General features: G+C 35.7%; 1 pseudogene; it reads right to left on the bottom strand.

Moving 5' to 3' along the window:
* Window positions 1–20931: 20931 nt before the first annotated feature.
* LOC149141500 (uncharacterized) lies at window positions 20932–68767 on the bottom strand (annotated as a pseudogene).
* Window positions 68768–72089: the final 3322 nt, after the last annotated feature.

Here is a 72089-nt window from a genome sequence, read left to right as displayed (position 1 = left end):
GCTGTTGCCATTCTTTCCCTATATATATATATATATATATATATATATATATATATATATATATATATATATATATATATATATATATATATATATATATATATATATATATATATATATATAGATAGATAGATATATATATATATATATGAATTTTGAAATGAGTACAATAACAATTATGAAGACCAAAACTAGTTACATTTCCAACACTCCATCTTAACTAGGGAGGTATTCATAATTGTACAACCAATACAACATCATTCTCAATTTGAAGAGTTCTCATAAGAAGAGTTGGAATGATAAGACATTTTTAATCATCAACCTTATGACCAACATTGTCAACATAGTAAGGCCTTAACTTGACAAGCTCTTTCTTATACAAATGTATCATGTTGGGAGGCTTTACGTGAGATACCACACTAACTCTACAAGGCACATACCCCATCCATATGTTCACTAGGTATGTCCTTTTAGTAATATTCTTATATTGGATTCCCAATGCTCAAAGAATATCGATCCTCTTCGACCACTTTTGTCTTGGATACCTGTGCAATCCTCAAAGAGTTTTATTCCATTTTCCTATCTTGCATTTTTCTATCCTTAAGGAAATCACTAATGGTTATCCAATCCTCCATGCTCCATTCTCCCTACATGTCCTTCACTTATATTGATGGTTGTTAGTCCTCGTCAAATGCATGATACATGAAGGAGAGAATACAAATGTGATGTTCAACATCACTCCCACTCATTCAGAGAGTACATCCACATCCCTTTTTTTAGGAAATATATCCTTGATCCTATTTAATTGGATTCCTTAACTCCCTCTCAAATATAGATGATATTCCAGAATGCCTTCCAATCTGGGAAGTCATCACCACAAACTTTATAGCTTGTCTTCATACATGCATAAACTATTAGCTCTTTATGGAAATATTTACATAGCTCCCTCTTTCCTTTGCATTTCATTATATCGATCTTCCTTCTTCTGGGATGTTGTGGAGCCTTCTTATTTATTTAATTTTTTGACATGATTAAAGCCATCAATATTGCAGATCACTTTCCTATAGTCATTATCACTAAAGGAATTACATTGAGCCTCATCAAACTTCAAGGTTGTCATAGCTCCCTCATGAAAGTGATCTCTATTGATGAACATCAGGTTATCTTCTCTCACCGCTACCTTTCAATCCCAAGGTGATGATGTGAACACTTTGAATTCTTAATTTCCAAAACCATATACTCAATTCATATGATTGTTGAATTGAGTAAAACACCCATAATTTAACTTGCCTTAACTGTCATCATACATTCCTATAATATCCTACTAGGTAGCAAAACAATATGTTAACCATAAAACCAATATCAAAATGTTAAATATCAAACTTACCTTGTCATGATGGTCCTTCTCATCAAAGTATCAACTCACTTGAGTCCTTCAAGATCAAAATCCTTTTGCATGATTCATCTCCATATAAATATTTATTGGTACAATCATCAGAGTGACCATGGATCAAAGCTTGATTACCAAGCTACAATATCTTCCTTGGAGTTTTCATTGTTAACTCCTTATATTTCTTCCAGAGACTTGTACTTGATCTTCATCAACATTGTCATATGTAATTTTGTGAAAGAGTATTTATCTTCATTCATTCCAAAGTATGTCAATTTTCTTCTTTCGAGCAGCATGCAGCCATATGGAAGACTTACCAAGCACATTCATAACTAATTCTTCCTCCATGATTCTTGTAGATGTGAATCATACTCTAGGGAAGAATAAATCTAAATATGCATATGTCTGCTTTCATATAGTCATCTAGCCATCCTTTGAACAAGCTTGCATATTATACCTGTCAAATATAGGTTTCCTTTTCTAAGAAGATAAATACTTTCATTATGTATTTCATACTATAACCTTGACCATGCACATTCCGTCATCCTTCAAGAGTATTGATTCCATACTAGATGGAATATATACTAGTCATAATGCTCTATCCAAAAACTTTAAAAAATGATGGTTCTTATAGGAATTTGATGATCCATCTATGAAAAATGAATACCTCTAACATGATGTTAGAAAATGCTTGGATGATTAATAATATGCAATATGGTTCTAATTTTATCATTCTCTTTGGAATATATGAACTTTAAAAGCAAATTAAACAAGTAGATTCTAAATTGTCTAGTATCATGTACTTTTATCTACAATTCCATGTCTTATTAAAAGAAATACTCTTCTAGAGTATACAATGATGCATGCTACTCTAATTTCTACTCAATCAAAGAAAGACAAAAATTCATAAAGAACATGACATAGATGAGACTTCCTTCAATAATAGAGATCCTTGTGATCTTCTGCTTTCAACTTCTTCTTAGGTTCTCCCCTTTTCTTAAGCTATGTGAGCCTCACTTCTTTCGTTCCTTCTGTTGTCCACTTTGATGTTTGGACATTCCCTTTTATAATGTCCATACTCATTGCATTCAAAGCATTGAATCTTTGACATGTTTGTCTTCTTCTTTGATTTTCCAAACTTCCCTTTCCTCAACTTCTTGGTTCTTGCAATTAAGGATTGAGATATTTTATTTGGTTTAGTATCAATCTTTGACTTGATCCTAGATTCCTCCCAGATAAATTGATCCCAAAATTCATCAAAGGCTTTAGTATCTTTCTTTGAGTAGATGTTGGTTTCAAAACTACTCCAATAAGGTAGGAAAGCATTCAATACACAAAGAGTCATTTCATAATCGGAAACAGTCTCCCCAAGCCCTTTCAATTAAGCCCTTATTTGATATATCTTCATCAGATAGGTGGTCATGTCTTCATCCTTGGATTTCCTTATTCTATACAGTTGATTTCTTAAGGAAGCCTTCTGACCTAATGTGCTTATAGAGTACAACTTTACTAGCTTATCATGCATAGCCTTAGGTATCTTCAAATCAACAATAAAAGGAACAAGATTATATTTTAATGACTCCACAATGATTCTTTTTGCTATTATTTCTCCATTCTTATACTTTTCCAACTCTTGAGTCTTCTCTTTGCTTGATTCAGGAACTTCGCCAAGAACATACTCCATAACTTTTTTTTCTATGACTTCCAATTGAATTCTTTTCTTCCATGCAAGGAAATTTGTTGATCCAACAAGATTGTTGCTTTAATTTCAAAAAGAATCCATGCTATCTGTAGATTGAGACATATAAAATAATATATTATTTACTTTTAAACCAAGAGTCCTTCGTCTAGATGATGTATCCAACTATCTTGAAGTTTTTCAAGACATCCAAGGAGACTTCAAAGATGTCCTATAAAGATGTCTTCTAGGATGCCTTCAATGATGGTGTCTTTGAACGACCTCAAAGAGTGAATGATGATATCAAGATTCCTTAATGTTTCCTTTTCTTCAAGATTATGCACTAGATAATATTGAACAAAAACTTGTCCTTAATTCCTTCAATGAGAACTTGATGATGAGGTCTTCTTGATGTAACCTCCCTCCTAGTTCAATAGGTGTTATTATTCTTTCCTTTTCTCCTTCTGAAAATGATTCCTTTTGACAAGCAAACCCTTCTTGGTGTCCTTCCATCTGCATTCTCTTGTTCATCTTAGCTTTGATACCATGTTGGAGAATGCAGTAGGGAAACGATTAAATCAATATATCCTTATTCCTTAATATTTGCTTGTGAAATTTATTTATCTTATTTGTGTTTATTTATTATATATTTTCATCAAACAAATAACAATAGAAAAATAGTAAAGACAATGGACACAAAAATTAGGCTCCAAGCTAGGGAAAAACCTAGGAAATATCTTCTCTTCATATAGAATTTGCTTCAAATGAGAAAACCAAGACCTAAACGCTAGACCAAGTCCTCCTCCAACTACCAAGTCATCCATCTAAAAATCCTTTCCAAGTGAATAATATCAACAAGGCTTAATCCGGCTTCAACCAACTTCCAGCTTCAACTTCAACCCTCAACTTCGACCCTGCAACTTTGATCTTGGAGTTGCTGTAGAAACCCTAATTTTGGGACAAGATGGTTCTTTAAGAGATCCTCCTTTGAGCAAGATAATGTTTCCGAAGGTCAAAAAAGTTAAATCATAATACTTTCTCTTCTAGTATCTTGATCTTGTAACTTGATATCCTACAATTTATATTTGCAATTTCAACCTTCTTTGAAGTTGCAGAAACCCTAGTTTTCGCACGTGTGAGAGAGATAGATACCAAAACAAATTTCCTTCTTCTTCTTGGATTCTCCTTACCTTCTAAACCTTCATTATTTCTTTATTCTACCTCCTAGCTTCATATCAAACTTATTATGAGAGAGATTGAATGAGTGACTCATGAGGTCAAAACTGCTTGTATTTATAACCTTTCCAAGGGGTCAAAGCACCTCCTCTAGGTTGATTTGTAGCTGCCAAGTCTGACTTGTACTTTGGAGGTTTCAAGGACTTTATAGACTAAAAATAAATTAATTTACAAGGTACATATTACCTAGAAGGGTCTTATAGTCATGACATTGACTCTCTTGACTATTGACAATAAATCCAATGACCTAACAAGCCGTAGAAGCATGAAGAACATGCTTTTACCTAGAAGACAATAAAAAAAGCAAGAAAATCATGCTTTAAAACAATAAAACTTTGTTCTTCTTTGGTTTGTTACATATGATATACATATTGAAATGAGTATAATAAAAATTATGAATAGCAAAACTAGTTACATTTCCAACACGTATGTGGTTGACATTATTGTGTAGAAAGTGTAGATGTAAAGAGATGGTCCTTTGATTATGACATCATGGTTGATTTCAAGCAATCCATTCAATCAAGCTCAAAAGGTAAGAATATTATTGAAGGGGATCTATTATATGTTTGGAAAATCCAACAAATTATTGAGTTGGAATACCACTTTTTAAATGTTGTATTTTTAAGTGTAGATGGTATGAAGCATTTGAGAGGACACAAAGACATGATATCCATAGTGGATTATCTTCTATAGATTCATAAAGGTTCCTACCAGAGGATAAGGAGTCTTATGTTCTACCAATTCATTGTGAGTAGGTATTTCTTTAACTCAAACAAGAAGCGGTAGTGATCATTAATTTTTTAATTCATAGTTACGAATATATATATATATATGTGTGTGTGTGTGTGTGTGCACGCATTTATTAAACAATAATTTTTTTATAACATATGTTTGCCGTTCATGTGCAAGTATTTTTCTATGAAGGTATTTTGGACCCAAAATGGATATTTGTTATACATTATGATCCAATACTAAGACTTGTATTCAACGATGAATTAGTGAATACTGAGTAGAACAATGATGGCTAACACAATGAGATAGAGAGGAATTAGAGAACGTCGAATAAATTGACATCCATGATGATGTCGAAGATAGTTATTTTCAGGCACAAGAAGACAATAATCCAAAATTAGATGATGTTATAGAAGACAACAATATGGATGGTATAGAAAATGATGATCCAAATAGATCTAGTAACAATATAGATGGTATGCAGTCAAATTTCAATGATGATGAAGATGATGTAGGTCAAGGTGAGGTGATCGTAATATTAAATACTTGAAACAACATATGAACATTGGCAATGATATAATGGATGGCATTGTTGCAAACAATAATGTTAATGAGAAGGACTTCTAAATTTTCAGAATTATTTGTAATCCATGTTTAAAAAATGATGATTTTTGTGGCCCAAACTTTGAAATGCTTCAATGTTATTTGTGTTGATACAAATTACCTATTGCAATATCCTTAATGTGTCTAATCTTTGGTAAGAATTGTTGGCAAAAAAAAAGGATACTTTGATAAGAGTTAACATGGTTAGTGGCCATTTATTGGTTGATAATAGTTTAGAGGTGTTGTCAGCTTATTGGTTACTAGGATGAAGAGCCTATTTAATAACAATACATTAAATATGCAATTGTTAAAAAATTTAATTACATATATTGTATATGTAAAACAATGTAAATCCAAACCATTAGGCTACATGTAGGCAAAGTTTATTCATTAGTTTATATTATAAAACAAATTGAAATATTTCACTAAGCCTAAGAAAAATTATTTTCTACAGGAAATATTAGAAAATTTTAATTGTATTAATGTTCTTTATGAGGAAATAAATACTCTTCAAGTCGAATCATTCAATTTGGCATTGTAATGAATGTCAGGCATGCATTTATTTCAAGCAGACCAAAATTGCCTTGCTTCACTAAAATGCATGCCTGGGCTTCATTTCTTGGCCAAAATGGTTGATTCAAATTGTATATTGTTTATTTATTAACTAAGTAAAGATATTATGTATTTTGCTTGATACTTTGTAATGCTGGAGTTGGAGTTGATACTTTCTTGAGACTTCAAGCCTTATTTTTGTACAAATTTTCAGTCTCAGAAGGATATTTTGTCTAGTGAACTAAAGATATGTGGATTATATTCCTAGTTATGTTGATATATACAATCTTATTATGAAAATATTTTGTTTTGATGATGCTAACATGTAAGCTTTATGCAATTTTCTTATTAATAGAAAAAACATGTTGGAGAAGAATGGAGATACCTTTACAGGCAGTCCACATCTCTACTTGATTAATTGAGGCAGTGCCATCCCCCAAGCATAAACAATTTTTTTTACCATTTTGGTAAAAAATTACACCTCCAGCTCCAACAACCCCAGATTTCCTTCTTAGCCACCCTATGATAATTTTTTTCCATAGGATGCACTAAGAATATTGTAAATTTGTTTTACTATGGAAAGAAGACATATTTTATATTTGAAATAGAAATTTAGGACATTCCATAACATGAATTTCTCAGTTGTATAGGTTAACAACTTATAAAATCCCATTACATTGTCCAAAAATAAAAGAGTAACTAGATCTCAACGAGACCACAACTAGATAAAAACTCCATGAAGGAGACATAAAAATAAGTCCTCAAAAAAGAATAGCAATTTATTCAAAAATGCAAATTAATGGAAAATATAATTATATATAATGCACATAAATAGAAAATAATGATATATATTTTACATGTTTAAATGTGTCTACATAGATACAACAACTAAAAATTGCTATTCTGAAACTCAAGGGTGCTTGGGAGTATTTTGCAATCCCTCCTCTCGAGAAGAAGAGTGTGTCTTTCCTTTCATGGAGACAAGTGATTATTCACGTGTTGCAATAGACACATCCATTGATCCTTGCTGAAGTTGTCAAATTTTCCTTTCATAATTTTCTCTCATATCAACTTTTTCTTGTCTTAGCTTGCTCAATAAATCCACATTATTATTATATTTATGTTTGTGCTCAATTTCCTTCCTTTCAAGATCTTCCTTTGTAGATTTTGGTTGATATAAGAATTTGGCCACTTCACTAATGAGGTGTTCAATACAAAGAAAATACCTTCTAGTAGAGGTTATAACAGAAGTTTTTAGTGTTATAAAATTGTCAAAAATTATCAAAAGAACCTTTGCTACAACATTCGTTTGTGGTAGCAGATGTTCTAACAGAGTTAATAACAAATATTCATCACAACTAAAACAATCTGGGTGGCTGAAGGTTTTAGCGAATGTTTTCTTAGCAGTGCGCTTGCTAGGAAAATCATACTGGTACGCTACTAATATAAAAGCATCAGTGTTGTATATTTAAACAAAAGCACCGAGACTAGAAACAAACATTTGGAGCACCAATGTGTTAAATTTATAAATGCACCAATGAATTAATTATAAAAATGCACCGGCTCTTACAATCTAGGATACCATGTACTAGGGCGTTGAATGCAAACAACACTGGTGCTTGAAAATTATATTGTGTCAGTGCTTATGTCTTCCAAAAATGCCTCAAGTTGTACTTTTCAAGGACACCAGGGAAAGGAAAAAAAAACTTGCAACCCTAGTGTTTTTATCTTCTCCAACGCACTGGGTAGTTATGCATAACAATGCACCAATGCTTCAAAACTATAACACCCCAATGCTTATGGCCTTGAAAAACCCCAATGTTGTACTTTTCATAAAAGGCACCGAGGCAGGAAAAAAATCTTGCTATACGAATGCTTTTACATAATTTAACGCACTGATGCGTTAACTAGTGCATGAAATATATATCTTCCTGCTACGTATTTATTTTACAAACACACCAAGATACCATTTTTTATTATTGTAAATATTGTTTTTGAAAAACTCGTATTTAGAGATACACACATTAATATACAATGTCTCAGTATCCATTTTCTCTTTTTTAGAAACATTGACCTGTAACTGCGCAATTACTGTGATTTTTTAAAATCCATTAATTATCGAAAAATCAACATATATCTTATAAAAATATTCATATAAATTAAATTTTGATTAGTGCATTTGTATATGATGTTTGGATTAATTTGTTATATCACCAGATTTCATATCTCTTCACTATAATATTTAATCATCCATATATTTAATCAGTGGTGTAACATTTCACGGTGACATTGGAAAATTCAATAGAACAAATTAAAATGTATTTTATTATATATGAATAAGAGGCTCCTTGTCATACAAAATGGGATAGTTATTGGTAACCCCTTGTCTTTCAATTGGGGCATTATGTCTATTACAATAAAAAATGTTTGATTTTCACAAACAATTATTTCAAAAAATACAATAACTTGCATTGATATCCAAATAGATCATCATTCTTCACTGGAACTCCTGTCAATGCTCAAGCTACTTCCATGATTTGGGTTATTTGGACGAATTTTTTGTTGATTGCATCGATTGTTTTCGTCTTCTTCAAGTTCCATATACAAACATAAAAATAAATTGTAATGTGTGTATCTACATTGATGAGAATAATGAAAATTGAAATAAATAATATACATCAATGTAAATCGAAAAGAAATGTACCATAGCAAGAAGTGAGTCCTGAATTATACACATTCTTTCAAAACCAAATCTCATGCCTTGTTTCAACAACTCTTCTATTGGCGTAGTTCCATACTTTGTTTCCTACAAGTTCTATACCCCATAATAAATCATTGATTTAATATAAATGAATTTTTTTCTATTAATTATAAACCTAGAGAAGTAAAATAACATAGATACTTACGAATTCCAAAATTATTTTTTGATATGCCAATATATACTCACAACCCATATTTAACCCAATGTCAATCAATTCTTCCGATGACTCTTCTTTGTATGTTAGCACCTATTTGAAGACATTCAAGGATGGTTGTTGTAAAACAACTTAAAATATACAAAAATGAAATCTTAAGTTGTTATAAGGAAATATTAAAAATTACTCACAAACTTTGATATCAACCATTTTCTTCCTTGTCATCCTGTTTTGTGTTGAATGAGTTCCATTTTGTTTTCTTTTCTGCAAGAAAATACTTGAAAATTAATATTTAATGCTAAATTATTTGTTTATATGTACCTAATAGAAAAAATCAATGATTACATACATTTGAAGCACATTGTTGTTTAGATGGCTCCTCCTGTGATGCAATTATGTCCATTTCTTTGACCATCTCCTTATACATTTTTTTGGACATTCCTATTGACATGTTTCAGATATCAGCTCATTGATCCTTTGAGATTTTCATAATCTTCTTGAAAAAGTAATAAACTATTTTTATATTGATATATGAAAACTAAATATAACAAAATTGATATTAATAAATGAATGCTTTATAGTAATATATATACATAAAATTCTAGAAAAAACATTTTAATTAGAAATATTACTTTTTGAATGATTTTTTTTGTTGTTGTATGTTTTTGCTATTGCAAGTCTGACAGGTCTCGTTGACCATTTCTCTGAAAACATTTCTTGTAGTTTAAATATAACCTGGTTCTTGGAATCATTGGATTGATTTCTGTATTGTAAGTGGAAAGTACGTCTATACCTTCGTTCCACTATATCCCCCATAGTTTTGTAAAAAAAATTCCCCTTTTCGTTAGCCTCCAACACCACTCTAGATGAGTTAAGGACCAATTCATCGTTATTTATATGTTCTATAATTTTTATTTTCTTAGAACGACATTCTTTTCCTTTGTTGTTGGTCCTTATAGAACATTAAACATATGTGAATTAATAGATTGTTTGAAACATGTTATCTAATATTCTTAAATATATTATTAATGGAAATTAAAAAAAAACTCATATTGAATAGTATTTTTTCGTTCACTTGATTCATCTTTTTGAAATTTTTCTATAAGGTTTTTACATTCTTCTGCACTTAGATATGAAAGAATCTTATAGAACTTCCTCATTTTGTAGCTTCGCATGACACACACTAACCAATACATATTATTTAAACTTATATATAGTTTAAACATATTAATTTTGTAAAGAATTTATAAAGAACTTATCTTTTCTACTTTTTTGGATGTGCTATCATTATTCAGATCAATATTTTTGTTACTTGGCAACTTCTGAGACATTTTTTTATTATTGATATACAACTTGTGCCATTTGATACAAAAGTCATTAAATATATTTTATAAATAAATCACATAATTTTCAACCAAAAATAGGTTTGGTACAGTGTGGTTATGTGCATAAACATACCGGTGCATTTAATTTAATAAACGTATCGGGACATTTAATTATTTAACACCAAAAATGAAAATTATTATTTTTAAATAATTTTAAATTATGACAGTTTGATATGTAAGGATAAAAGCACCTCCATCATAGTTAAAAACAAAAACATAAAAAATTAAACACAAGTTTTTTGGACTTAACAATGCTATTTGGTAGAGGCGCACTAGTGCATTATATTATGCAGGGTGCATTAATAAATAAAATCCGTTAAAAAAAAACAGACGGAGTCGACAAAGTTTGGTTCTGATTCAAGAAGTGGTCCCCCTGCTTTACATGTCAAACACCTTATATATAGAACACAAACCCTTTTTTTCTAAAATGCCTAAAATGAGAAGCCTTAGTTATGAAGTGGTAGAGGGAGTTAAACCCTAAGGTTAAATTTTTGAGGCAAATCGTAAAGTTAAATTTTTGAGGCACATAAGCAAGAAAAAGCAAGGGTTTAAGGTAAGTATTGGTTTTTTTTTAATCTAAATAGGAACTTAGATTTAAAGGGCTTTATGAAATTAGATTTCAATAAATAAATTACCGCTCATTTTTCAATTTGAAAAAATAAAATCACGTCTTTTTTTCTAGTTTTTCGGAACATCGATGTGTTTCATAGTAAAAAGCATTGATGTGTTTAATACTAACATGCACCGATTAATATAAATTGTTGTCGCACTAAATGTTTTTAACGTACCAATATGATAGAATTCCTTTTTAATTTTCGAAATCCCAGAAATCGGTGCGATTATTATTTTAACGCATCAGTGCGGTTATTATTTAAATGCATCGATGTGGTTATTTTTACAAGAGCACTGATATGCTTTAAAAGTTATCTAAATTTTTATTTCCACATAAAATGACATATTTATCTCAAATTATCCTTAAGGACGCATCCACATGAGTTACAATAGTTCATAGTATACATTTTCTGCTTAAAGTGGCCTTATTCTTGGAAAAAATGGTTTGAAAACTATATTGAAATTAAGATTGCAGTTATATAGTTCTCAGAATTAATATTAGGTATGTGTAGAAAAATTTATTGCTAATTTTGCTCAAATGCAGGGAGAAATCTCTTAATATGAAATGACCAATTCTTCAAATTTTAACTCGTTCCATATAGCTCAAAGTCCTTCGCGAAGATCCCCTTTCGATCTCTAGTAAGTTTAAATTTTATTTATAGTTTGATTATCTAATTGATTATTTTTTATCCATGTCAATTTGAATAAAAATGTATCCAAATTTGTAAGCTCCTGATTCAAAATCGAGTTCAAATGCAGAAAGAGGTTTTTATCAACTCACTCAACATGCCCTATTAAAAAAAACACTAGAGGAAAGTCTTTTGTTCAAAGCATTACAAGGCTAGGTTGCCAAAAATGTCACTGAATCCATGATAGCTAATTTAGTGTGCAATGCAAAGTGAAATTATGGGAAATCACAAACTAATATCATCTTGGACAGAGAAATTAATCCAACAAAAGCACACCTTTCGATGGTTCCTTTTGTAAACAAAAAGACATGTTGGTTAGATCCATATGGCGGTTCCAGCTAGATGGAATAGCCACTCTTGACAGTTTGTTCTTCAGTTTTCTTGAGATGGGTAAGGAATGGTTTTCGTAACCCTGAAGCAAGATTCTTGATCTTGCCTCTAGCTGAAATAACAAGCTCACAACTAACAAAAATGAAAAAACACTTTGAGAGAAAATATAAAAGGGCTTCCATAGAAAAATGGTCACACATTTTATAATATAATTTTTATACTTCGATAATAAAAACATTGCAGCTTAGACATACGATGTGAAGAATGAAAAGAAAGCTTTTTTAAGAGTAAAACTCTTTGCCTGTGATCTTAAATCACAAATTATCAATTACTATTCAAAAACAATTCTTGTGCTTGTATATTATCCAATCAGACAACAAAGAAAATCAAAAACACATTTGACAATAATCAATAGTGCAAGAGCCAACATCTTCCACATATGGAATTACACGTTTCACTGGTTCCTTGATTAGTAATAAACACAACCATATTTTTTTATGCTTTCTTTTACATAGATTTTGTAATATAAAATTATATTCATAACTAGAGCTACAAATCCTTATTCTTTTATTTCGAATTTTGGATAGGACATAGACAATACCAATTTTGGATTCAGTCTAAATTGAAGCCAATGTTGATGTAGTCATTTGTTTCTACATAGTTGTTTCCAAATTTCCTTATACTTAATCCGAGTTCTTTTTCATCTATACCTATTCTCAAAGAATAACATGTTAAATCTTTACATCAATTTCGTGTTTCACATGAGTCTTCAAACAGATTTTTTCCAAACTAGGAGGTCAAGCAACAAATTTATTATGTTAATTGATATATGTTTATTAAATATTGGAATTTTTTTACAAATAATTTAGTCAATACTCATTACACCAAAAAAAATTAAAATTTTTAGTTTGTTAGCACGATAAGCCATCATGCTCACTAATGGTCTTTGTATTGTGAATTTCATATGAATTTCAATCCCTGTAAGCCATTTAGACCAAATTCATCAATAACAATGAAAAATCCTTATTTTTTCTTTACTTTTTTTTATCATACCTTTGGATCATATTAATCTATCAGAGCTTATTGCAAAAGATATTTTAGTAGTGTTGCTATTCCACATAGGACCTCCAATACCAAATTTCCTCATTATATAACATTCTTGATAGGTATAAAAAAGACAAGAAATCACATTGATAAGGACCCTTCAAACTGAACATTGTTTTTCTTTCTCTAGGAGTACAATCAATAGATCTCTTGATTCAATAACATTTCCTATTATCATTAAAAAGTGTTTAAAACATGATGAACTGCATCTAGGAACACTTCAAAGTTTCAAACTGATGGAAACAACTACTCATCAATCCTTGTAAGAAGTAATTCGCTGAATGGGGAATTTTAAAGGTAGTTTATCTTTTATCCATGCTTTTTGGTTTCAAATTTCCTTAACTCGGTGATAATTTATGTGATATAAAACAACTGTTAAAAACATGACTATGTACATTCCAAGCAAACCTTCAAGTTGATAAATAGGGCATTACCAAAATAGAATTCACAATCTCCCTCAATAGAATTTACCATAACGCTAAGATCTACAAGTTGGGATGATGAGAAGTGACTTATAGAAACTATAGAAAGTATGGTGAGTGATTTGCCATTTTCCCATATTAAAAGTGACTTTAATTAGCCACTTAATTAAATAAAAGAAAGGGAAAATGATTAATTGAAGGGAAAAGGACAAAAGTGGCTTAAGTAAAATAATATTAAATTAAAATCACTTAGATAAAATCAAGGGGGAACTTCTAGAATAATACTAAATAATCAAAATAAAATACTTCTAGAAGGTTGGATATATGTCTATCGAGATTTTAAAAGGAAGAGGATGAAATCATTTGGGACAACTTAGATTTATGATTGTTTCTTGTTGTTGAGGGTTGGTTAAGCCAGTTCCCATCTTCAATGAAGTCCTAGGAATAAAACCCTTGGGATTGTATTGCTTTTGAGTTGGAAAAAAACCCAACTCACCTTCGAGGAGATTTCACCCAGGAATCTAACATTGCTTTAGTGAAATATTGGAGAGAAGATCAACAACCGATTTTCACATTGGAGTGAACATCATCCAGATCCTCAATTGGGGTTACATCTCTGTTGCAGTTTGTTCTATCTCAACTACTCTCAATTGTATTAGCATATTTTCAGTTATTATAATAAAAGTTGAGTTTATTCCATTCATTATTTCATTCAACTTCTAAATTTTCTTTTTCTTACAATTTACTTTCTATAAATGAAATTTTTATGATGCTTTTCGAGGAATAATTTATTGAACTAAATAACGAAATATTAGCCAAATATTTCATTTGAGATATTACAAAGGATAGCCTTGCTAACCAAGTTGTTTATAGAGGTGATTGGACTTGAAAACTTGAAATAATTACAGTAAGAGGATGTTGATTTCGCTACAACATTGAAGGCTTGCAAACAATCATGGAATGGAGATCAGGAAACTTACTTGGATTATTTCATCCAAGTGGGTTTCACTGTTTAAGTGATCAATGAGAGAGATGGCTTGGAAGGTCACTTTAGTGTGGATAAAATGAGTATAAATTTGATAGATGACATTGACCAAATTTTTTTGACAATGTGAATAAATAGGTGGAAAGTTGTTGTGATTGCCTGTTGTTAATGCATAGAGTGAATCTTTGTAGTCTAGAATATAAACAAATTATCTTCAAATCCTTACACAACCCACTATTGATAAAATGAGTCTAAATTTGATAGAATACATTGACCAATAAATTCTAACAATGTGAAAAACTAAGTGGAAAGTTGTTGAGTTTGTTTGTTGTTAATGCATAGAGTGGATCTTTGTAGCCTAGAATCTAAATAAATTATCTTCAAATCCTTACACAACCCGGTACCAAGCTTTTCTCTTACACCCTGCATCAAAATATGCAATATCAATGGAGGGAATTAACCTTTATATACTTAAAAACTACATATTATTATCTCTTTTCAATTCTTGGAAAACCTAGGTAACACTCCACGTAACGAAGAAAATTAGCAAAACTCAGGGAGAAATGCTTGTTGCATTGAACAAACTTGAACAAAATAGCGAAGTAAACAAAAATTCAACCAATGAACTCTTTATTGGTGAAAAATGGAACATGGAATAATCCTTTGAATTATGGTGACCAAATGACAAACATGGATAGCAAGAGTCGAATATCAAAACTCCATTTAATATATTTATCATTTAGCTAATTAAAGACAATGCAAAAGTGAGGGAAAAAAGGAGTGTAGTTATAAAAATTTACTTACTGAATATTTGGAGTTTATATGCATTAGTGCATACACATAATTTTACTGCTAAAATTTTCATTGTTTTGTTTAATCTAACATGATTACATAAATTAAATGGCTAGACGTTAATTCATATATGGAAATATTTTTAGCTAAAGTAAAAAAAGGATTAAATATTTGTAGTGCATAAGGGTAATTTTGTCTTTAAATTTTTAATTATTTAAATTTAATTAGAATAACTATATAAATTAAATGGCTAGACATCAATTCATATATGAAAATATTTTTATCTAAAGTAAAGAAAGAAGTGTATCTATAAAATGTAGCTAACTGAATATGCCTAGTTCATATACACTAGTGCATAGGTGTACTAAAAGTGAACGCGGCCTTTTTTCAATTAAATTTAAAATGGCATACTTATTGTTGAGATAAATCTCACATTTTTATCTTGAGTATTATTGAAAGTATAAATCCCTACCATCTACCAATAATTTATTAAAAATATAAATCCCTACCATCCACCAATAATTTATTGATAATTAAATTAAAATTTTGTAAGCCTTTACAACACTTGTGCCTGCGTTGTGGCCTTAAAAATACATGGCAGATAACTGTTATTCTTGGATATACTGTTTCGGTCATCTATTTATACATCATCCTTGAGCATAATGAAAGCAAAGTTTAATTGACATTGTATGAGTGAATATGCTTTGTGAAAATGTTTTTACTTTCCTTTTAACTATGTACCCTAATTATGCTTGGTGCACCACACTAGAATTTGTAGCAAAGTTACTTCAATTGTTTTCCTGATTAAATCAAATTGCATGAGAGTAGGATTTAATCTTGTGTGTGGAGCTAAGACTAATGAAAAATATGATTGGGTAGATCTACATGAATTATGCAAAGTCTATAAGAAAGGATTATAGAGAGGAGTCCTTTTTCTTTCTGTATTGCATAAAGAAGAGGTCCAATATGGATGGGGTGGATGTGGACCACATGGAGAAGGTGGTTAAAACATTTTATAGGAGTTGATGGAAATGCAAGTCCATCTTGATGCCTTGGAAGTAGACATAATGTAAATTGGTGTTGATGATGATGAGCATGCAGGAGAAATGGGAAATGAAACATAATATATACAAAGAAATAGGAAGAAGAATTCAACCTAGAGGGGAAAAATTAAGCCACTGCAAAATGGGAGGTAATCTTAAAATTAGAACCCCTATATTTTTTGGTAGTTTAAATCTAGATTAATGAATCAGTTGGATCACTAAGATTGGAGAAATTGACTATGAACCTGTGGAAGACCTTGAAAGGTTGATTTTTTCCTATAAAAAATTGAAGGTATAGGCTAAATTGTATTAGAATGAAGTCTACATTGATGAGAATCGAAGAGGAAAGTAGAAAATTAAATTTTGAGATAGGATCGTAACCAAGCTAAAATGGATTCCCCTCTGCCCCCTCAATGATTAATTGTTGAGATTGATCACGGGGCTACAAAACCTAAGGAAGAAAGAGATGAATGTGAAATACTACATGGAATAATTTTACAAACTGATCATTAGATTTAGCCACATGGCGAAGAATAATAAGAATACCCCTTCATATGTTAAAGGCATAAGGTTGGCCATTCAAGATGAAATTAGTTTGATGATATTTCACTTCTTTAAGGAGGCCTATTAATTATCCCTAAAATCATATCAAGTGCTAACAAGAAAATAACAACAATCAAACAAAGGTAGAGGTCAAGGTGGGGAAGAGGTTGACGAGGCTATGGAATGTGCCACACATTTGGAAAGAAAGCAATAGAGGTTGACACCTGTCATAAAGGAACCAAAGAATGAAATTAGCCCCCGATAGCTAGAAGATATACTAGAAGAGTATGTCATAGAGACTTCACAAGTACATAAGTTTTAAATGCAAACAATATGGGAATAACACATATGAATGTTGATGAAGATATAGTTGCAATAGAACCTGAATATATATTAAAAGGATAATATATAGTCAAAGCAGATCCTAAACATGAATAAATATCAATGATCAATAGAGTGTTGACGAAAATTAAGAAGAAAAGGGAAGGACCTTCACTAAGAGAAAATAATTCAAAAGAAATGTAAGTCTATAGGAAAGTGTTGAATAATAATCATAGATGGAGGAAGCATAAATAATTTGGTGTCCACAACAATGGCACAAAATCTTAATTTGAAATGCATGTTACAACTTAACTCATAAAAAGTGTCATGGTTACAAAAGGTCATCAAATCAATGTGATAGAATAATGCAAGTTAATTTATCATGTGAGAGAGTACCTTGATGAAATTTTGTGTACAATGATACCAATGGATACTTTCCAAACAATGTGCGAAAGATCATGGAAAAAATAGCAAAAAATAATAAACAATGGTAGGAAGAACACTTGCCAAATTGTGAAAGATCATAATAAGTTCAAGTTGTTGCCAATTAAAGAAAAGAAGGGGAAAATAGAAGCAACATAGTTATGTTGGTCTTAGTGAATGATTTCAGGAAGGAAGTGGAGAAGTAAAAAATATGTTATTAAATTCTTCCAAAGGAAAAAGAATATTAATTGAAGCATTATATACCATTTATATGAAATGAAGAGGTTGCTACATGAATACAAGGAAATCATTTTAATTGATTCCCTGATTGGTTTTCCACTAATGAAGATGTTATATCATTAACCATATTTGATTTATGATCCAAGTTCATTGATTAGGAACCCTATGATTGACAATTATAGTAAGTGAAGAGATAAATAAACAAGTCCAAGATTTGTTGGAAAGGGTTTCGGATTTACATTACTAAGAATGGATGACTTAAGGGAGTGTTTGAGTGGAGCCAAGAATTTCTTCAAGACTGACTTAAAATCGTTGTATGAATTGTTGGTTAATACCATTTGGATTGAAAATTTGACCCAACACATTCATGAGGTTGATCAATTAGGTACTTACACCATTCTAAGGTTGATATGTGACATTGCCTTTGGACAATATAATAGTTTTCAACAAGACCAAAGAAGAGAATTTGGTGCATGTGAGACAAGTGTTGGAGTATTGACAAAAAGAGAAGTTGCTAATAATTATCAAGAAATGTTTGTCCATGCACAAGAAGATATTCTACTTGGGTTTTGTGATATATCAAGAAGGGTTGAAGAAAAATCTTGAAAAGGTCAAAGCAATTGTTAAATGGTGAACAAAACAAATACATTTGAGGTAAGAAGTTTCCATGGTTTAGAAAGTATTTTTAAGAAATTTCATTACACAATTAGTGGGATTTGTGGACCATTTGCCAAATATATGAGGAAGAGAAGCTCACAATGGATAACAACAAATCAAATATTTGAGCTCATAAAAGAGAAAGTCACTTAAAATTTATATTAACTTTATCAAACTTTGATGAAGTGTTCCAAGTGGATTGTGATGCAAGTATAAGAATGATAGGAGCAATGTTGACTCAAAAAGGAAATCAAATGGTAAATTTTAATGAAAATTTGAATGAGGCCAAGCTGAAGTATTTCACATAATATCAAGAGTTTTATGTGATCATTGAAGCTTTGAATTGGAAACATTATCTCTTGTCCAATGAGTTTGTTATGTTCATCATCAAAGATTGATCAAAAGAACATGAAGTGGGTGAAGTTGTTACAAAGGTATTTATTTGTATTGAAGCATCAAAGTAGAAAGTCCAATATAATTGTTTATGCATTGAGTAGGAGGATAGCCTTACTGGCCAAGTTGTCTATAAAGGTGGTTGGGCTTGAAAACTTGAAATAATTTTAAGAAGATGATATTTATTTTGTTGGGTCACTTCAATATAGATAAAACAAGTATAACTTCCGATATAAGAATTAAGTTTAAAAACTCTAATAATGCAAAGAAATGGGTGGAAAGTTGTGGAGTCTATCTATAGTTAATCCATAGAGTTGATCTTTACATCTAGAATCTAAACAAATTATATTCAAGTCCCTACACAACTTGGTATCAAGATTTTCTCTCGTCGATCAAAAGAACACCTTACATCAAATATCAAATGTCAATGGAGAGAATGTAACCTTTATATATTTAAAAGCTAGATACTATTGTACATCTTTTCCATTTTTGGAAAACCTAGGGCACACTCCATGTAACAAAGAAAACTAACAAAACCTTAGGGAGAAATAATTGCTACATTGAAGAACCTCGAACAAAATAGTAGAGAAAAAAAAATCAACCAGTGAACTCTTCATTGGTGAAAAATGAAACATGAAATAATTATCAGATGATGAACAAGGGGAAAGCCAAGTAGGAAAAATCCATTTAAGAATAGGTTGATTGAGTTATCCACAAGCCATGGAACACATTTTGATGTCACGAGGAGCTTTTTTCCAAACTCTTTTTTATGAGGGAGATGGAGAGTTGTGGGAACATTTCCAACAAGAAATGGGGTGGTAGTTAATACATTCACGTAATCTATGGATTAGAAGTTGGATTCTCTGGAGGCCGCTCTCCCACCCCAGATGCCCTCTTCGTCTTCTTCACCCCACTTGATTAGGGTGAGTGACTTCTTTTCTTCCCCATTCATTGGTGAAAACCAAAACATGGAATAATGGTGTCTAGATGATAAACAAGGGAAGAGACGAGTAGGAAAACTCCACTTAAGACATTTGTTGGTGAATAAAAGATAAACGCAAAAGTTACGAAAATATTTTTAGCTAAAGTATAGTGTAATTATAAGAATTTCTTAATTGAATATTTGCATATTAGGTTTAATTTTGCCTCTAAAATTTTTATTGTTTAGTTTTAATAAGTATAATTATATTTTGTTTACTTTTAATTAGTATAGTTGTATAAATTAAATGGCTAAACATCAATTCATAATAGATGCCAAAATATGCATCTCGTTAAGATTAAAAAAATCATACAAAATAGATAAAATATAATTTTATTTTAAATCAATATTATTATTACTGGTTTTAAAAAGAATTGGTATGTGAATTAAATATATACACATTTTAAAAAGATTTGAGAAGAAAAATACATTACTTAAATCGAAAATTAACTATATTTTAAATTATTATTATTGTTAATTATAAAAATAATCTAATATATGAATTAAACATATACATATTTAAAAAGATTTAATTTTATGTACATGCTAAAATGAAGTGAAGTTTAGGTTAAGATTTTAGTGAAGTTTAGGTTCAGTTTTGTAGGGTTTTTTTTAGCAAGTTAAAATTCCTTCAATTATGAAGTTGACAATCTCATGTAATGTTGTGCTCATAACAAAACTACCACTCAGTGACTTTATTGATGCCAACAAGCCATGATATCCATCTTGCTTATATAGACCTAATCATCCCTCTAGCCCACAGAATGGCTCTTCCATATTACGATATGAATACAACATCATATGAAGAATATGAATAACATCAACAATTCCCCAAGATGGTAGATTTCATCAACATATTTCGTGTCAAGAAATTTTCCTCTGAATCAAGATGGGAAAGAGTTACCCTCTATTCCAACCTACATCATTTTGTCTTGAAGGTATTAGTTTCTTCCCTATTATTAGAACCGTTACTTACCTTGTCTTCCCACTAAGACACCACTATGTTACTATTTAGAGGTGCACTTCCAGGCATTGTATGTTGCAGATAATGGAGAAATCTAATTTAAGAGAGAGTTGGTTCACTGGAGCCTTAGATTAGGAATTAGTTCCTACTTCTTAGGTATCTGTGGTAACTTTCCTATTTGCATGTTTATTATATATCACTGATTTGTAATGTAATTGATGTAAAATGTTTTGATTAATAAAGTTGGTTTCTTAGTTCTTAAAATAGTATCAGAACAGAACTCCAACGCTCGTGAGTTAAAAACAATATGATTTGATAGCTAAGTGAGTGTCTAGCTGGTAGAAGAGAGGCCCCTAGAGGCCCCTAGCTGCTGGTCTGAAAAAACCCTCGTGTGGTGAGGAGGCGGAGCACGGCATTTATTTTTTCTCGTGAGAATATTCATATCAGCGCTTCTCTTGGAGGAAGAAGGGCGCTGATAAGTGCGCGATTAGGAAAGGAAAATGCTCTTGGAGGAAGAAGGGCGTTGATCAGTGCGCGATTAGGAAAGGAAAATGCACTGTTGATCAGCGCGGGTTTGCATCGGACAAGCGCTGCTTCGTTTGACCACATTTATGGAGTTTGACCAACCGCATGGTTGTCGGATTTGCAGGATGGGGCTGCGTTAACCGTGGATCTAGAACGGCTAAGTTGAAGGTCGCGTGGTGGCAGCTTGAATCAGAGGCGGTGTGGTGAATCCGTCTGCTTCATCGGTCTGCGTGTTGTGGAGGCTGAGAGGTGGAGCAGTGGAGGTGGAGACCGTGAGGCTGCAGCGAATCAATCACGTGCTCGTGGCGGATTGGGGTCGATCTACGTGGAGGTGGAGACCATGAGGCTGTATCGAATCAATCGCGTGCTCGTGGTGGATCGCGGTCTATCTGGGTGGAGGTGCAGCAACTAAATGAGCTGTTGGGGGATCTGTGGAGGCAGTTTGTTGGCATATAGTGCTGATGATCTAGTTTTTTTTTTTTTTTTTTAAATCGAAAAGCAGCGTGTGTGGTGTGGTTGTTTCAGTGGGGGAACAACCCGCATATCAGTTCCCGTGCCGGTGGTGGCATTTGGCGTGGAATTGATCGAGGAGGAAAAGAGTTTACCTCTGCTCAGAGATCGCAGTGACGTTGCTCGGGGGCGTTGATGTTTGCTCGGCGGACGTTGCTGAAGTAGAAACTTCGTGGAACGCAGTGCGGCTAGAATGCAGTGGGTCTGTGGTGTGCGGAGACTGCCGGTCGAGCGTTGGCGCAACGGAAGTGTGTGGTTTATAATCTAAGGGTGTTCTGAGCGGATTTTAAATATGAGGCTGTGCGTGGAGATCTGCGTGCCGCTCCATCTCATCGGCTGTTCGATCCTGCATGGAGGCCAAGGGCGCAATATTCATTTCCTTAGTGGAATACTGCAAACAATCTGAATGGGCAGGTATTGTGAAGGGAACGTGAGGGCCACATAATGTTTGAATTCTTGTTTTATTTAAAAGCTGAAACGGACCAAAGTTTTTTATTGAGTACACTGATCTGCTGTGGTGGAAGTTAAAGGCATGGATTCCCCAATTTTTTTTGGTGGCACGTGAGTTTGCTCTTGCTAAAATCATAGGATCTTAGCATACCCGACTTGAAAGTGGTTGGATGTACTCGAGTGTTATAGAGACAACTACGAAGATTGATTTTGGGTCTCCCATAGATTAGGATTGGCAATGACCGATTCACCATGTGGTTTAAAAAAAAAAAATGGGCAGGACTCCATTAGATTAGCACCATTGGCCTTCGATTGTAGGTACCCATAATTGATTTATTGGGTAATAATAAAGTTGCACCAAAATGAGTTTGGTGGCCTTTCAATTTCGGAATAGCCAAAGTCTTTTAAGAATACAAATCTATGTAGGCCTACAAAACATCCATTTTTTTAAGCATCCATTTCAAGGAGTTGTCTTTAAACAAATGACTATTTTTTTTTCTTGTGACCGCCCTTTTGGATTCCATGGTAGATCCATGTGTTTTTTAATTGTTGGAAAAAGAAATTGTTTGAGAGGGATTGTTTCTTTCAGAGGGCAAACATACATTTTTTTTATATTACTGCTTGGATCTGGAGATAGATCCATCTTTTAGTTGCGCGAGGGTCAATTTTTTTTTCCTTGAAGGAGAATTGTCAAGATGAACAACTAAATGGCAAAGACTTATCTGAACAAGAGCAATAGACGGTTCCAACTACTTAGAAATTTAATTTGGAGACACTGTTGGAGGGGAAAAACTCATGGGTGATTGCAACCAGTGATGAGTTGAAGCCGACCCTAGTTACAGGCGGAACAACAACAACAATCCATGACTGGGAAAAGAGGGAGAATAAAGCAAAGGTGTTGCTCAAATTGTCTGTGAAATATTGCATTATTCCTCATATTCGAGAATGTAAATTTGCAACAGACTTCTGGACAACTCTCAAGGTCCTGTACGAGATCAAGAACACAAACCCTCTGTTGTTTCTAAAGAGCAAGATTCTCTCCATAAAGATGGAGGAGAATGAATCAGTAGCAGCATTCATCTCTCGTATCAAGGAGCTTAAGAATAAGCTCGGCGACATTGACGAAATAGTGTTAGACACTTATTCGGTCATGATTACCATGAATGCTATGACTAACTAATATAAGATGTTTATCGCTTCCTTGGATGCGAGAGAGAAACCCCCCAAGTTTGAAGAATTGACAGAGATCCTAATGCAAGAGGAGGAAAGGCGGATGACCCTGAAACAACAGAGTTCAGACCTTACTCTAATGGCGAAGAAAACGCCCTTCAAAAGAAAGGAAAATGCAGCACACAAAAGCAGAGGAGCCCCACAAAGAAAGCCACCTCCATCTCAAGGTATGTCTTCCAATAGAAATGATTCAACAACCAAATGTTTTTATTGTGGTAGAGTTGGTCATATAGCCAAATATTGCCGGAAGAAGAAGTTTGATGAAGGTCAATAGAGACACAAGAATCATGCAGGTCATTTTGCTGATGAAGAACATAATCATAATCTCAGACTATTCGTATTTGATTCTATGTTTTCTGCTGAGGACGATGAAGCAGAAACTTGGTTTGTGGACTCAGGAGCTTCCACCCACATGACAGGAAACATGCATTGGTTTGAAAATTTCAAAGAGACCAACAATGGAGCAAACATCTATCTTGGTGATGATAGAGGGTACCAAATTAAAGGATATGGTAATGTTCCTGTCATTTTTCCTTATGGAAATATTATACATATTCAAAATGTAATGTATGTACCTAGAATAAAAAAGAATATGATCTTTGTTTCTATGATAACGGATCAGAATCTTAAGGTAGAGTTTTTTAAATCTTATTGTGTTATTAAAGATCTGCTGGATCATATGAAGCCAATTGCATCAGGTGTTCATGTGGGAGGTCTGTACAAGATGAATGTGAGAAGTGCGCCACACCAAGCCTTGACCTCATCAGTTATGATTGCAGAAGATTTATGGCATCAAATATTCGGCCATATTAATTTCAATGACCTACAACTACTTCAAAAACGAGGTATGGTCAATGGTCTCCCTGTTTTAAAGAATTTTCATGTTGATTGCGAAGCATGTGCTCTTGGGAAGATGCACAGAGATGAGTTTCTTGTAAATGTAGATAGAAAGAAGAGAGATATACTAGAGCTAGTGCACACTGATTTATGTGGGCCAATGCAGACAAGGTCATTGGGAGGTGCCTATTATTTATTACTTTTTTTTATCACTGTACAAGATACACTTGGGTATATTTTCTTAGAAAAAGGGTTGAACTTTTGAATAATTTAAAGAATTTAGAAGCATGATTGAGAAGCAGACAGGAAAATTCATCAAGATTCTCTGCTCGGACCAAGGGGGAGAATAAAAGAAGGTTGGTTTCATCAAATACTGTAAAGAACATGGGATACTATAGCAGTTCACAGTACCCCACACTCCTCAACAGAATGAGGTTGTAGAGAGGAAAAATAGAACCCTTGTGGAGTGCGCTCGCAACATGCTAAAATGTAAGAATCTATCTAATGGATTTTGAGCTAAAGCGATAAATATTGTAGTGTATTTGAAGAATAGGAGTCCAACAAAAATTCTTGATTTTAAAACTCATTTCGAAGCTTTACTAGGTTTTAAGCCTGTAGTTAATCATTTAATAGTTTTTGGCTCCAAAGATTTTGCTCATGTTCCAAAGGAGGATAGGAAGAAACTGTATTCAAAGGTCATTAAATTCATTTTTGTTGAGTATTGTACATAGTTTAAGGCTTATAAATTGTTTAATCCCTCTACTCATAAAGTCTTTCCAAGTAGAGATGTAGTATTTCATGAGCACATTAATGATGGAAACCATGAGAGTGTCAATGAAGAGTGGCACATGTATTTGATGATAGAAGAAGGGAGTGATGAAACAAGAGACATCCATGAGCAACAACAATAGAAAAAGGAAGTGGATGGTACAAATTCAGTTGCCAAGCCAAGCCCACCAAGGGATGATCAGAATAGGCTTGAAGCCACTCCAACACTAAGGAGATCAGGTAGGAAAACTCAGTTACTAGCAAGATATAGGGAGAATTCTTTTATAACTAGTATGTTAAATGTTGTTGAACCCTATAGTTATAAATAAGCTAGTCAATATAGTATCCATGGAAGAGGAATATGAATCAATACTTAAAAACAAAACTTGGGATCTAGTTGAATTACCTAAAGGAAAACAACCCATATGTTGCAAATGGATATACAAGCTTAAATTTAAAGTAGATGGGATTATAGACAAATATAAAGTTAGGCTAGTTGCAAAGGGGTACTCGTAGAAAGAAGGTATAGGCTATGAGGAAACCTTCGCCCCTATAGCTAAATTAAACACAATAAGAATGTTAATTTCTTTAGCTACCAAACATCATTGGATGATACACCAACTAGATGTGAAATCTGCATTTTTAAATGTGGAATTAAAAGAAGAAGTGTATTTAGTGCAACTTGAGGGGTTTGTTAAACAGGGGGAAGAACATTTAGTCTGTAGATTGAAGAAAGCATTGTATGGACTAAAATAGGCACCCAGGTCATGGTATGATAAAATTGATTCATTTTTCCTACAACATAGTTATAAAAGAAGAAATAATGACCCTAATCTATATACCGTGTTTGACAAAGAGGGGTGGATTGTTTTGATTTATTTATATGTAGATGATCTTATCACAACAGTAAATGAAGATGAACTCATTAAAGAAATCAAAGAGAAGATGTCACAGGTTTTTGAGATGAAATACCTTGGAGAGCTACACTATTGTTTGGGTCTGGAAGTCTGGAGGGATTTTGGCTAGACTTTTCTGTCACAAGGTAAGTATGTCAGGAGTTTACTGAAAAAGTTTAGAATGGATCAGTGCAAAGCTGCAGCAGTGCCTTTACAACAGAATACCAAACTTCATAATGATGATGGTTCTAAGGAGGCAGATGCAACATTGTATAGACAATTGGTTGGGAGTCTAATCTACTTGACTACAACTAGGCCGAATTTGGCTTATGCAGTTAGTGTATTGAGCCAATTCATGTCAAAGCCTCTTGAGAGTCATTGGGTTGCAGCGAAATGCGTGTTAAGGTATAATCAAGGAACCTTAGACCATGGCATTAAATATACTGATTCATGTGATGTTAAATTGACAGGTTTCTCAAACTTCGATTGGGCTGGAAATGTAGATGATAGACGATTCATAATAGGCTATGCATTCAGCATTGGGTCCGGGGTCATTGCATGGAGTAACAAAAAGTAGAACACAATATCGTTGTCTTCGATAGAAGCTAAGTATCAAGCGATGTGTGCAACAAATTGTGAAGTAGTTTTCTTGAGGAGACTTCTCCATGATGTTGGAGAAGAACAAAAGGTTGTAACAATTATCAAATGTGACAACCAGAGCTCTATCAAACTTGAAAATAATCTAGTATTTCATAAAAACAGAAAGCACATTGATACACAGTTTCATTTTGTCAGGGAGAAAGTTGAGTCAAAGGAAATCCATATTGAATATTGTAATACATGTGAAAATGTTGTTGATATTTTCACTAAGCCTCTTGGTAGAATCAAGTTTGAATTGTTTAGGGAAATGTTAGTAATACTTTTGAACCCCTTTCTCCATTAAGGGGGAGTGTTGCAGATAATGGAGAAATGTAATTTAGGAGAGATTCGGTTCACTGGAGCCTTAGATTAGGAATTAGTTCCTACTTCTTAGGTATCTGTTCTAACTTCCCTATTTGCGTGTTTATTATATATTAATGATTTCTCTCCAGGTGAAGCCCTCACCCAAGAGCTACTCAATTTGATTAATAAAGTTGGTTCTTCAATTCTTAACACTATAATCTTGCTCTTATTTTCATTCTCTATTTCAAGCATAGTATTCTATTTTTTCCATGACTTAGATGGATTTTGTATAAGTTTTGTTCTTATTTTCATTCTTTGTTTCAAGCATAATACTCACCTTTTTCCATGAATTAGATGGATTTTGTTAAAAAATTTCCTTTGAGTTGGAAGTTCCTTTCTGCAATGGGGTTTTTCCCTCCATTTTTCCTTTTGAATGTTGCTCTTTCACTTTTTTTTTGTAGTGGTGGCACTAGAATCCTTTTGCACATCACCATTACAGGGAAACTTTCTTTTAGACACTGGTTCAAACTCTTCAGCATTAGTGACATACACCTTAAATCTTTTGGGATCAACAAGCTCAAAGACCAATGCATCCCCATCATCCACCTTGTAGCAAAGTGAAAAACCTCTCTATCCTCCACTAACGCCTGTCATGACAAAAATATATACTGTGTCACATTCCTCACCTTTTTCATCATCCAACACCATTTTTGTATCTTCTGAGGTTAAGTATTTTTTGCAAAAGTCTTTTAAGATGCCCAACAAAAAGCAACTGCAAACATGGGAATGAAATAAGGAATTTATAGAAGAGGGATGCTTAGATCCCAACTCTTCCACAATCTTTCCAACATTCAGCATTGCCTGCATCCTAGCTTCATATGATGGCAACTTCACCATATGCAAAATTTTATTTTTAGTATTTTTTTGGGCATAACTTTTTCGAGGATACACCTCTCCATCCTCCACTAAGACCTATCTTGATAGCAATATATAGAGTTTCACATTCCTCGCCATTTTCATCTCCCAACACCATTTTATTTATAAATAATCGTCAAACAGAGAGCATGTTACTAGTTTCCATTTTAATAATTACTACCAAGAGTCAAGGGTGCTCACTGCCAAGGCATCGCTGCATTAATCATTAATAACTTCTTCAATTCGTATTATTTCTGTTTCTATTGTTCAACCGAGAGGCTCATTCTATAGCCCAATATGATATGTAGCATTGTCTGTCTGAAATTTTGCTCACGTGGACCAAACTAATTTTTTTTTAAATATAAAAATAATAAAAAAAATATAATTATACAAAACATTTAAACAATGTTTGCTCATAAAAAAATTTACACATGAAGAAATTAGATTTCTCTCAGCTCATGTTAGATCCGTATTTAAAATATATCTATACTGATATTATCCTTGTTTAAAATGGATATGTACTGATATTAACCCTCTCCATGACAATGGATATGTATTGATATTAACCCTCTCCATGACCTCTGGAGTACTGGTAAACCAGATGAACCTGTAAAAGAAAGAAATAGTCTATTTACTAAAACATTCTATCCAAGTGATAATAATATGACATCTGTGTACCTATCTACCAATGACATGAAAAATTAAATGGGTTATCAATGATAGGACAAAGGTGGGATTATAGAACAATATTTAACATATAATGAAGCATTAGTTTATCAATAAGAGGTTTTCATTGATTCACTCAACATGTGCCGTAGAAAAAAACATCAGAGGAAAGTATTTCGTTCGAAGCATTACAAGGCTAGGTTACCAAAACGTCATTGACTCCATGATAGCTAAGTTAGTGTGAAATACAAAGTGAAATTATGTGAAAGGTGTGCTTCTGTTGGACAAAGAAATTAATCCAACAAAAGCACACCTTTCAATGATGCTTTTTGTAAACCAAGAGACATCTTGGTTAGATCCAGATGGTGGTTCCAGCCAGATAGAATAGCCAAACTTAGCAATTTGTTCTGTGACTGTCTTGAGATGGGTAAGGAATGGTTTTAGTAACCCTGAAGCCAACTTCTCGGTCTAGCCTCCAGCTGAAATAACAAGTTCATACCTAACAAAAACGACAAACACGTTGAGAGAAAGTATAAAAAGGCTTCCAAAGAAAAATGGTCACACATTTTCTAATATAATTTTTATATTCTGATCAATAAAACATTGCAGCTTAGACATATGATGTGAAGAATGAAAAGACAGATCTTTTTAAGAGCAAAACTATGAGCCTGTGATCTTAAAGCACAAATTATCAGTTTTTATTCAAAAATAATTTCTTATGCTTGTTTATTATCCAATCAGAGAGCAAAAGAAGATCAAAAATACATTTGACAATAAGGAATAGTGTAAGAGACATCTTCCACATATGGAGTTATGGGTTTTATTGGTTCCTTAATTGATCAATAATATACACACCCATATTTTGTATACTTACTTTTACATAGATTTTGAAACACATAATCATGTTCAGAACTAGAGCTACACAACCTTATTCTTTTATTTCAAATTTTGGACAGGACCTAAACAATACCCAATTTGGACTCAGTTTAAATTGAAGCCAATGTTGATGTAATCATTTGTTTCTACATCTCTGTTTCCCAATTTTGTTATACTTGATAGGAGTGATTTTTCATTTATACCTATTCTCAAAGAAGAACATGTTAAATGTAATATCCCCAATTTATTAAGCTACATATGAGAAATTTCAATTTTGACAAATTTTGGCTTTGACAAAAAAATTTGGCATTTGACTTAGGAACAAGGGAAAAAGTGAACTTTTGGTGGTTTGTGGGGGGCACTCACCAAATAATATGCACCCCTTGAGACAACGCACACATGTGGAGAAAATCGAACTAGTGGAAAAAGGGGTCCACAAGGAGAGAAACGGAGACATCAAGCATAAATAGGAGGTGAGGGCCAACATTTGGGGCCTTTTGATAATTTTACAACTGAATGCTTTGTTTGCTTGAGCTACTTATCCAAGTTAACATCGTGCTACTTAGCACAAGGATATTTCTTGGCGAATATCTCAACTCCTTCGACAAACCTCAAGTGTCACCCTAGAGAAGTTTTTGCACACATTTGGAACAATTATGAAGCTTTTGTAGGAGTCTTACACCAAGATCTATGTGTGGCTAGGACACTCGAAGAAATTTACACTATTGTTGGGAGGCAACAATTGTGCAAGATAAATTCCAAGAAATTCAGGGTTGGTTTGGCGTGTCCATTGCTGAAGATTTGGGTGTTTTGCAGGGTTGAGCTTTGTTGACACCTAATCATCAGGATTGGGTGAATAACTGAAATTGATGTAAATAAATAATAGAGAATATGAATAGTCACCGGGATATGAAATGAACAGTCTCTCCCTCATGTATATAATAAACACCAACCTAAATGAAATCAACAAATTGTTTTGAGGAGTTACTGCCTGGTCTGACATGGTATCAGAGCCAGCTCCCGAAATTAGTTTTTGTGTAACTCCTAGTGTCAGTTTCCTGCCTATATTCTACCTGGTTGCCTGAAGCCTACTCCAGGCAGTGTCATATACATTTTTTTTGATATTGTATGCGTTTTTAAAAGTCTGCACCCTTTGTCAAGTCTGCGCCACGCTGAACGTTGGTGTGTGAACGCTGTCATATGCATTTTTTCAAATGAACGTTGGTGCTCTTCATTTTCATTTTCGATGTAGAAGCTCTTGTTGCTCCTGTGCATACATCCCAAGTTAGCAGCAACGACCAGACTAGGATCCGAAGTTTGGTTTCCCCCTCTACCTTACGTAGGAAGAGTGCAGACATTCGTCTTGTTGGGCGCCACTCAGAAGTTTATGAGCCCTGTGATGATTCATTTGCACTTGTAGATGCCCCGCTCGAACCCGATCTTGAGGAAGTTCAACCAAGCTTGTGTTTAGAACTCGGATGTGGGATTGGATCCAATACTTTGCCACTGACATTAGCTCTGCAGCTATTGAAGTTACAAAGAAGACTTTAGAAGCTCATGGTGTGCATGCAGAAGTAATTTTGACTGATCTTGCATCTGGTCTGGACAAATGTCTAGCTGGAACAGTGATGTCCTTGTAGTCAATGGGCCAGTGTATGGCAGGAGCTACTGCGTAGACACACAAGGTCTCTGAAGACTCCTCGTCAACAACACAGGAATGGAAGGTGGAGGTGCTCACGGTCTTGCGCAGCGGAAGCATGGTGGAAGCCATCTTGTTTTGGTGTGGTTCCTCCATTTTTGACATGTTGGTACCACAGTATTTTTGGTATATATAACAGTAATATATATTTAAAGCCATTGTTTTGATATATATAACACTGCTATATATTTAAAGGTTTTCTCCAAAAGGCAGTGTTTAATATACATAAATGCGCACGAGGTATTTGAATAAGTGTATGCAATCATGGTTTGTGGCTTTTGGATGGTTTTAATACACTTTTTTTAATACATCATTTTAATACATGCGCATTGCCTCTCCACTGGTAGCCATACTATTTTCCCACACTGCCTCACTGGTTGTGTGTGTTTTTTGGAGAATGTCGAATGCTGCTGCAATAACCATATGGGTTGAGCTCTTGTAAAAATCGATTAATGTGTTGGTTGGGATATAAAAGATTATTTATATTTTGATGATCATGTGCACAAGAACCTGACCTATGATTTTTTTACATCAAAAGCACATTTTTCCAGCAGAAGTATTTTTTTAAAACAGTACACAGATTTTTTTGCCAGCAGAAGTTTTTTTTTACAGTATGCATTCAATCATATCTATTGTGGGAATAGTTCTTACTGGAAAAGAGAACTATCCTGAGTGGTCCCGCATGATAAAACACACCCTCATTTTCAATGAGTTGTGGAAAGGTGTGTGTATTGGAGACGGAGACAAAGAGCCAGAATAACCTACCTCAGACAAAGAGCTCGCCATTTGGGAAAATAAGAACAGCAAAGCCTATGCATTAATTGTAGCATCTGTAAGTGAAGAGGTGAGTCACCATATTTCGCCATTTTCAACTGCTTTCAAAGCCTTACAAAAGCTGAAAGAACTCTATGACTCACATTTTGCACTTGAAGTTGTTCAACTCATGATTAAACTCTTCACTCTTGAATTGCAAAATAATGATCCTCTTGCTCTTGCATCTGAAGTAAAGTCTATAATGCATGATATCAAAGCCACTAAGGTTGAATTGGATATTCCTCTTATCGCTTTTCTCAAGGCACTTTATCCTACTTACTCCAATTATCTTGAGTCATTGCAAGCAAATGGAAATCTTAAAGATATTACCTTTGACTCTCTTGTGAAAAAATTTGTTGAAAGAGAAAAAGCTTTTGGAAAGAAGACAGCCCCTGAATATTCTGAAGAGACTGTGTGCCTTGCTCATAAAGAAAAGAATCATGCTCAAGATTCTTCCAGAGGAAGAGGTGGTTGAAGAGGAAGAGGAAGATATTTCAGAGGCAGGGGGGGCAGACACTCTCAAGGAGAAAAGGCAAATTTTCACTGCATACGCTGCAAAAGAAATGGATCACATGATGCCTCTACATGCAAGTTACCATGGGACAAAATTGAGCAGCAAAGAAACCAACAGAAAGGTAAAACTAATGATACAGACAAAGGTAAAGCACCTGAATCTGCTCATTATGTGGTGGCACAATGTAATATTGGAATAAATGAAGATTTATTTAATGCTTCACTTGCTTCTTGGAAAAGTGATTGGTTGCTTGATTCAGGAGCAACTTGCCACATGACTCATAGAAAATATTTTTTTAAAGAATTTACTGACAATGTTGATGGAGCAGTATACTTTGCAGACCAATCAAAAATAAAGCCATCAGGGCTTGGCACAATCATGCTTAAATTGTCCACTCTTCCAGACTTTCTTTTGCATCATGTTCTATATCTCCCACAACTGAAGAGAAATTTGATGTCCTTGGTCCACATCTACTAGCAAGGTCACTCCATTCATATGTTTGATGGCAAGCTTGAGGTGATAAAATCATCTGACCACTCACTTGTCATGAGGTGAATAGAAGAAGAAAGGATTCTCAAGCTGCAAGGTACCTCTGCTTGTGCACAACATTTCTCATACAATTCTCATTATGAAGAAGGTACACTTCCATCAAGTTTATTATGGCATGCTAGATTTGGACATTTGAACTATGACAGCCTCTGCTTGTTGAAGAAAAATGGTGTGGTTGGTTTGCCTACAATTCCTAGGAAATTTAAGCAATGTGATGCTTGCATTCTAGGAAAGCATAGCAAAGATTCTTTTCATGATTCGCATTCAAGAACACATAGAAAACTTGAACTCATTCATTCAGATTTATGTGGCCCAATGCATGTTCCTTCTGCAAATGGAAATAAATATATGATGACATTTATTGATAACTACACCAGAATGTGTTGGGTTTATTTATTGAAGAACAAATCTGATGCTTTTCAAACATTCAAGAACTTTCATAAATGGATTGAAAATGATGCACAATCTCATATCGGGTCTATTCACACTGACAATGGAAAATAATACACATCAAATGAATTTGAAAACTATCTTCGCCAACATGGGATCAAACATAAAAAAAACTATGCCTTATAATCCCCAACAAAATGGTGTAGCTGAAAGAATGAATAAGACAATCTTAAATATGGTACGCTCCATGCCCTTCTTCAAAAATGTAAAAATAATGTTTTGGGCTGATGTTGTTCTATGTGCTGCATATATAAAGAATAGATGTCCATCTAATGCTATTAGAAACAAGACTCCATATGAAATGTGGTATGGGCATGTTCCTTCAATAAAGCATCTCAGGGTCTTTGGTTCCACCTATTATGCCTTCATACCAAAGGTACATAGAAAAAAACTTGGTGCAAGAAGTCGTAAGTGTATCTTCCTGGGGTATTCAAACACCTCCAAAGCATACTGTCTCTATGATGAAGTCAATAAAAAGTTTGTTGTATCTAGAGATGTAATTTTTCTTGAATCATCCAAAACTGACAATGTTGTTGAGCAGAAACTTGATCACTTGGATAGATTCACAAATGAAAAATCATTTCAAGAATTTGATAATCAGATTCCACATCTTGAACGGGGGATTCCTATACTAGATCAACATGTGGAATCTTCTTCTGAAGAACTCTCTCCCCCGCATGAAACTCCGACAACGAATGATGCTTTAAGTGATGTGATTGATAGAATTGGGAGACTCAATCTTGATTCAGTCCCAACTCAATCAATGGAGCAGCCCGGACCATCTGAGAAAGGTCCTCCAAAGTGGTTGATAAGACACTTGAAAGTGTTCATCCTGATGAGGTTGGAAAGACAGGAACTAGAAATTCAAATTGGCAAAATGGAGGTGATGTAGATGACTCTAATTCACCTGTTGATATGGATGTTTCTTATGATTGTGAATTGAATTTGTCTACATATTTTGAACCAACTTCCTTCAAATAAGTTGCTTCTCATGATGAATGGAAAGAAGTGATGCAAAAGGAGTATGATGCCCTCATAAAGAATGGCACTTGGAAGTTGGTTGATCCTCCATTAGGAACCAAACCAATTGGCTGCAAGTGGGTCTACAAGAACAAGTATAAAGTTGATGGCTCACTTGACAAGCAAAAATCCAGGCTTGTGGCAAAAGGTTTTTCACAGAAGGAAGGGGTCGATTATGAGGAAACCTTTTCCCCCACAGCAAAATGGGCTACCATCCAGACACTCTTTGCCCTAGCAACTCAGAACGGTTGGAAAGTCCATCAAATGGATGTAAAAACTGCTTTCTTGAATGGAGATCTAAAAGAGAATGTTTTTATGTCCCAGCCTGAAGGATTTGTTGTGAAAGGACATGAACATAAAGTATGCAAACTTGTGAAATCCTTGTATGGCCTCAAACAAGCACCGCGAGCCTGGTATGAAAAACTAACTAAGCATCTTCTGAAACTCAATTTCAAACATTATGATCTTGATGATGCAAATTTATTTGTCAAGAAAGTTGGAAAAACAGTTGTATATCTTGTGGTATATGTAGATGATCTTTTGATGACAGGGAACAATGAAAGCTACATTGCATCCATAAAGAAGGAATTGGGGAAAAGTTTTGAAATGACTGATTTTGGCTATGTTCATTACTATCTTGGTATTAAAGTAACTCAACATTCGAAGTCCATATTTCTTTCTCAAAAGAAGTACATTTGAGATCTATTGAACAGGTTTGGCATGACAGAATGCAATCCTCTTACTACTCCAATGGAACAAAACTTAAAGCTCACATCTATTGAAGGAACGAATTTGAGGATGCAACAAAGTATAGATAGCTTGTAGGAAGTCTCAAATACCTAACTACTACCAGACTAAACATTTCGTTCGCTATTGGAATCCTCTCTAGGTTTATGCAAAAGCCTTGTGAGGGACATTGGTCTGCTGCAAAAAGAGTTCTAAGGTACTTGAAGGGAAGTCAAGACTTTGAAATCAAGTATACACAGATGGATGACTTCAGCTTGATTGGATACTCTGATTCAGACTTCGATGGAGAAAAAGAAACTGGGGTATCTACTTCAGGATATGCTATGAGTCTTGGATCAGGAGCTATCTCCTGGAGATCACGCAAACAATCAGTTCCAGCAGATTCCACAACAAAAGCAGAATATGTGGCAGTAGTTGAGGCAACAAAATAAATTGTGTGGCTCAGGAAAATTCTTGAAGATTTGCAGGTAAAACAAGTACAATCAACTCCACTCATGATTGACAATACCTCTGCAATAAAGTTGACCAAGAACCCAATGTTCCATGATCGAACAAAGCACATCAATACTAAATATCATTTGATTCGACATTATGTTGAGGTCAAAACAATCCATCTCCGCCATTGTTCCATGAACGAGAAAATTGCAAACATCTTCACCAAAGCGCTTGGAAGAGAAAAGCTTGAAAGATTCAAAACGATGCTTGGACTCACGAACATCCCTTCAGATTAAGGGGGGGAATGTTGACACCTAATCATCAAGATTGGGTGAATAACTGAAATTGATGTAAATAAATAATAGAGAATATGTATAGTCACCAGGAGATGAAATGATCAGTCTCTCCCTCATGTGTATAGTAAACACCAACCTAAATGAAATCAACGAATTGTTTTGAGGAGTTACTGCCTGGTCTAACAAGCTTGCAGGAATATTATAGGCTGAATTTTTTTCTTTTGGGGCTTGGATAGGGCCTCTCTAGCTGAATTGCACAGAGGCTGAAGGATAGAATGAATTGGGGCTTAAGGGGTTGGAGGAATAAGGAGGTTTTGTGGAGAAATTTGTAGAAGAAAATTGAGGGAAGTGGTGGCATAATTTCTAGGAGCATTCTACAACCAATTTGGGTAGTGTGTACAAGTGGAGAAGTTGGGTCATACACTCCATTTTTTGGGTTTTTTGGGATGTTGGATTGAGACTGATTACCTTATGGGTTTTTTGGAGTTGATTGAGGATAAGCACCAACTGTAATTCTAGGATTTTTTTAGCACTATAGAGGGAGATTTCTCAGTTTCCTTCTAGCAATAGTAGAAGCAAAATTATGGGTCAGCGCAGAGCTTTGGTGGGTAGAATATCCACCACTTGGGTAGAGAATTCATAGCTTGGGGTTGGCTTCGCTTTTTGTAGCAAGCCCAACTTCCTCTCTTCTTGATTATATTATACTCATTCAACTTGGTTTTTAATAAAAGACTCAGGTTTTTGTGCCATTATTTGTGTAACTAATATTTGTGTTTGCATATGTTTTTTGGGTATTTTTCATGTTACATGTTTTCTGTTAATCATTGTTAAATTCCAGTTAGGAATATTATAGTGGTATCAGATCATGTTCTTGACCTGTGTGGGAGAAATCAGTAGGTGATGCCACCCAGATACCAAGGCATTGTATTTCATATAGGTCGAGGTAGGGGTAGATGAAGAGGTCGTGGTAGAGAAGGAGGGCTTGACCCCTTTTCAGACACTGAGCTTGACAACGCAAGAGCATGCATGGAGGGCCAAGAAGGTGATGAGCATCCAAGGCAAGGGGGCTAAAACTAGGTTATGGATGAGCTATTGAGAGTGAACCAACAGATGTTGTGATAGGGCCAACTCATGATGGACATTATGCAGCAGATTATGGGCCTACAAGTACATAACTAGCATGGGCTAGATCATAATGAAGACGGGGGTTGTAGAGTAGGAGGAGGAAGCCACACACATGAGTGTGCATTTCAACAACCCCGCACTCCCTTGTGTGGTCATGCCAACTGTTCTACTATGACACAATTTGTGGATTAGTTGGAGAGGGAGAGAGAACTAGACCTAATTGCAAATTTGGTGAACTCAGTTGAGATAGGGATTGATGAGTATGAGGGGTTAGACCCCAGGATCCGGAGAGTTATGTACCTTGGGGAATTCATCCACCTTAAGGAAAGGTGCAAGGCTGGAGTGGGGACATATTATAGAGGGGGAAAATACAACCAGGAGGTGCAAAAGATAGTAGGGAAGGTCACACTTCCCAATTATGATGGGTCAACCAAGAGTTTATCTAAGGCATGGGTTCAGAAGCTGGACACTTATCTCCATCTGAACGCCATGCAGGAGACTGATGCTATCCGGTTTTCCACCCTGCATTTGGAGGGAGATGTATAGGAATGGTTGTACCATTGCCTAATCACACTAGGGAATATCCACATTACCTCTTACACGGAGTTTACCTGGTGGTTGATCAAGAGGTTTGACAAGAAGGACCTAGAGCTACACTTCAGAGAGTTGGTACACCTGAGACAGATTGACAATGTGGAGGCTTATATATCAGAGTTTCAGAGGCTGGCATGATGGTTACAAAAATTTTAGAGGCCCGGTTGATTATGTTGTTTGTAGAGGGTTAGCTAATCTCCTATGTGGATGGGTGAGGGATTATAAGCCCATAACATTGATGGATTCCATCTCTAGGACCAAAGATATGATTGACATAGTGCCCAAAACTAGGGCTCCTCTACCCACTAGACCCACTACTCCCCAAGGGAGAAGAGACACTAGACAGAAACATAGGGAGGTTGGGCATGGTTAGCTTGATGGTAAGATTGGGAGTGACCTCTAAGGAGAAATTTATGTTTCACATGCCAGGAGCTGTGGGCACTGGGGCACAAGTGCACCAAGGGAAAGGCCCATTACATCTAGGTATACTCAGATAGTGAGCCTGATAATGAGATTGAGAAGGAGTTGGAAATAGGAGATGGAGGACCCTATTCCATGGGAGGTGGATCACCACTAGCACTACCTCAAGGAGGAGGCCCGTTGCTGCCTATTGGAGGGGTTTTTGCTTCACTTCAGGGAGTTTTGAAGTATATGACACTATGTATTCAGGGCATAGTGCTGGGACATCGCGTTTCAGTATTAGTGGACGGTGGGGATACCCACAACTTTATTGATGCTTAGATGGTGGAGCAGAGAGGCATATACATAAAGACATTTGAGGGATTTTCAGTGTTGGTGCTAGGAGACAAGACTATGCAATGCATGAGATATGTCCCCAATCTTACCTTAACTACAGGGAATTGTTTCGTGGCTGATCATTTCTTTGTGGTCGATGTTCCAGACACCAATTTGGTGATGGTTGTCTGATGGTTGTATTCATTGGGGTGAGTCATCACCGATTGGAGGAAACTAGAGACAAATTTTACTGGACTAGATGGGAAGCTAGCCATGTTGAGGGGCATGCATTTTTAACCACCGTAGACAATAGAAGCCCATCAGATGGAGGTCGACTTACGATGTGGGTAGTAGAACTTAGGATATCAAAAACGAGGTCTCATACATGGTAGCCACACTCAGATATCCTAGTGCAATTGGAGAGGCACCAGGCAGTTTTTGGGGAGATTCCAACAAGCAGGCCACTGGATCATGGGTTTGAGCACACTATTGAGTTGGAGGAGGGAGTACATGAAATTATCACTACTCCTTATCGACATCTTAAATCCTACAAGGATGATATCGAGAGGACCATCCAAGATTTGTTGGCATTGGGGCACATCAAGCCTAGTGCTAGCCCTTTTGCTTCATCAATAGTGCTAGTGAGGAAGAAGGATGGGACCCTCTATATGTGCATTGACTACAGGGCCTTCAACAAGGAGAATCTGAGTACCCAATACCTTGCATTAATGACTTGATGGATGAGCTTAGGGGATCCAACTACTTCTCTAAGATTTCCTTGAATTCGGGGTACCATCAGATTCAGGTGAGAGAGTAGTTCATCTCGAACACTGCATTTAGGTGCCATTATGGGCACTTCTAGTTCCTGGTGATGCCCTTTGGGCTCACCAATGCACTGAACACATTTATTTATTGCATGAACCACGTGTTCCATAAACATCTACACATGTTAATTTTAGTGTTTTTGGACGACATACTTATTTGCAATAGGACCTGGGAGGAGCACTTGCAACACTTGGAACAGGTCTTGAGCATCTTGGAGGAATAGCAGTTTTATGCCAAGATGTCCAAGTGTGATTTTGGGCTGACTGAGATGCTATATTTGGGGCATGTGATACGTGAGGATGGGATCAAACTCCACTAGGAGAAGATGCATGTCATCCTTGACTGGCCTACGCCTAGGAACGTGACGAAGTTGAGGGGATTCTTGGGCATATGCACGTATTATAGGTGCTTTGTGAGGGGATTTTACCAACTTGATACACCCCTTCCAGACCTCACGAAGAAGGGGGCATTTAGTTGGTGAGACACAACACAAGAGGCCTTTGAGTGCCTCAAGGTCGTGATGAGTATGTGTCTAGTTTGGGCATTACCATATTTCTCACAACCTTTTGCATTGGAGTGTGAGGCATCAGGCGAGGCCATTGGGATAATGTTGATGCAGGGAGGTCATCCCATGTCATACGAGAGCCGGAAAATTTGTGACTATGAATAATTGTACTCTATTTATGATAAGGATATGTTGGCTATAATGCATGCAGTCACTAAGTTATGACAGTGCCTAGTGGCCAACAGGTTCAAGGTGAAGATTAACCACAAAAATCTTCAATTATTTCTAGAGTAGAAGGAACTTTAGGAGAGACAATAGAGGTGGGTCAACAAGATCCAAGCTTGTGACTTTGAGATAGAATATGTCAAGGGCAAGCAAAACATAATGGAAGATGCCCCTACCCAGGAGGCCCACGATACTATCTCCAATGGATATAAATTAGGACCGAAGGGCGCAACTCTTGGTAGAGTATTCAAAGGACATACAGGACTGCAAGATACTGGATAATACATTTTGAGATGATAGGTATCAAGTGATGGTTTATGTTATATATTATAAGGACAAGATCTACTTAGTTTTGGGGTCACATCTTAGAGAGAGGCTTATGCAGGCGACCATGATTCCCCTGCCACACCCTGAATTCCTTAAAACATACAGGGAAATTAGGGAACATTTGTTTTGGAAGGGTATCAAGAGGAATGTGTTGAGGTATGTGAAAGAGTGCGTGATTTGTTAGAGGAAGTAGGGAGATCCAACACACATGGCAGGTCTACTACAACCTCTCCTTATCCTAGAGAGAAAATGGGAGAGCGTGTCCATGGATTTCATCACATGCCTCTCAGTTTCGCACATATGTGATTGTATCTACGGTGGTAGACATGTTGACCAAGTTCACCCATTTCTTCGCTATTACATCTAGGTCCTAAACCTCACATATCGCAGAGCTATTATTTTGGGAGATGTTCAAGCTAGATGGTCTTCCAAAGACCATTGTTAGTGACTAAAACAATAATTTCATGGGGGTGTTTTGGTAGGAGATATTTAGATTGGTGATAGAGCTCACTCCCAACACTTGTTACCACCCCTAGATAGATGAGCAGACATAAATTGTAGACAAGTGGTTGGAAGGATATTTGTGCAACTATATGATAGGGAAACAACACGCATGGAGCAGTTGCACTTGGGAGAGTATTGCTACAACACCAATTACCACATGTCAATCAATATGTCTCCTTTCCATGCCCTCTATGTTTATGATGCAGTTTCATTTACTAACATGGTTTTTGGAAATAACTGAGCCCTAGGGGCTAGAGATTGGATCCTATAGAGTCAAGAGATGCTCAAGGCTCTCAAGGATAATTTGCATATGACACAAAATCAATAGAAAATGTATGTTGATTGGCGTAGAGTTGAGAGGTAGTTTGAGGTGGGTGATATGGTATATTTACAACTCCAACCGTACAAACAATTATCACTCAAGTAGAAGAGGGAACACAAGCTTAAACCACGATTTTATGGGTCATACAAGGTGACTAAGTGAGTTGGGGAGGTGGCTTACGAGTTGGAGCTTCCACCAAGAAGCAATATGCATAATTTTTTCACGTATCATGATTGAAAAAGGAACTACGACAACGGGTCATGACTGTTTGTTCAATTTAGTGATGTCTAAATTGCAACTTTTAAATGTCAACCCGGGGCTCGTAAGCTGATGAAGTGAGGTGTACTATATGTACTTAGGTAGCCGTTTTCTTAGTCTTTTGTCGTTTTTAGCTTTTTTAAGTTTGTTTTCGAATGTATCTTTCCTACTGTGATGTGATGCAAATGTAATAAAGCAAGTGAAATGTGGATGATTGTGGTGATCTCTAAATGATTTCTCAAAACTTAAAAAGTATTCTACAAGAAAGCTTGAACAACAACTGCAATAAAATCAACTCTTAAAGGAAAATAAAGACATCAAATAAAGGACTAATGACATCGGCCCAGTATCTTTGCTGCTGAATGAAAATGAAAATGAAATCTATATTAAATCCAACTAAAAGTAAGAACAACTATCTCACACTATTTCAACTCTTCAACTTAATCTTCTCTATGAAAAGATATCATGAAATGTTAAGCAATGTGAAATCTAAGTGAAACTACATAAAAGAGACTAGTCACAATACTTTAACTTTCTCTTAACCTTTTGCCTTTCAGCTGAATTTATCATGTAAGAAACAGTTATGAATAAGTCAAGTAATGTGAGTTCTAAAGCAAACTAAATCAAGCTATACTAAGTGATATTTTGGCTCCCAATAAAGTTATTTGATTATGGAAAAGGAACCATCAATAGATGAACAACTTGATATCTAAGAGCAGAAAGTAAATATGCAAGTTAAAGAAATGACAGTAAGGAAACTCAAAACTGCAAAACAATGAAGGTCAACAACATAGACAAGATGATCACGCATGCCACTAGTTATGAAAAGAAAAGAAGGAAAATTGTCCCGGGCTTGGCTAAGAAACCTGCATAACACACTGATCAGTCATGAACATAAAAGTGCAGAAATGTAAATCAACAGAAATCAAAGTTTATGTACAGCTAATATACATGTTGAAAAGAAATAAAAACGCAGCAATTTAAAAGACATCTGTACAGCTAATATACATGAAACAAGAAAAAGAAATGTAAGAAATTAAAGGTTACTGTACAGGGCTTCAGCAAACAGGGGCCCTCTGCCTACTTCAGCCGGTTCAAGGAGCAGTTATACGCTTAAATGTAAAACAGTCTTCTCATGTATTGAACATCAAATGTAAAGTACAGTGGGGAGCTCAAAATTACATACAAAACGATTACAAAAATGATTAACTCTACAGCATTCAAGGACGCTTTATTTATAAGGAGAAAGCAAACTACTTTAACGAGATCTATGCTATTCAACCGGCTGTTTAAAAACATGTGAATCCTCTGCGTCCCCGGATCTAGGTAACTGTCATCGTGTTCATTCAATCTGGAGAGTATGGTTGTTGGATTCGTGCTTCTAGATTGTCTCTGTGGCTGAGGATGATGCCACCTAGCTTCACGTGCCCAAAAACAGAGCAACGCAGAGCCGTGCCACCGCTAAACACTTCTGTTGACCGGTATTTGCCTCCTCGTTGACCGCGGGCTTTTATGGCTGTTCTGGGTGATCTGGAGGGACACGTCCCATGTCTTTGACTCCTAAAACTTGCCCATGTGGCTCATCTTCTCGGAGGACACCTGTAACATATCATTTAATAAAACAGCTGCGGAATCCTGTGCTGGCTGCAGAAACCTGGATCAGCTGCGGAAACCTGTGTTGGCTGCGGAAACGCAGCACTCTGAACCAAAATTCTAAACCAAACAACAGTCATTAGCATAGTTAAAAAACCATGTAAAAAGTCCTAAAATACAATGACTTAAGCAACTTGATGGATGAAATGAGTGGGAAAAGAAGGAAATGAATGGGAAAAGAAGGCTGAGAGGGTGTGTAAGGAGGTACAGGTTCAAGGCTCTACATACCCCCACTGTGAAGGTGTTTCATGTCCTCATCCAGCCAAAACTTAGTTCTTTCCCTCAATCCATGTCCTCTGATGCTTCTGCAAGAACATCCAGCCTTCTTTTCTTTCTCCTTGATGCCAAAATGGTCCTTGGTTTCTTGACTAGACACCTGAACTTCAAATTAATCAATGCCCTGCTCAACTTCTTACACTTTTTCTTCAACTTTCTATTCTTCTTCTGCCACAGTCCTAAGTGAAGCATGGTATTGTCATGGACAATATTGTCCACTTTACTTTGCTCTTTTAATGCTTCATTTTCTTGTTTAATGTGCCTGTTTAGGACTTCTAGCTCAAACACTTCCTGTTTTAAAGACTGCACTTGTGCATCAAGTGGCAAGGTGGTGCTTGGTCCTGCAGCTGATTGTTCCAAGGACTCTAGGTAGTTATATGCTTCTTGCTGGTTGGAATCTACCTCAGGTGTGTTTCTCAGCTTGAACTCAAATTCTGGTGAAGGAGGACTGTTTTCTCTTTCCTGCTGAAAAGGGCTTTCCTCACGTGGAGGACTTGGCTCAATGATTCGCTGAGTTGGAGATTTCTTGAGTGTCTCTTTATCCAAATCAATAAAATGAGACTGTTTTTCTTTGGTTTTATTCCCCTTCCCTTTTAGCCTAGTGCTCCTTCTCAGGTATGGACTAGTGCTCTCTTTCTGGGCACTCTGTTTTTCTTTTTGTTTTCTCTTTTTGATGGCAGCAGCATGAAGATGTGCTAATCTATCAACCAGAGTTTGAGACTCTTCTTCTACAGATGGTTCAAGGGATGGATATGTCTCTTGAATAGTTATTTTACCTTTGTCCTTTTTCTGCTTTTTGTTTCTAGCTCCCTCCTCTTCTTCCTCCTGAATAGTTTCCTGAGTGTCTATTGTAGGAAGGTCCTGGGCTGTAACATTTCTTTCTTTCCTCCTACTTCTTTTTGGGATTTTTGGGGAACTGCTGGCAGAGGTTTCAGTCACTTCTTGGAAGTGATTTCTGATCAAAAACTTTTCCCAAGTATCGTTATTATTTTTCAATTGATCTTCAATGAGAATTCTGATGAGCCCGTGATGGTAAAGGTGGGATTCAATATGGCCTACATGTTTCTGAACAGTAGAGCTCATTTTCTTCAAGCTTGCTAACAGAAAGTAAGGTAAATTAAGGGTACAACCTTCCATGAAATTCATCATTATCCTGGCATGATACATGTACATGGTGCCAAAACGACCCTCGCATGTAATAAACTTCTGAACAAGTAATAACAGCGTAGACCATTCCTCTTTGATTACATGCACAGGAATTCCTTTAGTAAATATAGAAGTATCCATACCTGGGTTTTTTAGCATGACTTTCCATCCTTGATCATCCAGACCTCTGTTTTTAAACCATCTATCTCCCTCTTAGGGTAAACTGGTTGTTGCTGCTATTGTGGCCTCTGTTATTGTAAATTTCAAATCCCCTACCTCCACTACGTGTCTATTAAAGGACCGAGCAAAAGCTTTAGTGACTTCCTTATCATAACCTCTAAACTTTTGAATGAATCTCAGCCACCTTGCTTTCTTTAACGACTCCTTCGTTTGAGGATAACCCTCCAGGTACTTTGGTCCCTTCGGTTCAGCTCTTAGTAGCTTTCCCATTCTCGGCTTTAAATTCCGACTGAGAATTCTACTGCGTATGAAGGTTCAGGGGAAAAACGAGCTAATTACGGGATTCTTAAGGTAAGTGGAGTGGCCGTAATCGAAATTCAAAGCGTATGCAAAGACTGTAATCAGGGTTTATAGCAAAGCTATGGAGGTTGCAGCGGAAATGGAGAGTAGGAAATAGTATGAGTACAAGGGAGTAAAGGATAAATAACAGAAACGAGTTCAATGCATGCGGGAGTGGAGTGATAATGGCAAAATAATGGCTGAGTCCTTTTGGGATCAGATGACTTACGCCACGTCTCAACGTTGGCTACGGAAATTATGGTGGAGGAGAGTCGTAGTACAGTAGGTCACTTCTTCCACGTACGGCCAATAAATGAAAGAGCAGCCCCATTTCGAGTTTGAATTAATAGTGATTATGGGACCATTAGAAAGGAATGAGGTGGATGGATTATCATCGTGGAAGAGGAGTGATATGGATCTTGCCGTATCAAATCATTGTATTTAGTGTAATTTCCATGATCTAATAACTATGCATACAATGACATTAAATTGTTATTTGGTAGAGATTTTGATCATACCTTTGGAAGTTTGCCATTTGTTGATTAAGGCTTCTGACCCATTATTGCTCTTTGATCTTGCATATGCCTCATATCTTTGCTGCCTTTGGTGATGATGATGCTAACCTTTGACTGTGATTTTTTTTAAAACAGAGTGCTGCTGGCTGCGGAAACTGGTGCTAGCTGCGGAAACGGTTTCCAGCTGCGGAAACTAAGACAACACCCCTTTAACTGCACAAAGATAGTTAGAAAAAGAACTAACTGAATGAAAATAGTCCTGAAGGGGACTTTTATTGATGGAATGAAATGAAATGGAAATGAAGTGGAATGGAGATGGAGATGAAAATGAGATGGATGAACTGAAATGACGAATGAGATGGAGTGAAGATGGAAAGAGAGAGAGATTTTTATTTTTTTTTGGAAAATATAGAGTGTCAGGTACCCCTGATTTTCACTCTATATTTTCTGTATAAGACTGCCAATCTAAGATTGGTTTTCAGGCTTATACAATTTTTTTTTTAATTTTTTTTAATTTTTAATTTTTTTTTTAATTTTTTTTTTTAACTGAAAGAAACAAAAACTAGGCTGGTGGAGGAGAAGGACTCTTCCCCACCAGCCTCATTGCAGAATTTTCTTGAAACATTTTGACAAAGTCCTCTTTTGAGAGTGGCTTATGATAAATTTTCAATCGGTGGCCATTCACAATGAGAGGAGTTTGAAACTCATAAATAGTCTTGACTCGAACTGCTCCATTGCTAAAGACTTCATCAATCTCATATGGTCCAAGCCAATGAGTCTGAAATTTCCCTTTGAAGTATTTAAACTTGGAATCAAACAGTAACGCCCAATCTCCCTTTTGGAACTTTTTCTCTTTGATATATCTGTCATGCCACTTAGTTCTTTGGTGCTGAACTAGATCAGTCCTTAAAATTGCATCTTGTCTTATTTCATCTAGCTCATTTAGCTGCTTCATTCTGTGCTTTTGGGCTTCTGATAGATTCATCCCCAACTGAACTGCCATCTTGAAGGTCTTGACTTGAAACTCAATGGGGAGCAGGACTTCTTTCCCATAAACAAGTTCATAGGGAGAACATCCTGTTGTGTTCCTCCATGTAGTTCTATAGGCCCATAAGGCTTGAGGAAGCCTTTCTGCCCAATCTCTTCTGTGGAGATGAACAGTTTTGGTGATGATGCTCTCAAGAACTTTGTTTGTAGATTCCACTTGACCATTTGCTTGCAGATGGTATGGAGTAGATTTTCTGTGCTTGATTTTGTATTCTTCCATCAGCTTCTCCATCAAGTTAGATGTAAATTGACTTCCCTGATCTGTCACAATTTCTCTTGGGACACCAAAACGAGTAAAAATATCCTCAAAAAGAAATTGAACAACCGAATTTTCAGTGGCAGAAGGCAATGCCTTGCTTCTACCAATTTAGTAACATAATCAGTGCAAACCAATATATACTTCTTTTTTCTAGATGGTGGATTAATAGGTCCAATGAAATCTAAAGCCCATTTTTCAAAGGTTTCGATGAGTACCTGTGGCTGTAATGGCACTTCATTTGAAAGAGTTGGTCTCCCAACTCTTTGGCAGCTGTCACACCTTCTAATATATTGTTTTGCATCTTTGAAGAGAGAAGGCCAATAATATCCTAAAGAAAGGATTTTATAGGCTGTCCTCTTGTCAGCAAAGTGTCCACCGCACGGTTCATCATGACATGCCTTAAGGATGTCAGGCATTTCATCTTCCCGAACACATCTTCTGATCACACAATCTAGCCCTGTTTTGAACAATTCATTAGAAATCCATGAATAATTTGAACTCTCCTGAATAATTTTCCTTTTCTCATTAGGAAATAAGTGTGGAGGTAGCTTCCCTGTAACCAAATAGTTAGCAATATCTGCATACCAAGGAGTTTTAGTAGTTACTGCAAACAAATATTCATCTGGAAACTTATCCTCTACAGGAGAATCTTTGTTAGTATTTTGGATTCTAGACAAGAAATCAGCTACTATATTTTGTTTCCCTGGTCTATCTAACACAGTAATATTGAGTTCTTGTAAAAGTAAAAGCCATCTTGTAACTCTGCCATTAGTAATAGGTTTGTTCATGAGATATCTAATTGCAGAATGATCAGTATGGACAAAAGTTTCATAGCCAGTTATATAGTGTCTAAACTTGTTGATTGCATGAACAACGGCTAAGAACTCTTTTTCAGTCACAGTATAATTTAACTCAGTATGAGTCAAATTTTTACTGGTGTAGTAAATGGCATAAGGAACTAAATCCTTTTGACCCAACACAGCTCCTAGAGCTGTATCTGAAGCATCTGTAGAAATATGGAAAGGAAGTTTCCAATTTGGCCCTCTCAAAATGGGTGCTTCAGATATTCTTGTTTTCAAAATTTCAAATGCAGATTGACAGTCAGGATCCCAATTGAATTCATAGTCTTTTGTAAGTAATTTGAAGAGCGGAGATGCTATCTTGGTGAATTTTTCAATAAATCTTTTATAATATCCAGTAAATCCAAGAAAACTTCTAACATCTTTTTGACAATTTGGAATAGGTAACTTGGAGATGACTTCAACTTTTGATCTATCAACTTTAATTCCATCTCCTAAAATATGATGTCCTAAAACAATCCCTTCAGTAAACATCATAAAACATTTTTCATGACTTAATGAAAGATTTGTTTCTTTACATCTTATAAGGACTTTTTCCAAATTTTCTAATGCCTCTTCAAATGAATTACCATAAACTGTAAAATCATCCATATAGACCTCTACACAATCATGAATTAGATCAGAAAAGATTCCTAGTACTGCCCTTACATAATCCAAAAGGAAGTACTCGGTAAGCAAAAGTTCCCCATGGACAGGTAAATTTGGTCTTGTCCTGATCTTCAGGTGCTACCTGAATCTGATTGTAACCACTAAAACCATCCAAAAATGAGAAATACTTTTTGCCTGCTAAAGTATCTAATACTTGATCAATAAAGGGCAAAGGAAAGTGATCCTTCAAAGTTGCTTTGTTCAATTCCCTGTAATCAATGCAAACCCTCCATTTACCATTCTTTTTAGGTACTATAACCAAAGGAGAAACCCACCGGCTATCTGAAATGGGGTAAATGAAGTTTACATTAAGTAACTTTTGGAGCTCTTCTTTCACTATCTCCCTAAGGTTTGGATTCATCCTTCGTTGAGGTTGTCTGATTGGTCTACTATTTTCCTCAATGTAGATGTGATGAATGCAAGTCTTAGGGTCAATACCTTTCATATCAGTATACTCCCATGCAAATGCAGTAGAATGTTTTTGCAAGATTTTGGTTAGCTCCCCCTGTTGTGATTTTTCCAAGTTTCTGTTGATATTCAATGTTTTTCCTGGAAAAATCTCAATGGCAGAACTACCAAACTCTTCCATAGAGAAAAGAGACATTTGTCTAGATGATAGATACTCAATGTCAGAATCCAACTGAAATTGTGTGTGGTCATATTCTGAAGATGGTTCAAAGTTTTCTAATGTGTTCAGAATTTGACTATATTCACTAATATCAGAAATGGTAAAGACAGGTTGTATGGTATCTTCATCATCAACCCACTCATTATCTCCTATTTCTGTAATTGCTTTTGCTGGAGGATACAGATTGAACTTCTTTGTCGAATTACCATCAGAAATATACATATCCCCAGACCTACAACTTATGAAAGCATCAGCTGTGGCTAGCCAAGGTCTTCCTAAAATAAGAGGATGTCCTCCTAGATTACTCTTGGGAGTTAAAATCATGAAATCCACTGGATATTCCCAAGAGTCTAAGGAGACTGGAATGTCTTCTAATACACCATCTGATTTAATAATTGATTGATCTGCAAGTTGCAATAAGGTAGGTGTAAAAAGAAGATTAGGAAGTTTTAGCTGTTCCATAGTCTGTCTACTCATGATGTTGATAGCAGCCCCTAAATCAATCAAAGTATTTGGTATTTCTACCCCATTGATATGTGTTTTAACAATTGGGCTACCAGGATCTACATATTTCTGCATAGTAATTTTTCCCATCATGATATCTGCAATTTTCCCTACCAGGTGGATCCTTCTGGTATCTCTTGGTTTCCTTCCTGGTCTTTTAAGACTCAACTCGTTTATTGTTTTTGCTAGAATAGGAATCTCTTTAATGGCTTGTAACAAGGGAATCTTGATACAGACATTCTTCAATTCATCTAGAAAATTATAGTCAGGCAACCAAATTTGTTTTTCCACTCCTTTGTCAATTTGTAATCTTTCAGGAAAAGGAGGTGTGGATAAAGATGCAGGTTGCTCAACTATGGGATTTGTGGGGGTTAATTCTTTTTCTTTTTCTTTTTGAGTGTTTGGGTTTTGAAGAGATGCTTCAGAACCCTTATTGGCTTCAAGAGACTCTTCCTCAAAAATGCTTTGCTTTTGAGCATTTATAGAAGGTTTATCTAGGACTCTACCTGATCTGAGTTGTACTTCATTGAGAGGAACAATCATATAGGTAGGAAATTGTTGACCTTCCATCATGTAAGCATTTTGAGGGTTTTTATTATTGGGGTTTGGCAATGGATGAGAAGGAAGTTGATTTGACTTCTGTTGGAATGGAAGCAAGAGTTGAGAATTTGGATTCTGTTGAGAAGGTTGTTGTTGTTGTTGTGGAAATGGCAATGATAGTTCTGGATTTTGATTTGGAAGTTGTGGAGCTTGTTGGTTTCGAAAAGATGGAGGATATTGGTAAAATTGAGCAAATCTCCCATAAGGATTTTGCATACCTTGTACCCATGATTGAAAAGTATTTTGAGGTTGGGACCAAGGTTGTTGCCAAGGATTCCAATTTGGTGGGGGTTGAAAATTCATAGAGTTGATCAACCCTTGATTTTGTTGCCCCTGCCAAGGTCTCCTTGCAACAAAACAGAGAGATTCGATTGTATTTGGATCTTCTTGAAAGACAGCTTTGAGCCCAGGAATTGAAGGACAATCCTTGGTCTCATGATTCTCTGAACAAATTACACATGTTTCTACAACTTTTGCATCTAAGGGACATTCCCTTAGAGCATGTTTCTTCCTACATTTTGGGCAAAAGATGGCCAAAGCCTCAGCTTCTGCTTTATGTTTATTGTGAATCTTAAGGGTGTCTAGTTGTTCACTAAGACTCCCTAAGATGTCAGTTTTGAATTCATCAAGCATGTTGCCAATCTCAGCCCTACTTACTGATCCAGTTGCAGATTTGTTTGCTCTGATGAGAGAAGGATCTCTAGGCCCTTTTTGAGTTTTAGATTTCCCCCTTGAGAGATGGACACATAGCTCTGCTATATCATTGAGTGAAAGTTGAGATATATCTCCCTTCCCCATCATGTTCAAAATATCTATCCATTCATCTCTAATGGCTTTTAATAGAAGGGCTTTCAAGGTTTCCTCATCTAAGTTATTCATTTTTGCTCTTTTCAGGTTGTATTGAAATCTTTCAAGTAAATCCTCCAAGTTTTCATCTTCTCTTTGCACCATTTTGAATACCTCATCCTTGTGATTGGTGGGCATACAATAGTCCAGGTACCTATCCAAAAATGTTTGTTTCATATCATTCCAAGACCTAATGGATTGAGTGAGTAATCCCATGAACCATTTCAAGGCTGCTCCTTTCAATGTTGAAGGAAACAGTTTGAGTTTTTTAGAGTCTTCCAGATAATCATAAGTTCGACACACGACTTCAAACTCAAATAGAAATGTTTCAGGGTCCTCATTCCTTAACCCATGGAAGTTTGGGAGGACAGATGGTGAGATGTTTTTCATGGTGGCTCGGGAGTCCTCATCGACTATAGGAAATCCAAATGAGTTGTCTCCATCCCTATTTCCCCCAATGTTACCTCTACCTCCTCCATTGTTTCCTCCTCCTCCTCCTCTACCTCTACCTCTACCAAATCCAGTTGCTCCTTCCTCTATCATGGTAGTTTCCCTAGAGACTTCAGAGTCTTCTGGTTCTTCTACAAAGGGTGAATGAGAAGGAATTTCTCCCTCTTCTTCTTCAGATGATTCTACTTCTTCAATTACAATTTGTCTTTCTGTAGAAGGAAGGAAAGGATCTCTTTCTAATTCAAATTCGATGGAAGGTGTGGGAGAGTCGACTCCTGCCTCTTGAATTCCAGGAATCCTAGGGCTAGGAGTGTAAGTTGGAGATGATGGAGGTGTCTCTTGTCTATTCCTTGAAGTAGATGGACTTGTAAAAATCGAACTCTTGGCTCTAGCTAAAAACCTTCCCCTAGAATCTCTTGCTCTATGCATGTCATTTTTTTTTATTTTTCTTCAAGTCGGGCTAATAATTCTCTTTCTGATCTTCCAGGTCACTCTAGGTGCAAGAAGAGAGCATACTCAAGAAACTATTAAACCAATAACTTTCTCTTTTCTGATCCTCCAGATCACTCTAGGTGCAAGAGGAGAGCATACTTTGAGAGGTTATCAATTTTCCTTCCTTGAAATTTTCTTAATTTTTTTTAGAAATTGGCTACCTAATTTCACTTCCCCGGCAACGGCGCCAAAATGTTTGGTCAATTTAGTGATGTCTAAATTGCAACTTTTAAATGTCAACCCGGGGCTCGTAAGCTGATGAAGTGAGGTGTACTATATGTACTTAGGTAACCGTTTTCTTAGTCTTTTGTCGTTTTTAGCTTTTTTAAGTTTGTTTTCGAATGTATCTTTCCTACTGTGATGTGATGGAAATGTAATAAAGCAAGTGAAATGTGGATGATTGTGGTGATCTCTAAATGATTTCTCAAAACTTAAAAAGTATTCTACAAGAAATCTTGAACAACAACTACAATAAAATCAACTCTTAAAGGAAAATAAAGACATCAAATAAAAGACTAATGACATCGGCCCAGTATCTCTGCTGCTGAATGAAAATGAAAATGAAATCTATATTAAATCCAACTAAAAGTAAGAACAACTATCTCACACTATTTCAACTCTTCAACTTAATCTTCTCTATGAAAAGATATCATGAAATGTTAAGCAATGTGAAATCTAAGTGAAACTACATAAAAGAGACTAGTCACAATACTTTAACTTTCTCTTAACCTTTTGCCTTTCAGCTGAATTTATCATGTAAGAAACAGTTATGAATAAGTCAAGTAATGTGAGTTCTAAAGCAAACTAAATCAAGCTATACTAAGTGATATTTTGGCTCCCAATAAAGTTATTTGATTATGGAAAATGAACCATCAATAGATGAACAACTTGATATCTAAGAGCAGAAAGTAAATATGCAAGTTAAAGAAATGACAGTAAGGAAAATCAAAACTGCAAAACAATGAAGGTCAGCAACATAGACAAGATGATCACGCATGCCACTAGTTATGAAAAAAAAAGAGGGAAAACTGTCCCAGGCTTGGCTAAGAAACCTGCATAATGCACTGATCAGTCATGAACATAAAAGTGCAGAAATGTAAATCAACAGAAATCAAAGTTTATGTACAACTAATATACGTGTTGAAAAGAAATAAAAACGCAGCAATTTAAAAGACATATGTACAGCTAATATACATGAAACAAGAAAAAGAAATGCAAGAAATTAAAGGTTACTGTACAGGGCTTCAGCAAACAGGGGCCCTCTGCCTACTTCAGCCGGTTCAAGGAGCAGTTATACACTTAAATGCAAAACAGTCTTCTCATGTATTGAACATCAAATGTAAAGTACAGTGGGGAGCTCAAAATTACATACAAAACGATTAACTCTACAGCGTTCAAGGACGCTTTATTTATAAGGAGAAAGCAAACTACTTTAACGAGATCTATGCTATTCAACCGGCTGTTTAAAAACACGTGAATCCTCTGCGTCCCCGGATCTAGGTAAATGTCATCGTGTTCATTCAATCTAGAGAGTATGACTGTTGGATTCGTGCTTCTAGATTGTCTATGTGGCTGAGGATGATGCCACCTAGCTTCACGTGCCCAAAAATAGAGCAACGCAGAGCCGTGCCACCGCTGAACACTTCTGTTGACCGGTATTTGCCTCCTCGTTGACCGCGGGCTTTTATGGCTGTTCTGGGTGATCTGGAGGGACACGTCCCATGTCCTTGACTCCTGAAACTTGCCCATGTGGCTCATCTTCTCGGAGGACACCTGTAACATATCATTTAATAAAACAGCTGCGGAATCCTGTGCTGGCTGCAGAAACCTGGATCAGTTGTGGAAACCTGTGTTGGCTGCGGAAACGCAGCACTCTGAACCAAAATTCTAAACCAAACAACATTCATTAGCATAGTTAAAAAACCATGTAAAAAGTCCTAAAATACAATGACTTAAGCAACTTGATGGATGAAATGAGTGGGAAAAGAAGGAAATGAATGGGAAAAGAAGGCTGAGAGGGTGTGTAAGGAGGTACAGGTTCAAGGCTCTACAATGACCATTGTAGAGTTTCCACCGTTGGATGATGAGGGTCATCTAGAGTTGGTGTTGAGGGCTATTCTATAGGTGTGATAAAGGAAGCTCAGAAACATGACTCTTAGCGAGTTTTTGGTTAGGTGGAAGGACCTTCCTGAAGAAGATGCAACATGGGAAGGGGAGTAGGTGCTACAACATCCAACGTTGAAATTTCTTGAGGACAATAAAATTTTGGCAAGGGGGACTGTAATATCCCAAATTTCTTATGCTACATAGGAGAAATTTCAATTTTGACAATTTTTGGCATTTCAGTTAGAAACAAGGGAAAAATCAAAATTTTGGTGGTTTGTGAGGGCCACTCATCAAAGAATATGCACCCCTTGAGGAAACATGCACTTGTGGAGAGACAAGGAGAGGATGGAAATTAAACTAGTGGAACAAGGGGCCAAAAGGAGAGAAAAGGAGGAATAAGCATAAATAGAAGGCGAGGGCCAAATTTTGGGGCCTTTTGATAATGTTACAACTGAACATGTTGTTTGCTTGAGCTGCTTAGCCAAGTTAACATCATTTTGCTTAGCACAAGGAGATTTCCTGGTGGAGATCTCAACTCCTTCGGTGAACCTCGAGTGTCACCCTAGAGGAGTTTTTGCACACATTTGGAACATAGAGCTTTTGCAGGAGCCTTACACCCAGGTCTACATGTCGCCAGGATGCTGGGAGAAATTCACTCTATTGGTGGGAGGTAGATGTTGTGCAATATAAATTTCAGGAAATCCAGGGGTGGTTTGGCTTGTCAATTGCTAAATATTTGGGTGTTTTGAAGGGTTGAGCTTACAGGAAGATTATAGGCCGAATTTTTGTCTTATGGGGCCTACACAGGGCCTCTCCGGCTGAATTGCGTAAAGGATAAAGGGTAGAATGAATTGGGGCTCAAGGGGCTGAAGGAACAAGGAGGTTTGGTGGAGAAATTTGCAGAAGAAAATTGAGGGAAGTAGTGGAATAATTTATGGGAGCATTCTACAACCAATTTGCATATTGCGTACAAGTGGAGAAGTTGGGACGTACGCTCCATTTTGTGGATTTTCTGGGATGTTGGATTGAGGTTGATTCCCTTTTGGGTTTTGTGGAGTTGATTGAGGAGAAGCATCAACTATAGTTCCAGAAGTTTTTGAGTACCATATAGGGAGATTTCTTAATTTCCTTCCAACAAACAAAATTTTGGATAAACAAAGATTTGGTGGGAAAAATCTCCAGCACTTGGGCATAGAATTCACAACCTAGGGTTGGATTTGATTGCTATAGAAATCCCAAGTTCCTCTTTCCTTGATTATATTGTACTCATTTAGCTCATAACTTAATAAAAGACTTAGTTTTTGGTGCCATTATTTATGTAAGTGATATTTGTGTCTGCATGCAATTTTTGGGTATTGTTCATGCTACATGTTTTATGTTATTCATTGTTAAATTCCAGTTAGGAATAATACATTGAATCTTTACATCAATTTAGTGTTCCATATGAGTCTTCTAAATGAATTTTTCCAAACTGGGAGGAGGACAAGACAACAAATTTATAATTTTGATTGGTATATTTTTATTAAATATTGAAAATTTGTTACAAATCATTTAGTCAATGCCCATCACCAAAAAGAACTAAAACTTTTATAATGTTTCAACACAATAAGCCATCATGCTCCCTGATGGGATCTGTCTTGTGCATGTCATATGAATTTCAATACTTGTAACCCATCGAGACCATGAAACTTCAGATCCTAAAAACACAAAAGATGTGCTCAATAATTCCCATCCTTTCCCCTACCATATTCATCAGTAACGATGAAAAATTCTTGTTTTTCCTTTACCTTTTTTATCCTACCTTTGGATCATATTGATCTATCAGACCTTATTACACTAGAGATTTTAACAATGTTTCTCTTCCACACAGGACCTCCAATACCAAATTTCCTCATTCTATAACATTCTTGATAGGTATAAAAAAGGCAATGGATCACATTGATAGGGGCCATTCAAACTTAAAATTGTTTCTCTTTCTCTAGGAGTACAATCAATAGATCTCATGATTCAATAACATTTCCTATTATCATTAGAAAGTGTTCAAAACATGTTGCACTACATCTAGTAACACTTCAAAGTTTCGAACTGATGGAAACAACCACTCATCAACCATTGTAAGATGTAACCCATCTGCCGAATGGGGAATTTTCAATGTAGTTTATCTTTTATCCATGCTTTTTGGTTTCAGATTTCCTTAACACGATGAAAATTTCTATTGTCAACAACATCTGTCAAAAGCATGACTATTTACATTCCAAGCAACCCTTCAAGCTAATAAATAGAGCATTGCAAAAATAGAATTCACAATCTTCCTTAATATAATTTACCATAACACTAAGATCTACAGGATGGGATGATGAGAAGTGACTTCCAATGACCAGAGAAAGTATGATGGGCGACTTTCCATTTTCTTGGATGAAAAGTGATTTTAATTAGTTACTTAATTAAATAAAAGGAAGGAAAATAAGTAATTGAATGGAAACGGCCAAAAGATAAAAGTAAAATTAAATTAAATTAAAATTTCCTTAGATGAAGTCAAGGAGGATCTTCTAGAATAATACTAATTAATCAAAATAAAATACTTCTAGAAGGTTGGAGATCTATTTATCGATATTTTAAAGGGAAGAGGATGAGAACATTTGGGGCAACTTGGAGTTATGATTGTTTCTTATTGTTGAGGATTGGTGAAACTAGTTCCCATCTTCAATGAAGCTCCAGGACAAAAACCCTTGGGATTCCATTGCTTGTGAGTTGGATGAAAACTCAATTCATCTTCGAGGAGATTTCACCTAGGAATCTCACAGTGCTTCAATGACATATTAGAGAGAAGATCAACAGTCGATCTGCACATTGGAGTGAGGATCATCCAAATCCTCAATTGGGGTTACATCTCTATTGCAATTTGCTATATATCATATACCCTCAGTTGTATTAGCATGTTTTTAGTTATTAATAAAAGTTGAGTTTATTTCGTTCATCATTTCATTCATCTTATGGGTTTTATTTTTCTGGAAATTTATGTTCTATGAATGAAATTTTTATGATGCCTTTGGATAAATAATTTGTTGAAGCTAAATAATGAAATATTAGCCAAATATTTCATCTGATATTTTACAAAGGATAGCCTTGCTAACCAAGTTGTCTATAGATGTCACTGGACCTGAAAACTTGAAATAATTACAAGAAGAGGATGTTTATTCTGGTACAGCATCAAAGGTTTGCAAACAATCATTGAATGGAGATTCAACAACTTACTTGGATTATTTCATCCAAGTGGGTTCACTATTTAAGTGATCAATGAGAGAGGTGGCTTGGAAGGTCACTTTAGTGTGGATAAAACAAGTATAAATTTGATAGAAGACATTGATCAAAAAATTCTAACAATGTAAAGAAATAGGTGGAAAGTTGTTGAGTTTATCTGTTAATGCATAGAGTGGATCATTGTAGTATAGAATCTAAACAAATGATCTTGAAATTATTATACAACCCAATATCAATAAAAAAAAAGTATAAATTTGATAGAAGACTTTAACCAAAAAATTCTAACAATGTGAAGAAATGGGTGGAAAGTTGTTGAGTTTGTCTATTGTTAATGCATAGAGTGGATCTTTATAGTCTAGAATCTAAACAAATTCTTTTCAAATCCTTACACAACCAAGTACCAATAAAACGAGTATAAATTTGATAGAATACATTAACCAAAAAGTTCTAACAATGTGAAGAAATAGGCGGAAAGTTGTTGAGTTTGTTTGTTGTTAATGCATAGAGTAGATCTTTGTAGTGTAGAATCTAAACAAATTATCTTCAAATCCTTACACAACCCAGTACCAATATTTTCTCTTACACCCTGCATCAAAATATGCAATGCCACTGGAGGGAATTAACCTTCATATACTTAAAAACCACATAATATTATTTTCTCCTTTCCATTCTTGGGAAACCTAGGGAACACTCATGTAATGAAGAAAACTAGCAAACCTCATAGAGAAATTATTTTTGCATTGAAGAACCTTGAACAAAATAGTAAAGTAACAAAAAATCAACCAATGAACTCTTTATTGGTGAAAACATGGAATAACCCTTTGAATTATGGTGGTTGAATGACAAACATGGGTAGAAAGAGTCAAATGTGGAAATTCCATTTAATATATTTATCGCTTGGCTAGTTAAACACAAATTTCAAAAGTTAGGGAAAAAAGGAGTGCAATTATAAAAATTCGCTTGTTGAATATTTGAAGTTTATATGCACTTAGTGTACAGGCATAAGTTTATGGCTAAAATTTTCATTGTTTACTTTTATCTAACATAATTATATAAATTAAATGGCTACACATCAATTCATATATGGAAATAGTTTTAGCTAAAGTAAAGAAAGCACTGAATATTTGCGGTGCATATACCGTTAGTGCATAAGGGTAATTTTGTCTCTAAATTTTTTATTATTTAAATTTAATTAGTATAACTATATAAATTAAATAGTTAGACATCAATTCATATACAAAAAATACTTTTAGTTAAAGTAAAGAAAGAAGTGTAATTATAAAAATTGACTAACTGAAGTTCATCTACACTAGTGCATAGGTGTAATACAAGTGGACATGACCCTTTTTCAATTAAATTGAAAATGGCATAATTATTGTTGAGATAAATCTCACCTTTTTATCTTGTGTACAATTGAAAATATAAAACCATACCATCCACCAATTAATTATTAAAAATATAAATCCCTACCATCCCCCAATAATTTATTGATACTTAAATTAAAATTCCAAAAGCCTTCACAAGCATTAAAAATACATGACAAATGACCGTTATCCTTGGATATACTTTTGGGTCATCTGTTTATACATCATCCTCGAGTATTATAATGAAAGTAAAGTTTAATTGATGTTGTGTGAGTGAATATGCTTTGTGAATTTTTGTTTTCTTTTTTCTTTTTAACTAAGTGTTCTAATTATGCTTGGCACGCCACACTAGAATTTGTAGAAAAGTTACTTCAATTGTTTTCTTGATGGCATCAAATTGCATGAGAGTAGGATTTAATCTTGTGTGTTGAGGTAAGACTAGCGAAAAAAATAATTGGGTAGATCTACATGAATTATGAAAATTTTATAAGAAAGGATTATAGAGAGGAGACCATTTTTTTTGTATGGCATAAAGAAGAGGTGTTCAACATGGATGGGGTGGATGTGGACCATATGGAGTAGGTGGTGAAAACATTTTATTGGTTTTGAGGGAAATGCAAGCCCAATTCGATGCCTTGGAAGTAAACATAATGAAAATTAATGTTTTTGATGATGAGCATGAAGAGAAATGGAAATGAAACATAATATATACAAAGCAATGGGAAGAAGAATCCATCCTAGAGGGGAAAAAATTAAACCACTACAAAATGAGAGGTAGCAAAAAATTAGAACCCCTACATTTTTTGGTAGTTTAAATCTAGATGAATGAATCAGTTGGATCACTAAGATTGGAGAATCTGAGTATAAACATGTGGAAGACCTTGAAAGGGTGATTTTTGCCTATAAAAAATTGAAGGGATAGGTTACATTGTAGTGGAAAGACGTATACATTGACAGGAACCAGAAAGGAAAGTAGAAAATTAATTTTTTGAGATAGGATGATAACCAAGCTAATGGGGAATCCCCCCACCCACACCAATGATTATTTGTTGAGATTGATCATAGGGCTACAAAACCTAAGGAAGAAAGAGTTGAATGTGAAATACTACATGGAATAATTTTACAAACTAATCATTAGATTCAGTAGCATGGAGAAGAATAATGATAACATCCCTTGATATGTTAATGACATAAGGTTGGTCATTCAAGATGAAATTAGTTTGATGAGATTTCACTTAGTTAAGGAGGCATATTAATTATCCCTTAAAGCATACGAGACTTTGGAAAGAAAATAACAACAATCAAACAAGGGTAGAGGTCAAGGTGGGGAAGAGGACAATGGTGTTATGAAGGTGCCACACAATTCGAAATAAAGAAAGAGAGATCGACACCTCTCATCAAGGAACCAAAGAAGGAAATTAGCCCTAAGTAGCTAGGAGATATATTAGAAGAGCATGTCATAGAGATTTCATAAGTACATGTTTTAAATGTGGACAATATGGTCATCCCATATATGAATGTTGATGAAGATATAGTTGCAATAGAAGCTGAATATATATTAAAAGGATAATATATAGTTGCAGTAGATCCTAAACATGAAGAGATATTAATGATCAATAGAGAATTGATGAAAATTGAGAAGAAAAGGTAAGGACCTTCACTAAGAGAAAACAATTCAAAATAAATGTAATTCTATAGGAAAGTGTTGCATGATGATCATATATGAAAGAAGCATAGAGAATTTGGTGTCCACAAAAATGGCACAAAAGCTTAATTTGAAATGCATGTTGCAACTTAATTCATACAAAGTGTCATGGTTATAAAAGGTCATCAAATAAATGTGATAGAATAATGCAAGTTAACTTATCATGTAACAGAGTACCATGATGAAATTCAATGTACAATGATACCAATGTATACTTACCTACCTCGTGGGAAAGATCATGGAAATATTGGCAAAAAATAATAATTAATGGTAGGAATAACACTTACCAATTTGTGAAAGATCATAATAAATTCAAGTTAGATCTGAGACTTTTGTGATCCATATTGTAGATAAATGTCTTTCGGATTAATCACATCATTAGGATTTGGTCGATGTTTCAAACCAACTAATGTGGTTGATGCAGGAGCATCCAGCTCAGGGAGGTCATGGCTGGGAATTTATCTTTTCTAACAGTTTGAGTTTCGTTAGTTTTAATTTTCATTTACATTTATAGGAATGGTTTTCTCAGCCACTATTAGTGTTTTGCTTACGTATTCTTTTTTACTTTTTAGTTTTATTTAAAATTTTCTTTTAGTTTACAAAACAAGAAAAGACAGTTATTCAGAAACCACTTAATGTAACTACTGGTAGTTTGCTAACTATCCAGTGTTCTCTACAAAAATAAAAGAGGAAACGACTATTGTAATGTTTTTGACCATCATAGAATGGAATGAAGAAAATGCACAGAAGCATTCTGAAGAACAAAAACATCTGAATCCATTCATATTACAGCTTTAGCATCTTTTCTACGAAATACAATTACATTCATTTTTCTTTTCTATAAGCACAATGATGACAGACAGTGAACAGTAAGCACCGAAGCGAGGAGAGCAGCCAAACAAGTCAGCAGCATAATAGAGAAAGCCTACGAGAGAAACAAGAGAGCCACAGTCGAAAGAATACCAAGAAAACAAGCTACAGGTATAGAAACGAACGCATTACCATTTTCCTTTGCAAATTTTTAACAAACAAAACTACTATATAAATATATATATTTGTCAAATCCAAGCATCCACAGTTCACTGTTCAGAGACCAACAAATAAAACAGAGTTGACAAAACTATAAACCACCGCGAGGTCATCACAGGACTGTATTAATACAACCATGGTTACAATAGCAGAGCCATAAAAAAGGTATATAGTAAAGCTACAGGTATAGTGGGGCCAGTGTACAACAAGGCCAAAGCCAAATCTCAACTAAAGACCCATAAAACCCTACAGAAAAACCCTCAAATAGTCAAACAAGAAAAACACCAAGGAGTGACCCTACCCAGTTCAGGCGTAGGAGATAAGGTGAGAGGACGACAAACAAAGCCCGTCGCTCACTTGCATTGGCCAACACACAGGTCATAAGGACCAAAGAATGGAACAACAGTTACCAAACACAACTAGAAACAGAGGAAAGGGTTATAAGAAACTCACTGAGGGAGAGCCGAGCCCATGCAAACCAGAAGAGAAGCCACGGAATTAAGGTTACAGTCGCAGAGGTGCTCGCTGCCCACAAGGAGCAAAGATTGTCAGCGATGGAGGAAAAACGAAGCAGATAAGACTAGCATGGAGAGAGGACTTACCTTTTGGATGACCGCCGAGTGAGAGCCGAAAGCCGAGCCACTCCACAACCGCAACCTGTGTCAAAACCAAGCAAACAATCAGACTGCAAAGCAAGTGCATTGAGGAAAACTGTACATAACCAAAGCCTGCAACTGTAAACATAACCAGAGCCAAGTGAAACTGATAACAGAGACCGAGACCAAGGGTTCTAGACCCAGGCCTCAGAACCAAGCATGGAACAGGGAGCATCAACATCATACGCAGGTGGAAACCCTCGCAGAGTTGCAAGCCAGGCACAGTGGAATGAAACACCTGTAAAACCAACAGAGCAAACCCTCATTTCATGAAACCGCAGACCTCACAAGCAGCATAGTGAAACAGCAAATGGAATGAACAGTTCAGGGTTTCGGAGGATAGTAAGAGCGGGAAGGAATGAGGCCCAAGGCTAGGACACATGTCCTCGTCACAATTAAGCAACAATACAATATCATTAAAGTCAACCAACCACTGCTTTAATAAAATTCAATCAACAGTTTATCATTAACCCGAAGGTATAAAGGCCTGGACCCATCAAATTTTGGTATCAGAGCAGGTACAGTTAATTGTTTTTTTTTATAAAATGGAAGCTAGAAGAAGAGGTCATGGCAGAGCTATTCGAAGAGTAGTAGATGAAGGACTTAGGGAAGAGATTAGCATCCTAAATGCCTGTTTAGTGGCAGTAGAAGTAGGAAGGAGAAGGGATCTAGAAGTAGGGGACGACAGTGAAGAAGAAGCTATAGTTATGGCAGATGGATCAGATGAAGAAGGACCTGAAATCAAATTGTTAAGGTTAGTTTTGTTAGCTAGCAGTAAGCCAAAGCTTGAAATTCTGAACTATGATGGCAGTTTGTCCACAGAAGTGTTGTTGGACTAGATTAGTGAGTTAGACAAATATTTTGAATGTGAGGAGTTCAGCGAAGATAGGAGAGTTAAATTCACTACCAACAAGTTGAAACGACACGCGTCCTTATGGTGGGATAGTGTCCAAGCAGAGAGGAGAAGATTGAATAAGTTACCCATTAAAAAGTGGACCAGAATGGTTGCCAAGATGAAGGATAATTTTTTGCCCAAAGATTACCAGATTTCTCTGTATCGGCAGGTGCATAATTTGAAGCAGAGAGGAATGACGGTGAAAGAATATACTGAAGAATTCTATTGGGTGAATTTGAGAGCTGGTTATATTGAAGACACCCTGGAAAAGACAACAAGGTTTGTGAATGGCCTAAGGCTGGATATATTGGACGAGATAAGTATTCTTTCTCCAAAAACCATAGAGGAAGCATACCAGAGTGCCTTAAAGGTAGAAGAAAAGATTGCAAGAAAGCAGAATGCAAGAGAGGATGAGGAACTGGCAAAGGGAAAGGACAATCCTTTGGCAGAGGAAGAACTACCAACAACAGTGAAGAGGGTAGTAGTTCAAAGACCTCAAGGACAACAGAAAAGGAAGGTAGCACTAGGGGAGGAAGGCCATACCAGAGAGGAAGGGGAAATGGTAGGGGCAGAGGAGTTGCCTACCAGTGTTACAAGTGCCACAAGTGGGGGCATAGGTCCTTTGAGTGTCCTGAAGGAGAACAGGCTGGTCAAAGAGGAGCATATGTTGCTCAGACACAGGAAGCAGAGGCACCGCCTCAAGTGGTAGATAATGTACCGGAAACAGGAGATGCCTTAGTCTTGACCAAGGTACTACTGAAACCGGCAAAGGAAATAGCTGAACAAACCCAAAGAAAGGAATTATTTCGGAATGTGTGCAAGTCACATGGAAAATGCTGCAAACTGATTATAGACAGTGGAAGCACTGATAATCTGGTTGCAATAGAGATGGTGGAGAAATTGGGTTTGAAAAGGTTGAAGCACCCAACTCCCTATAAGGTGTTGTGGTTACAGAAGGGTCACCAACTGCTAGTTGATGAGCAGTGTGAAGTGGAGTTCCATATTGGCAAGTTTAGGGACAAAGTGATTTGTGACATCATGCCCATGGATGTGTGTCATATTCTGCTAGGTAGACCATGGCAGTATGACTGAAAAGTTGTTCATGATGGAAAAACAAATTGTTACAAGTTTGTCAAGGATGGGATTAAGCATACGCTAGTACCCATCAAGGAAGAAGAAACAACAGAAACTAGTGGGACAAAAGTACTACTGGTGGGTGGAAAAGAATTTCTAAAATAGATTGAAGATGATGAGGTAAAGTATGTTGTTGTAAGGAGACCGAGAGCAGTGCTGTTGCACACTGAAATTTTTGACTTACCTGAAGAAATCCAGGAAATGTTGCAGGAATTCAGCGACATTGTGGTGGATGATTTACCGGATAAATTACCACCAAAGCAGAGTATCAGTCATCACATAGATTTCATCCCTGGAGCTAGTTTACCAAATAAAGCTGCTTACCAGATGAGTCCCAAGGACAACGAAGAGATCAGGAAGCAGGTACAGGAATTGTTGGACAAAGGCTTGATATAGGAAAGTTTAAGTCCCTGTGCAATTCCGACAGTTTTAGCTCCCAAGAAAGGAGGCGAGTGGCAGATGTGTACAGATTCACGAGAAATAAACAAAATTACGATCAGATACAGGTTTCCATTGCCACGAATGGATGACATGATGGACTGCTTGAGTGGGGCAGCATATTTTTTGAAGATAGATCTGAAGAGTGGATACCACCAGATTAGAATCAGAGAAGGGGACGAATGGAAAACAACTTTCAAGACTAATGAAGGGCTGTATGAATGGCTGGTGATGCCATTTGGGTTGAGTAATGCCCCTAGTACTTTCATGCGCCTGATGAATGAGATGTTGAAGGAGTTCATTGGGAAATTTGTGATTGTGTATCTTGACGATATACTGATTTTTAGCAAGACCAAGGAAGAACATTTTCGACATGTTCGATATGTTCTAGAGAAGTTGCAGCAAAACAAGTTGCTGATAAATCTGAAAAAAATGTACTTTCTTTTAGAAGGAGTTAGTCTATTTGGGTTTCGTGATTGCAGAAAATGAGCTGAAAATGGACCCAGAAAAAGTTGCAGCTATACTTAGCTGGCCATCCCCTAAGAGTTTGTTCGAAGTTCGAAGTTTTCATGGGTTGGCAAGTTTCTATCGCAAGTTTATAAAGAATTTTAGTGGAATCTACGCACCTATGTTGGATACAATCAAAAAGGCATGTCAACCTTTTTAGTGGACTGAAGCTACAGAGAAGAGCTTCTAGATATTGAAGAAAAAGATCATTGAGAGGCCAATTTTGAGGCTGCCTGATTTCAACAAACTTTTTCAAGTTCGTTGTGATGCCAGTGGTACAGCCATTAGAGCCATACTCAACTAGGAAGACAAACCAGTAGCCTATTTCAGTGAAAAATTGAATGAAAGCAGGCAAAAATATATGTCTTATGACAAGGAATTTTATGTCGTTGTCCAAGCCTTGAAGCATTGGAGGAATTATCTGTTGGGTGATGAGTTTGTCTTGTTTTCTGATAATTCTGCATTACAGTATGTTATGCAACAACATAATTTGAATCACAAGCATGCAAAATGGGTGGAGTACTTACAGAGTTTTACATTCGTATTGAAGCATATCAGTGGTCAAGCGAACAAGGTAGTAGATGCACTAAGTAGAAGAGTTCTACTCTTGCAGGAGAGCACGATACAAGTGTTGGGATTTGAACACTTGAAGGACTTGTATCAAACAGATGCAGATTTCAAGGAGGCTTATGAAGCCTACCAGAATCCTTTGTTGAGGAACAATAGTCCATGGTTGGACTATAACTTGCAGGAGGAGTTGTTATTCAAGGGAGGACAACTGTGTGTCCCAGAATGTTCGATGAGGGAGAACATCATTTGGGAAAAACATAGTGGAGGTCTAGCTGGACATTTTGGCATTGATAAGACCTTGGATCAGCTCAGTCATTTCTATTACTAGCTGAAGATGTGAAGAGACATGCAGTGGTATGTGACCAGGTGTAAGATATGTCAGTTGGCGAAAGGGCACAGTCAGAACACGGGGTTGTATACACCCTTGCCTATTCCAAACAGACCATGGGATTTAGTCAGTCTGGACTTTGTCCTGGGTCTGCCCAAAACACAGCGGGGTTTTGATTCCATCATGGTGGTGGTGGACCGATTTTCGAAGATGGCACACTTTATCCCTTGCAGAAAAACCAGTGATGCTACCCATGTAGCACACTTGTTTTTCACGGAAGTCATTAGACTGCACGACTTACCCAAGTCCATTATTTCAGACAGGGACGTGAAATTCAGAGGGCATTTCTGGCACACCTTGTGGAAAAAGCTGGACACGAAGCTAAATTTCAGCTCCGCTTATCACCCACAGATTTATGGGTAGACGGAGGTAGTAAACAGAAGCTTAGGAAACCTGTTGCAGAGTCTAGTTGGAGAAAATTCACGAATGTGGGATCGTGTACTTGCTCAAGCGGAATTTGCTTACAACGATTCACCGAATCGAAGCACAGGAAGTAGTCCTTTTCAGATCTTGTATGGAATGCATCCCCGAGGAGTGCATGAGTTACGAGATTTGGGATAGTTAGAAAGAAGAAGTGTTGACGGGGAAGACTTTGCAAGAGCAATTAACGACCTACATGAGCAGGTGAAGACAAAATTACAGGATAGCAATCAAAGGTACAAATAGAAAGCAGATTTGAAATGATGGGAGGTACATTTTAATGTAGGGGATCAGGTTCTAGCGCATCTGCACAAGGAAAGATTCCCTAAGGGCGAATACAATAAACTGAAATTCAAAAAAATTGGACCTTGTAAAATTCTACGTAAATTTTCTGCAAATGCCTATGAGCTATAATTGCCTCCAGGTATAGCAATATCACTCATCTTTAATGTGGCAGATTTATTCCCATACACTACCAGTCCGGAAGAGGACAGTTCGGCACAGCCAAAGTGGGACACCTAGGAAAGGAGTAGTTCGTGGATGAGACAAATGCCTTCAACTCAGCCACTTGAAATCAAAGGAATCCTCAATACACAGGTGGCCAGGCGGACTCGGAGAAAGGAGTACCTACTGTACCTCATCAAGTAGAAGAATCGCCCTATTAAGAACAGTTCATGGCTTGATGCAGATACAACGTGCAGGGTATTATATCGAGGAGCTTATGGACCAGAGCCATGAATTTTCACCTACCCTGGGAGCCTGATGCAGGAGCATCCGGCTCAGGGAGGTCATGGCTGGGAATTTGTCTTTTCTAACAGTTTGAGTTTCGTTAGTTTTAATTTTCATTTACATTTCTAGGAATGGCTGTCTCAGCCACTATTAGTGTTTTTCTTACGTATTCTTTTTACTTTTTAGTTTTATTTAAAATTTTCTTTTAGTTTACAAAACAAGAAAATACAATTATTCAGAAACCACTTAATTTAACCACTTAATATAACTACTGGCAGTTTTCTAACAGTCCAGTGTTCTCTATAAAACTAAAAGAGGAAACAACTATTGTAATCTTTTTGACCATCATAGAACGGAATGAAGAAAATGCATAGAAGCATTTTGAAGAACAAACACATTTGAATCCATTCATATTACAACTTTAGCATCTTTTCTACGAAATACATTTTTATTCATTTTTCTTTTCTATAAGCACAATGATGACAGACAGTGAACAGTAAGCACCAAAGCGAGGAGAGCAGCCAAACAAGTCAGCAGTGTAACAGATCAATCCTACGGGAGAAACAAGAGATCCACAGTTGGCAGAATACCAAGAAAACAAGCTACAGTTATATAAACGAGTGCATTACCATTTTCATTTCCAAACTTTTAACAAATGAAACTACTATATAAATATATATATTTGTCAAAGCCGAGCATCAACAGTTCATTGTTCAAAGACCAGCAAATAAAACAGAGTTGACAAACTATAAACCACTATGGGGTCATCACAGGACCATATTAATACAACCATGGTTACAATAGCAAAGCCATAAAAAAGTATACAGTAAAGCTACAGGTACAGTGAGGCCAGTGTACAGCAAGGTCGAAGCCAAATCTCAACTAAAGACCCATAAAACCATACAGCAAAACCCTCAAATAGTCAAACAAGAAAAACACCAAGGAGTGACCCTACTTAGTTCAGACGTAGGAGATAAGGCAAGAGGACGACGAACGAAGCCCATCGCTCACCTGCATTGGCCAACAAGCAGGTCATAAGGACCGAAGATTGGAACCACAGTTACCAAACATAACAAGAAATAGAGGAAAGGGTTATAAGAAACTCACCGAGGGAGGGACAAGCTTGTGCAAACCAGAAGAGAAGCCACGGAATTAAGGTTATAGTCGCAAAGGTGCTCGTTGCCCACAAGGAGCAAAGATTGTCAGCAACGGAGGAAAAACAAAGCGAATAAGACCAGCATGGAGAGAGGACTTACCTTTTGGATGATCGTCGAGTGAGATCCGAAAGCCGAGCCACTCCACAACCACAACCGGTGTCAAAACCAAGCAAACAATCAGACTGCGAAGCAAGTGCATTGAGGACAGTTGTACATAACCAAAGCCTGCAACTGTAAACATAACCAGAACCGAGCAAAACTGATAACAGAGACCGAGACCAAGGGTTCTAGACCTAGGCCTCAAAACCAAGCACGAAACAGGGAGCATAGACATCATACGCAGGTGGAAACCCTCGCAGAGTTGCAAGCCAGGCACAATGGAACGAAACACCCATAAAACCAATAGAGCAAACCCTCATTTCGCGAAACCATAGACCTCACAAGAAGCATAGTGAAACAACAAATGGAATGAACAGTTCAGGGTTTTGGAGGATAGTAAGAGTGGGAAGGAACGAGGCCCAAGGCCAGGACACATGTCCTCGTCACAATTAAACGATAGTACAATATCATTAAAGTCAACCAACCACCGCTTTAATAAAATTCAATCAACAGTTTATCATTAACCCGAAGGTATAAAGGGTTGGACCCATCAGTGGTTCATCCTCAGGACAAGGTGAAAAAATCATACAAACTTCATGAGTAAATAGCAGTGATGCATCATTGCCAATTAAACAAGAAGAAGGGGAAAATAGAAGCAACATAGTTATGTTGGTCTTAGTGAAGGATTTATAGAAGGAAGCAAAGTAGTAAAAAAGATGCTATAAAATTCTTCCAAAAGGAAAAATAATATGAATTGAAGCATTATATACCATTTATATGAAGTTAAGGGGCTACTACATGAATATGAGGAGATTGTTTTAATTGATTTCCCAATTAATTTTCCATTAATGAAGATTTTATAACATTAACCATATTTGATTTATGATCCAAGTTTATTGATTAAGGAACCCTATGGATTGACAATTATAGTGAGTGAAGAGATAAATAAACAAGTCCAAGGTGCGTTGGAAAGGGTTTGAGATTTACATTGCTAAGAATGCATGACTTAAGGGAGTGTTTGAGTGGAGCCAAGCATTTCTTCAACACTAACTTAAAAGGGTTGTATGATTTGTTGGTTATACCATTTGGATTGAAAATTTGACCCAACACATTCATGAGGTTGATCAATTAGGTACTTACACCATTCTTAGGTGGATATGTGACATTGCCTTTGGACAATATAATAATTTTCAAAAAGACCAAAGAAGAGCATTTGGTGCATGTGAGACAAGTGTTGGAGTAGTGACAAAAGGAGAAGCTACTGATAAATATCAAAAAGTGTTTGTCCATGCACAAGAAGATATTCTACTTGGGCTTTGTTATATATCAAGAAGGGTTGAAGAAAAATCTTGAAAAGGTCCAAGGAGTTGTTGAAAGGTGAACACAACGAATACATTTGAGCTAATAATTTTCCATGGTTTAGAAAATATTTTTAAGAAAACTCATTATAAATTGAGTGGGTTTTATGTACCACTCGCCAAATATACGAGGAAGGGAAGCTCACAATGGATAACACCAAATCATAGTTTTGAGCTCATAAAAGGGAAAGTCACTGAAAATTTATATTAACTTTATCAAACTTTGATGAAGTGTTCCAAGTGGATTGTGATGCAAGTGTAACAATGATGGGGCCAAAGTTGAGTCAAGAAGGAAACCCAATAGTAATTTTTAATGAAAATTTGAATGAGGCCAAAAGGAAGTATTTCACATAAGAGCAAGAGTTTTATGTGATCATTGAAGAATGGAACAAGTGGAAACATTATCTCTTGTCCAAAGAGTGTTATATTCATCATCAAAGATTGAACAAAAGAACGTGAAGTGGGTGAACTTGTTACAGAGGTATTTATTTTCAGTATTTAAGCATCGAAGTAGAAAGTCCAATATAATTGTTTATACATTGAGTAGGAGGACAACCTTGCTGACCAATTAGTTGTCTATAGAGGTGGTTGGGATTGAAAACTTGAAATAATTATTAGAAGATGATGTTTATTTTGTTGGGTCACTTCAATATGGATCAAACAAGTATAACTTTTGATAGAAAACATTGAATTAAAAAACTCTAACAATGTGAAGAAATGGGTGGAAAGTTGTTGAGTTTGTCTGTAGTTAATCCATAGAGTTAATCTTTGCATCTAGAACCTAAACAAATTATCTTCAAATCTCTACACAACCTAGTATCAAGGTTTTCTCTCGTCGATCAAAATAACATCTTACATCAAATATCCAATGTCAATGGAGAGAATATAACCTTTATATATTTAAAACCCATTTATTATTACATCTTTTCCATTCTTTGCAAACCTAGGGCACACTCCATGTAGTAACAAAGAAAACTAGAAAAACTCAGGGTGAAATGATTGCTACATTTAACAACCTTGAACAAAATAGCAGAGCAAAAAAAATTCAACCAGTAAACTCTTCATTGGTGAAAAACAAAACATGGAATAATGCTTCAAATAATGGTGGTTGGATGATAAACAAGGGAAGAGCCAAGTAGGAACATTCCATTTAAGAACAGGTAGATTGAGTTAGGCACAAGTCATGGAACACATTTTTATGCCATGGGAACTTTTTGTCAAACTCTTTTTTATGAGGGAGATGGAGAGGCACAAGGAACATTTCCAACAAGCAATGGGATGGCAATTAATCTATTCATGTAGTGTAAGGATTAGACATTGGGTTCTTTGGAGGATATCGTCCCACCCCACATGCCCTCTTCCTCTTCCTCACCCCTCTTGATTAGGGTGAGTGACTTCTCTCCTTCCCCATTCATTGGTGAAAACTGAAACATGGAATAATCCTTGGAATAACAGTAGCCAGATGATAAACAAGGGAAGAGCCGAATAGGAAAACTCCATTTAAGACATTTGTTAGCGATAAAAGATAATGCAAAAGTTACGGAAATATTTTTAGCTAAAGTAGAGTGTGATTATAAGAATTTCTTAATTGAATATTTGCAGATTATAAGTTTAATTTTTCCTCTAAACTTTTTATTGTTTAGTTTTAATAAATATAATTATATTTGTTTAGTTTTAATTAGTATAATTGTATAAATTAAATGGTTAAATATCAATTCATAAAAAACTCCAAAACATACATCTCATATTGTTAAAATTAAATAAATCATACAAAATAACTAAATTATAATTTTATTTTAAATTATTATTATTATTATTAATTATAAAAAGAAATGATATATGAATTAAATATATACACATTTTAAAAAATATTTGGAAAAAAAACACATTACTTAAATTAAAAATTAATTAAATTATAATTTTATTTTAAACTATTATTATTGATAATTATAAAATAATTTGATATATGAATTAAACATGTATATGAAAATAAAAACATGTAAAATATAAAATTTTAATTTCATAAATAAAATAAAATCAAAATAAATATAACATTTTTTATTAAATTGAAAAAACTTAATTAAATTTTACTTCCACAAATAAATATATATATATATATTTATTTATTTATTTGTGGAAGTAAAATTTAATTAAGTTTTTTCAATTTAATAAAAAATGTTATATTTATTTTGATTTTATTTTATTTATGAAATTAAATTTTTATATTTTACATGTTTTTATTTTCATTTACATGTTTAATTCATATATCAAATTATTTTATAAT

The sequence above is a fragment of the Pinus tabuliformis genome, chromosome X (genome assembly GCF_031772625.1).
Source record: "Pinus tabuliformis cultivar Carrire ecotype Pingquan chromosome X, CPIR1, whole genome shotgun sequence".
NCBI classification, from domain to species: domain Eukaryota; kingdom Viridiplantae; phylum Streptophyta; class Pinopsida; order Pinales; family Pinaceae; genus Pinus; species Pinus tabuliformis.
Note: the sequence above shows the minus strand (reverse complement) of the source record. Positions and strands in the feature narration are given on the sequence as shown.